The sequence below is a fragment of the Leptodactylus fuscus genome, chromosome 4, assembly GCF_031893055.1.
Source record: "Leptodactylus fuscus isolate aLepFus1 chromosome 4, aLepFus1.hap2, whole genome shotgun sequence".
Taxonomy (NCBI): domain Eukaryota; kingdom Metazoa; phylum Chordata; class Amphibia; order Anura; family Leptodactylidae; genus Leptodactylus; species Leptodactylus fuscus.
In genome coordinates this window covers 187,637,382-187,694,824 of record NC_134268.1, presented here as the reverse complement: position 1 = coordinate 187,694,824, position 57,443 = coordinate 187,637,382, and the positions used below count along the sequence as shown (strand labels likewise).

The window sequence follows — 57,443 nt, the reverse complement described above, 5'->3', positions numbered from 1 at the left end:
TTCAATGCATAAAGCTACAGCAGTGGACAGAGTGAGGAAACCATCTACAGCCCTGTCCACTGTATAGCGGTTGTGCCAGGGAACTGCAGCCCTTCTATTGAATAGAAGCAGACTGCCCCCTGTCTACTGCACCAATGGCTCTGTCCAGAGTCTGGGTCTTAGACCCCCACAGATTACATACTAATGATCGATTCTATGGATAGGTCATCTGTATGAAAAATGCATTGGGCCAGAAAACTCCTTTAAGCTTTATTTATATTCATACCCCTTAAAATTTTCACATTTTCTTACCTTACAACCACAAACTTAACTGTATTTTATTAAGATGTTAAGTGATAGACCAACACAAAGTAGCAGATAATTCTGAAGTGGAACAAAGATGATACATGGTTTTCAACATTTTAATCAAATAAAAATCTGAAAACTGACGAGCAAAAGTATTCTCCCCCTGTACCCCTAAATATAATCCAGTGCAGACAATTGCCTTCAGAAGTCACTTAAATAGTTAATAGAGTCCAGCTGTTTGTAATTTGTTCTCAGTATAAATACACTTGTTCTATGAAGGCCTCAGTGGTTTGTTAGAGAACATTAGTGAACAAACAGCATTGTGAAGACCAAGGAACTCACCAGACAGGTCAGAGATAAAGTTGTGGTGAAGTTTAAAGCAGGGTTAGGTTATAAAAATATATTCTAAGCTTTGTGTATCCCAAGGAGTACTGTTAAATCCATTATCCAAAAATGGAAAAAGTATTCTACAACTGCAAACCTAGCAAGACATAGCCGTGCACCTAAAGTAACAGATTGAGCAAAGAGAGCCTTGGCCAGAGAGTAGCTGAGAGGCCCATGGTCCCTCTGGAAGAGCTGCAGATATCCACAGCTCAGGTGGGAGAATCTTTCCACAGGACAACTATAAGTTGTGCAATCCACAAATCTGGCCTTTATGGAAGAGTGGCAAGTAGAAAACCATTGCTGAAAGAAAGACATAAGAAGTGCCATTTGCAGTGTTGCAGAAGCCATACAGGGGACAGCAAACATATGTAAGAAGTTGAACTTTTTGGCCTAAATGCAAAGTGCTATGTATGGCGGAAAAGTAACAGCGCTCATTACCTTGAACACACCATTCCCACTGTGACACATAGGGGGCAGCATCATGCTGGGGGGAGGCTTTTCTTCAGCAGGGACAAGGAAGCTGGTCAGAATTGAAGAGAAGAGATGGAGCTAAATACAGGGCAATCCTGGAAGAAAACCTGGAGGCTGCAAAAGACTTGAGACTGGGAAGGAGATTCACCTTCCAACAATACAATGACCCTAAACACACAGCCAGAGCTACAGTGTAATGGTTTAGATCAAAGAACAGTCATGTGTTAGAATGGGCCAGTCACAGTCCAGAGCTAAATCCCATTGAGCATCTGTGGCAAGACATGAAAATTGCTGTTCACAGACGTCTCCATCCAATCTGGCTGAGCTTGAGCTATTTCACAAAGAAGAACGAACAAAAATCTGTCTCTAGAGACAAATGCCAAAAGACTGGCAGAAGGAATTGCAGCGAAAGGTGGCTCTACAAAGTACAGACTTTTGATTAAAATTCTGAACACCATGTATCATTTTCCTTCCACTTCACAATTATCCACTACTTTGTGTTGTCTATCACTTGAATCTTAATAAAATGCATTTGAGTTTGTGGCTGTAAGATGACAAAATATGAAAGAGGTCAAGGAATATGAATACATTTGTAAGTCTCTGTATGCCACTGCTTAGAAATACCTAGAAATGGTATACTGATGGTCCTTGAGGCTTTGATGTCGTGTTGCCTTTAAATTGATCCTCATCTTCACTGACACCTTAAAGGGGTATTCCCACGTCGCATACTCACCAGTCTTCGCTGCTGTAAAATCTTCTTTCTTCCTGCTTTGTTGCGCCATTGGTGGGCGGGGTTACATATGCAAAGCCAGCGGCAAGATGACGTCGCTTCTATTCCGCTGGCCCTGCGTGCGCGCTCATAGATGGTGAGACCAGTCAGTTCTCCAGCCTTCACAATGCCAATACAGACCCGGCATCCGCTGTAATAGAAAGGTGGATGCCGGGGAGGGTTAGACACTGGCACAGGTGCCTGCGACGTCGCTACGCTCCTGCCCTGCATGAAGCCAGCAGCGGCAGGAGCGATGCTGCTATTCCGCTCCTCCGGAATAGCAGCATCGCTCCTGCCGCTGCTGGTTTCATGCAGGGCATGAGCGTAGCGATGTCGCAGGCACCTGTGCCGGCATCTAACCCTCCCCGGCATCCGCCTCTCTATTACAGCAGATGCCGGGTCTGTATTGGTGGCCCCCCCCCCCTCCCCTCCAGGCTTGCTCCCGTGCACTTAGCCCCTCCTCCCTCCCCCCTGGCAGCAGGCAGATACATCACTTGACTTTTGACCAGATAAGTCAAGGGATGTGTCAACAAAGAAATGAATAAAGTAAGATAGTGGACAAACAAAGCAGTTTTGCTGAAGCAATGTATTTAGAAAAAGTCTTACATCCACATTATCAAGCAGTATAGATAGGATCCTTGTGATGGGACAACCCCTTTAAGTGAGACTTGTGCCTGAGCTCCTCTTTTTCAAGAAATACTAAAATCTCATCATCTGTGACTCCAACTCTACATTCTTATCATCCTTCCAACACTCCATCGACTTGGCCGTAGAAGATAGAGGAGTTCTTTAAATCTGTCTTGAGTGGGTCACTTATTTTACTGCCAAAAAAGAAAATCTGTATGAATTTTACAAGGTTCCCGAGAACCATCACTATCTGAACGGACTCTTACTTCAGCAAATTGCAAAGCAGAGATTCACATAGTGTGGGATGTTAAAATATTGGACTGACATAGAATAATCTATAATCACTTAGTAGTCAAATTGTTCTTATTCACAAAATAAAAGCTGATAAATAAAATATTCATTATTTAAAGTGTGCCAATTATTTTAGTGGATTTTTTAGATTAAGCTGCTGTGATGTTTCATCTGCTGGCTGAACTGCTCACAGGGAGGGGTTGTAAGCTTGCAAATGAAACATCAAAGCTGTGGTTAATGACCTGAATAAAATAAATCGGATTAATAGTGCCGATTTTAAGCAGGATATATATTGGGAAAGGTTTTGTATTTGTTATTTGGTCCATTATGCGTTAAGGACTGAAAGAACAAGTTCAATAGCATCTGCTTTACACAATGAACATTGGCTCTGAAGAATCGAACAGAAGGAACCGGACACTGCAAAAAGTTACATTATTCATTTATTGACATGCTCCAACAAATTTTGTAAAAGTTATTCCCGTATAAATCCGGGGAGACACTGAGAAACATACGGATACAAACAATCGATATTTTCATAGTCTATGTAGGATATTGCTGGCTCAGTCTTCATTATTTACAGGTTTTCCATGGTTTGGGGACTCATTGGGAAAAAGAGGTTAAAAATATGTAAATTGTATAAAGAATAATTCCTAGTTGCAAGCAGAGAATCCATGCTGAAGGTCTCTAAAGACTCGATAATAAAGGTTTCACCTATAGAGTCATGTATCAATGCCACTGCATGGACCAGCTTAGATAGTGTTAAAATACAGCTCTGACAATGTAACTTGCAATAATATTCCTAAAAAGTCCCCAGACTATAGAAGACCTATAAACACAAGATCAAAAGTGCTGGATTGTAAAAATGTCTATATTGTGTATATTATACAGAGAGCACATGGTCTGGGGAACTTCCAGCTTCCATGGACTTCTGCTAAGATCTGTTACTATGGATTTTTTTCTATATTTTCGGCATTGCATAACATTATTACATTTTATTTTCATGTGCTTCCATTAGGCAAATAGATAATAAAGTAATATTCAAAGAATGAGCACCGCCATATTGTGCTGTGCATCTCTATACAAATGCTGGTGCTCCAACATTCATAAAAAAGTGGAGTTTTTTTTTTTTGTGTTTGTGTAGTCGGTAACCTAGAATACCATCTAATGTCACACAAAGAAGACACCTGCATTACAAAATGAATCCAAGTTCAGTTCACTTGTGCAGGCAGCTTTGTACAAGCCCCATCTGCGGAGGATGAAGAGCACCCCCATTAAATAATACCACCTGTAAGTCCATTCCTTTCTGCTAAATCCTCACGTGCAGTACGTCTGTGGCGCCTAGCTTGTGCTTCCATTGTTAATCCCCTAACAATGGAAGGCAACAACATGGACGTAGGTCCGCAACAGGGAGTCCGCGCTCACTGGTAGGCAGAAGAAAAGCCAGGTTGACAAATCCGAGTGGACAAAAACCTTTTATTGGCATGACTAAAAACAGAAAAGCGCAACGCGTTTCGGCCCACCTAAAAGACCTCTCTCAAGTGCAGAATGAGGGCAAGTTCACACAGGGCAAAATGGTCAGGATTTTGACGCGGAATCTGCTTCAAAATCCTGCCAACTCCCATTGAAATCAATGGGAGCTGGGTCATTTCCTTTTTACGTGAGAAGTTTGTTGCCACTCACGGAAAAAAGAAGCGAAATTCCCCTCTTCAGGCAGATTCTATGGCTGATTCAGCCGCGGCACCCGCCTCGTGACTCCGTCCACCAGACTAGGCTCATTCATTTGGGCCTAATCCGAAGCGGCAGCCGCGTGTGTTCACATGGAACCCCGTGTGACCTAGCCCTAACAGGTCACGTTGGGCCAGATGCGCATCTGGGGGAAAGGGGGGACTTCTCCATACCAACATAATGTTCACTGGTCTAGATAATCCCCATAGCACCAAGATTAGTCTGATTTAAGAATAGGTGTAGGCCTTGTCATAAATTTAAAGAGGACTATTGACCACATCTACCAATTTCAACTTTTTGCATCCCTCAAAAAGGTGCCACTCCACTGATTCTGGCACAGTTGAGTTTTTTTGTCTCTAGCTCCCACTGTTCTTCATCATTGCTGTTAGTTACTGCTCAATTATGTTCTCCGTTGTCACGTGGGTGGTCCCCGTCATTCTACTCCCGCCCAGGACCTCCTACCTGACATCAGAGGACTAAATTATGTTTAACCTAACAGAAATAATTGCTTGGTAACAGTGAGGGGAGAGACTAAAAATACCAACTGCACTGGAATCAGTGGAGCTGCCCCTACTGAGCAATTCAATGAGTTGGTGGTAAAAGGTCCTCTTTAAGCCTATCCTGGGCTGTATGCCAAACTGAATCAGTGCCAGGTCTTAGCTGGCATAGAACTTAGGCATAAATGATGATGAATCTGGTGGGAACAATGGCTCTGCCCACAGCACAACCTCACCATACCCCCTTTTCGGAAAGTGGTGAGAATGCCATAAAAAAACTTAAATGTTACAATTTATTGACTAACGTGCTGTTTAAAAAGTCCTAAACCCAAGGAGCGTGATTTTTAACCACCACATAAGTGGCATAAAATGGTAATAAATATGACCCACTGTATCTCAACCCTCCCTTTAATGTATATTGTAAAGAGATCCAGGTCTATATACATTAAACATATCTGTAGGGCGATTATATATAGTGCAGTATACATCTTTATACAATAGGTCCCTGCATGTTTATACAGTGCAAATTTGGTGGAGCTTATCTTTTGAGATTGACAAATCCTCCCAATGTAAACTTATGCACTGAGCCTTAGGGTTTTTTGGTCTGGAACCTGAGGCAGAGGCTGCCTCAGATTCCGGATCAAAATACAGGTAGCTGTGCACCGGCATCCAGTCGCGCACTCGGCTCCAGATTAGGCAAATGAATGGGCCTAGTCGGGAGGGAAAGTCTTCAGGCGGATGTTGCGAGGCGACTCCGCCTGAAGCAATGAGCATGTCGCTTCTTTTTTCCGGGCGCCGGAACAAACAGCTCCCAGAGAAAAGAACTGACCGGCTCCCATTGATTTCAATGGGAGCTGTCTTTTTGGTCAGGATTTTGAGGCGGATACGGCCTCAAAATCCTGACGAAAAAACCCCGTGTGAACTTACCCTTCGATATCTTAACTGTTTCAGCTAGGTCTCTCTGCATCTTTGCTTCTGCAGCTGACATTAGTAAGGAGAAAGTAAAGAGCTGAAGTAAGCCAGAAGCTGAAATTCCCTTTATGGAAGCAAACGGTGAACCCAATCTCAGCTATTAGATAGTAACAGATCCATCAATTTTACATTCTAAATTAGAAACCTGAATTTACATACAAAAGTGCAAAGCATAAGTTGCTAAAAAGCATCTGTATCCATCACTACAGAATCTAATCCTTCAAACATGTTACATCATCCAAAGTTGCTTCATTTTTCAACTTTATAAACCTTAAAGAATCAGAAACATGATTGCAAACATGGACATATCCTTTAATTTTCAAAAATTGTGCAAATTATTAAAAACATAGGTTTCAACTACCTAAAAGTTATACATTTCTACAAGACAGTGCAAATGTATGTCTAAATCATCTACAGTACATGAACTACACTGATATAAGGCACTTAAGTGATTTGTATATACTAGTAGTGCGCTCTCAGGACAACCTGCACACTATGGCCCGTACGGAGATACCAGAAGCCAAACATCAGGCTCTGCCTTTATATGCATGGAGTTATTACAAAACAGTGGGGGATGGGGGATTGAGCAAGACTTATGGATCCCCACATTGAACTTCATTTTCTCTGTATGGGCCGAGGATGTGCTTAATTCATGGCAAGGAGTCTGAGCGCCTTGGCTAAAATCCATGCCCCCTCCATGGAGTCATAGACTTCTGCAGTCATTGATACCACAAACTGGTGCAAATGATAATAAATCCGGTGTAGTCAATGGAAACATACTACTCGCATCTATTTAATTCATAAGTCAATCTAAAAAGTTGCAAACAGACGGCAATTTTTTTTTAATGCCAAAAAGTGATGTAAGATAATAATAGATTCCCTCCAGCAAAGCAAGGGCTTGTTCACATCCGCGCCCCAGTCTCCGTTATGCAGGTTTCCGTTTCCTTCCCGAAACTGGACAGGAGAAGGAAACCTGCAGTCATTTTTCAAACCCATTCATTTGAATGAGTTTGGAAAGTGTCCGGCCGTGAGCACCGGTGAGTGTTTCACGACCGGAGACAGTCTTCCATCGGCAGAAGACGGAAACCTGGAAATGGATATTGGGCGCTGGTGTGAACCCAGCGTAAGTCAAGTATGACAATTAGAATTACATATAAATGTAACACAAAAGTTAAAGCCCCTACTTACCATATACTATCTAGAATACTGGTGTCTTTATGTTGTAGAGAGGCCTGTGGGCCCCCTCAGACTCCAGGGTCCCTCATCGCCCCCTATAGCTATGCCCACCTTGATGGAAAACACTTGGGTTGCTTTGGGTTGGAAATGTGTAATTTTTTTTTTTTTTAGAATACTCTTGGAAAAAACTGATAGAAATTTCCAGGCTCTTGTTGCATTTGCATTGGACACTCAGGAACTATGGCTCTTTGCCATTAAATTGACTCAATGAATACTATTAGTGAATAGAGGTTATGGGACATCGCCAGTGTGCCTCATGCAATGAACCATCACAAGACTTGTGTATAATGGAAGCCACACAACAGATGTGAACAGAGCCTAATGGTCACTACAGAGCCACTTTTTTGGTTTTCTTGCCATTTCTGTATCATGGCCTGGCCCCTCCAGTCCTGCACTAAATATAACACAATATATAAGTAATGACTGGAATGTTCCTTTAATGGAATTACAAAGGAATACAATTTTTGTTGGTGTGCTGTTAAGGACACTTAATCCCTACCCACAGGAGAGTCCGACCATCAAGACCCGCAGCAATCAGAAGAATGGGAGACCGAAAGTCCCCCTAAAGCTTTCTTGTAATTAAAGTACCAGGGCGCTCTATTCTATGGGGCTGCGGGCAGTGCTGGAGATACAGTGAATGGAGTTTTGGTTTCGTCGTGTATTGACACTCCATTCACAAAGAAGCTTTTGGTCCCCCCATTCTCCTGATTGATGGGGGACCCAGTGGTCGGAAACCCAATGAGCAGACACATCCTGTGGATGTGGATAAGTGTACTCAACGGCACAACCCCTTTAATGTCAACCGATGTGTCCCTTCCCTAGATCTGGCCAAGCGCTTATTCACAAGACAGCGTTGGTTGGCCGCGTGCTAGTCATGTGTTTTAGAAAATAATGGATCTATTCATACAACTGTTTTTATCAGTCCATAAACCAATCTGTTATAGGAGAGAATTTATGATTTCTGAGGCCGCTTTCACAGACCCCTTGGCCATGACACACAGCGTGTGTATGTATGAACACTACACGGTATTTTAGAGTTGGGTAAATTCTATGGGAACACAAGAGGATGCACGACGTTCGACGTTAACTACTATTAGAAATACTTTGAGAATTTTTATAACATAATTTAAATCACTAAAATTGAGCTATCTCCATAGACCTCAATGGAAAATCGGCTTCCCTATCCGAAGAAGGAAAAATCACAACCGAACTTTGTTAGATATAACTGTAAAAACGAATGCACATGCAACAACTAGATCATATGTATTTCCCAATGCAGATAAAAATAAGCTAAAATATGCCAAGTGTTGTAAAAGCCAGTTATAGGGACACTATACTAAGAAATGACCAATGTTAGGAAAAAAAAAAATCCAGCAATTCCTCCCTTTATCCCTTCCCTTGGTTCCATTAGGTAACTAAGAAAATGATAAAGAAATCTCTCAATTTCAGGAGCTCCGTCATATTCCTCCTTCTTAGACTTGTGACAGGCTGTTAGACAACTGGCTGGAGTAGGGGGCCCCTCTGTCTGCGGTACGTGGTCTCCTATACCCTAATCAGTCTCAGGCTAAGGATGGAGCAGATCCGCAGGTGATTAACGGGGGTTTTCCAGGATTTTAATACGGATGTCCTATCCCTAAGACACTATGTCCACTACTCAATGAAGTGACCGCAGTGCGAGTGCCCTAGGACCTCAGCCCCTTTATTCAATTGACTGCCGGTTGTGCTGGGTGTCGGACCCCTATCATTCTGATACTGATGACCTCTCTGAAGTCTTGGAAACAACCCCTATACCCGTCTTAGCTACAGGTTTCCACAGGACTGTTTGTGACATTTACTGTACATACTATCAGTCAGTTGTAAGTTACACTAGGTTCACATTAGCGTTGCGGTCTACGTTGTATGGCCCTGATGGGGATGCGAATGTCACAGAAGTGGACCGCTATAATGAGGGCTGCCAGATGTCCGCTGCTTTAGTTTACAATGGTAATTGATCATTAGAAAAGTCAACACGTAGGGGACAACATGGGGCATTCTGACTACACGCAGTTATAAGTAGGAATAATGGCTGTACCTAAAAAAGACTCTGGAAACACGGAAAGAAAAGTAAGAAATAGAATAGCTGCCAGCTGAATAACGTCATTCAGATTGACAAAGAATGTTTTGGCATCATCAAGTTGATCTATTCCAAATGCAAAATTGACATGTAAAGAAATAGCTTGAATTAGATGGCCCGATACTAGAAATACTACCCCCACTATTGTACTAAATGGTATACGTAGAAATCCTCGAGCGGCTGCTGGTGTAGGATTATAGCAAATGTGTTTGCTCACGTCATTGGTTTATATTCAGGGGGTTTCCGCTGACCACAAAAAGAAGTGCAAATGTTTGTATGGATGGGCATTATATCAGTAAGGCTGTGGTCACACAACATTGAAATGTAGCCATGTGGCGACCGTAATAACAACGGCAGTGAATGGGTTAGTTATTTTTGGCTGCCCTTTTTTCACGGTTGTCAAAAAAAAACTGGCATGCTCTATCAAAGTGGACAAAGACAGAGCCATGTGAATAGACCCATAGAAATTCATGGGGTTTTAGAATGGCCGAGTTAAAAACGGCCACTGCCACGTGAGCAATCCCTTGTATGGATTTTAACAGGCCGGGTCGTTTTCCGTGAACGTTAGTTCCATGAATACTGTCGTGTGTATAAGGCCTAATTCACCAATAGGTTGCCGTTTCAATGTTTGGCTATGATGTGTGGTCCGAGTCACAGGATAGAAGCAATGTATTACTTCCTGTAATGGAATGGCACCTCAGCATATACCGGTACCTAGGATGCAAAGGATTCAGATGACGAGCTTGCATCTTGGAAAACGGGGCTAGTAGAAGAGTAAACCATGTGATCGACAAGGAAGGAAGTCATACGGTTACAGGACGCACCACTTTGTTGTTGTCATGTGACTAGGGAGCAGAGGGAACCTCGTAAGAAATTTTGGAACAGACTCTTATGGGTAAGTTCAAACAAAAGTGCTGTTTTTTTTACGGACCTAACATCCGTGGAAAATGGCTATGCTGGTCCTCTGGAATCCGTACAAGGGATTACGGTCATAACAGCTGTGTAATGGCGGAGTTACTTCAATCCCGACCATACATTCACACTATTTTGGATGAGCGGATCCCTTTCATAAATGACATTTTGCTACAATATATGTCTAATACCGTCTCAGTTTTTCAATGTTCCCTTTCCTTAGGATAGGCCACCAATGTCCAAGGAGGTGGCACTATCAAGGCTTTGTGCAACTGTCGGCAACAACACTCAGACCTCTGGCCAAAAATATTGGTGACTTATCCTAGTTATAGGTCACCAGTGCCTTACATGAGACAACCCCTTTAAATCAAAGCAGTATCAACTACACAAATAATCATATAAATATTAATATAAGGTGCCTTAAAAAGAATAAGAACAGAAGTGTTCCTAAGAAACTGAATGAGCTTTCCAGTTTATACAAACACCAGATACAGATCAGATCTTCTCAAGGTATGAAAGATATTCCACGAGCACAAGCCCTTCTTCCTCTAAGGTTAAATCCAGGTAATCCTCTTCATGTTCAGGAATATCATCTAATATTTCTTTAACGGGATCAATATCCGGTTCATTATGAGATGACATGCTTGTGCCTAAGCAAAACAACACAAAAAAAGGAATATTTCAATACTTGTACATAGATCTTCAATCTTCACATAGATAGAGGAGGCAGAAAAAAATGAGGACTACATTTTCTATAGACTAAAGCACTATAATAGGGTTTCATATCATGGAAGTCCGCAATGCTGAGAGAGAACTCTCCAGCGCCGCCTCCATCTTCTTCAGGAACGGCCTCTTCACGCGTCTTCTTCCGGCACTGGTGGTTAAACTTCTAGGAATCAGCCTCAGGCAGAGCCGATTGCACATGCCCACGAGAAAATGGCCGTATACTTATTGTGTAAGCGGCCATTTTTCTTGTGGTCGCGGGCATGCGCAGTCTGCTCTGCTCAAGGCCTAGAAGTTTGACTCCCAGTGCCAGGAGAAGGCTTCATGAAGAGGCCGTTTCTGAAGAAGATGGAGGCGGCGCTGGAGAGTTCTCTCGCTGCATTGGGGACGCCCCCAGTGCTACGAGAGAACTCATTTGCATACCGACGAAAACTGGGAAATATACGGAACGGCGGCGCGAAGAAGACATCTAAAGGTAGGAGAAAAATAGCTTTTCATAAGGCTATTCTTACGTGTTAGTCACAAAAAATTGTGTTTTAATGATAGGATCCCTTTAAAAAGTGTATGAATATTGTAGTACCAGGGTTCTACGCTTGATACTAACTTTCCCAAACAGACCTAGCCACGTAGTTACCTTTGTGTGTTCTCACATTTCTTTAAGGATTAATGTGCTTACTTCTGCCAGTCTCTGACTGCTAGCTACGCCCTGGCTGAGCAATGTGTCAGTTTTTGGTTTCATGATCTACTGTTTGGGGGCATGCTGTCCTTCTGTCTTTATATCTAAGTTATGCTTCTATCTGTTGCTGGAGACATGTCTGTTATTTTGTGGACACATTTGTCCTTCTGCCATGTATCTCTGGGTGGATACATGTCCTTCTGCTATGAACTTTCTACCTGTGGCCTATGGGTCTTCTGCCATTTATTCTTCACCTATAGCTTCCACTATGTTAGTTCCTATGTTACCTGTGGAACATTCTTAGGAGCGTTTTGGTGACGCAGTGAGTCTTGAACCAGCTCAGAAACCTAAGATTCACATCAAGACCATGGCCCCAAAAGAGCAATACCCTGGAACAGTATCCATAGAGATCAGTCTGAGAATCAAGCATTTAAGGCTGATTTCATACTACTGAGTCTCAGGCGTGAAACTTGTTCCGAGTGTGTGCCGGATTTACCAGTCTGTACATTAAGCTAGAAGACTAACTCCTATAACGCTAGGAGTCCCTTCCTCTCTGTGACATACTGTCCTGTAGCGATTACAGTATATGATACTGTGACATGGAGAGACAGGGACTCTTAACATCATACATAACTATTATGCTAGGAGTCAGTCTATTTGCATAGTATATAGGCCAACAAATTCAGCACAAGCGCGGACAGAGTTTCCTGCTCGAAACTCAGTATTGTGAAACTTGCCTAGAACTGTAGACTTTGATGCAGTGAAATACCAAAAAAAATGCCTTATTTGTTGCTATTGGGCCACACTTCAAAAACTGTACCAAGTCTCCCAACAACTTGGGGAAAAATATGATAATATGAGGATAGCAGCAGAAGAAAGAAATGCAGTTTGCTTAAAGGGGTGTCTGGCTGACATTTTTTTTAAACCGGCTCAGAATGCTGTAAACATAACACGTATATATTGGGACAACCCCTATAACATAACTTCAGTTGCTCATACCTCTTCATAGCACGAGTCTCTGTACACCTATAGCTATATAACTAATATACCTGCAGATTCGGAAGTAGATGCATGGGACTCCTTTGCTTTGGGTAAATTTTCCAGGTCTTGGAGAAGGTGAGGAGGAAGGATTCCTTGGTGCTGAGCCAGAATCTGAGAAGCTAATTCAATGTTACCCATGAAAAGCTGGAGAGCTGCCTTAGCTGCCTCAGGAGAGAACCCAATATACACCAGCTAGGAAGTAAGGACACGGAGAACTATAAGAGATTTGCTGTTACAGTACAGAAAAAGCAAACATTTCTTCCATCAGATAAATTTTCTGTAGAAAGTAGAAATGATCAGGTTTAACATAAATGGTCGCAGTCATAATAGTATATTAGAAAGAAGTGACCCGTAAGGTGTTTTTATTCAATTTAAAGGGCAGGTTTACAATGAAGGAATGTAAGAAGACATCTGCAATACTCCACTTAAAGGCTGTTCCAAAACTAGAGGCAGGGCCCGGTGTAGAGTAATAAAATGAGCGCTACTTACCTGCTGCTATAGTGGTGCCTCTCTGGTGCTCCCCCTAGGTTTTGTTTACAGGGTTGCAGCAGTGACATAACATATCGCTGCAGCCAATCACTGGTCTCCACAGTGTATCTTCAGATCACAGATTGGCTGCAGTGGTCACATGTTATTGCTGTGATGTCACCATTTCGGCTATGTAAACAAATCCGGGGTATTGGAGAGGGGCAGGGGATTCAGGTATTGCTCATGTTGTTACGTTATACCACTCTTCATTTGCCTATCCTTGTAACTTTTAAGAACAAGTGTCATATGCCCACACAGAATTTCACATTTTTCGAGAGAATGTATCCCAATACTGGACTTCCCTCTCTTACAGGATGATCCCTATATGATACTTTCTGTAACATGGTGAATACATATGTCGGTGCACTCCATAGCTTAGCCATACACTTCTGAACCCGCAGACTTCCTGACTTGTTTGATGTTGCTCCAACTCTCCCCTGGCAGAAAATATTGAAGGAAGGAAATATTGGGTAATTGAATGTCTGATATGCCTGTTCTTATGGGAGATAAAACGCCGTCAGAGGTTTCTGTCAGTAGTTTAACCCCTTCCCGCCGATGGCATTTTTTGATTTTCGTTTTTCGTTTTTGACTCCCCTCCTTCTAAACCCCATAACTTTTTTATTTCTCCGCTCCCAGAGTCATATGAGGTCTTAATTTTTGCGGGACAATTTTTTCTTCATGATGCCATCATTAATTATTCTATATAATGTACTGGGAAGCAGGAAAAAAATTCAGAATGGGGTGGATTTGAAGAAAAAATGCATTTCTGCGACTTTCTTACGGGCTTTGGTTTTACGGCGTTCACTGTGCAGCCAAAATGACATGTCCCCTGTATTCTGTGTTTCGGTACGGTTCCAGGGATACCAAACTTATATGGTTTTATTTACATTTTGACCCCTAAAAAAAATTCCAAAACGGTGTTAAAATTTTTTTTTTCTAAAAGTCGCCATATTCCGACGGCCGTAACTTTTTTATACGTAGGTGTACGGGGATGTATAGGGCGTCTTTTTTTGCGGGGCCGGGTGTACTTTTTAGTTCTACCATTTTCGGGAAATGTTATTGCTTTGATCACTTTTTATTCAAATTTTTATCAGAATTAAAACAGTGAAAAAACGGCGGTTTGGCACTTTTGACTATTTTTCCTGCTACGGCGTTTACCGAACAGGAAAAATATTTGTATAGATTTGTAGAGCGGGCGATTTCGGACGCGGGGATACCTAACATGTATATGTTTCACAGTTTTTAACTACTTTTATATCTGTTCTAGGGAAAGGGGGGTGATTTGAACTTTTAATACTTTTTATATTTTTTTATATTTTTTTTTACTTTTTTTTTTTTTTTTTGCATTTATTAGACCCCCTAGGGGTGTTGAACCCCAGGGGGTCTGATCACTAATGCAATGCATTACAATGCTAATGCATTGCAAAAAAGCATCATCTCTTTTGCAGGCTGTATACACCAGCCTGCAAAAGAGAGAATTTGCAGACCGGCTGGGAGCCTTTAACAAGGCTCCCGGCTGTCATGGCAACGGGGGGTCGGCCCTGGAGCATGCTCCAGGAGCCGGCGATCCTTGCCAAAATGCCTTTGACAGCAGCGCCGGAGGGGTTAATGCCTCCGATCGGTCCGGGGACCGATCGGAGGCATTAGAGCCGGTTGTCTACTGCTTAAAGCAGTAGACACCCGGCGGCTATGGCGGCCGCCCGGCTCCCGGGCGGTCGCCATAGTTACAGACCCGACACGCGCCGTACTATTACGGCGCATGTCGGGAAGGGGTTAAGGCAGAGGCCCGACGTTGCGGAAACGGAGCTTTTTTTGTTGCAGTTTTTTGAGCCAAAACCAAGAATGGTTACAAGAGGAATGTAAGATATATAGCAAGTTCTTATAATAAATGAAGAAAGAAAAAAAGGGTTGGACTGTTTCTTACCCCTTGTAACCGACTTTCAGGAGGTGCCAAACTCTGTCCCTGGACCAAAGGGACCTTGTCATACTGAAGACTCAATGGTAAGAAGAGGTGAATTCGCAACACTCCGAAGTCTAAAAATCTTCAATCTTTTATTTCAACATTTCTTTAAAAACAGTCCACAAAACATCCAGTGTAAGACAGAAAAAATGCTATGATTAAGGGGGAGCTACCTCCCGAAACGCGTAAGCGATTTATTTAAATCATGTGTTTTTTCTGTCTTACACTGGATGTTTTGTGGACTGTTTTTAAAGAAATGTTGAAATAAAAGATTGAAGATTTTTAGACTTCGGAGTGTTGCGAATTCACCTCTTCTTACCACTGCGTCTTCAGTATAGCAAGTTCTTATACTTCTCCCTTCTGCTCAATACACTCCGGGCTTTGGCTCAAAAAAAGCTGCGTTTCTGCCACGTGGGGCATTAGCCTAAAGGGGTTTTCCAGGACTTACATATTGATGTATTATCCTTAGGATGGGTTATCAATATGTAACTGGCGGGGTGCAACAGCCCATCAGTGAACAGCCCTCAGCTGCAATACCAAGCATAATGTATCATGTTGTGCTTGATATTCAGTGAAGCTCATCTGTGCGGACCCCGGTTGTCAGACCCCATTGATCGCATATTGATGGCCTATGCTAGGGGACAGAGGTTAGGGATAAGATAAACAGGCAGGAGTAAACTGGCTCTCCTTATGACTCCATCATCAGTATTTCTGCTTATACTTTCCAGTATCTCTAATAGTGTCTGCAAAAGAAAACTGCGCTATAATGTACAAACAAGGACACAAACCATCAGGAAGGCAAACAAGAAGTATAGAGAACACTTGTGTGTATGAGGGAAGGGACGCTGGCACAGAAAATATTTGGAAAAACTTCACCTTTGATCCATGGATAATAAATCCTTGGCTAATCTGCTTTGCGTTCTCCTTATTCTCCAAGTAATAGCCAAATAATCTTTATTACCTCCTTATGTGTATTTACCATGTCATACACATCAGCACTCTGCTACATCAGCATTTCTATGGACCTGACCCACTGTCCTGATGTGCACGGCCCGAGAAGAATGATGTTCTGGACTGTAACATCCAGGTGGTGACTATGTAACCGAAAACCCTGTTACATGATAGCTTGGAACCGGGGAGAATACATTAGCTCGCTGCCAAAAAGTATGATACTATACATTTATGAGGCTTTCTTTAATGGGGACGTGGAAAAAGAAATACTTTAATGACCCTTTAATCCAGTATTAATGAGATTTGATAGGTGCTGGGTTATTATATTCATAGACAAGTACATGATATATAAGGTTATAGAGGCAGAAAGGCAAAATCTACAGATAAGGCCTCATACACACTGAGAGATAGGGCTGTTATAGGGTACATGGGGCATATCCGCATGTCCTAAATATCAAACAAAGAGAACATTCTGGATACAATGTATAATACTATTCTGTGAGCACTACTGATTTCTTGACACAGGACTATTAGAATCTCCCGATTAGTCGACATCAGATTAGTGGAATGTTACTGTATATATTATGTGTCCTTTTTACATGGTGGAGAGATCCATTATGAATGGCCCTGGCACTAGTTATTGTATATTATACAGGAGATTCTCACCCCTTCTGGTTATTATGAAAGAATTTAGGAAAGAGCTGAGAAGAAATTGAATAAACAAGATAGCCTCTTACCTGATCAATACTCTCTTGAGAGACGTTGTAGGAGCCGCTCCCATCTGGATCATCTCGGGGGATTAGCAGCTCCGGATTATCAAGGAGAATCTATTGTAAGAAGCATCACTTTTTAGACAAGCAGATCATATAAACCCAACTATACATAAAACTACTCAGAGAAATGACAGGGGATGAAACTGATGGGATCACTGGGACCCCCACTTATCACGACAATGGGAGTCGGGGGTCCCCCTGTTGAAAGGAGTTTTCTGGGAACTCAAGTGTTATTTACCAATCCTTAGTACAGGTCATCAGTATCAGAATGGTGGAGGTCAAACACCCCAGTGGAGATGTCACATTAAGGCTCCTTGCACATGACCGCGTTCTAGGTCAATGTGCTATTCGGGTTTTTCCCAGATAACTCACTGACCCATTAATTTCTGTCGGCTCCCACACACAATCGTATAGTACATGGTTTTATGTGTGGGCCAGCAGTCCAGGCCGCAAAACGTAGGACAGGTCCTAACTCTTCATGTAATTTCATAGTGGTGTACCTGGGGTCCTCCATTTCATTCGATCCACTGGCTGGGACAGAAGTGCAGTGAAGACTCAATCACGGTCCATAGCAGTCACCTGTTTGGGACTTGTGACGTATTAGTAGTGATCTCACCGGTACACCCACCAAAGTGATTGGGCGCAGCCGTCACCTGAGCCCCTGCACTTGTGGCCTGGCCAGCACCAGATGAAGTAGAGGACACAGCGCCAAGAAAATTGAGGGTACGTGAGTATCACTTTATTTTATTTTTTTCACCCCTCCCAAGGCTCCTCTGGTGTTTTCCAGTGATCTTGGAAACCCTTAAAGCTATTGCGGTCCGCTTCTTAATTTGGTATGACAGGTCCACTTAGGGGATGTTTCTGTTCTAGCAACATTCCAAATTCATGACCAAAAGGAAACGAATGGATTTTTATCATGACATCATATACAAAAGTCTGGAAGACTAGAAATCTATAGCCCGCACATTCCAGTTACAACTGATGGATATCAAGTCCCAAGATTTCTATTCCAGATTGAAATCCAATGACTGGGAGGTTACAGGTCGGCCCGGCACTTGCAGGCATCACCATCTTGTGACTTTCTCTAAGAATAATCTCTGTTTTCATAAGATATTATCTTGTAGCTAAGCAGGTGGGGAGCCTAGGCATAGGACTTTAGACCTCATCTGTAATATTTTTTTAATCACACGATACATATATAATATGGATAGATTCAGTAACACGAATACTTCATATTCAGACTTCAAAACAAAACTGCTATATATGGGTCACTTTGAGCTTGGTATATACTGTGAGGATACAGCTGCTGAGGTACTGAAAAGGAAGGTTTTGACTACCAGCTTTCTGAGAAGGGGAATTACTTATTGTATAAATCTACTAAATAGACCCATCCCAAATACTTAGAAGACACATCTATATACCGGATGTGCTATACTAGGCGCTAGTACTTGTTGGCCTGAGCAAGTGTGATGTCCAGTCTCAGACAAATGCTATGCACATATAGACCACTAGGGTACGTTCACCTGTTACCAATATGCTGCAGATTTTCAGTTCAAATTTGTGAGTAGAAAATCTGTGGCATACGGGAGCAAAAGAGCATGGGGGGGGGGGGGAGGGGAATCTGCAGAAACTGACATACTGTGTGGTAGGGCTGGACTATTAGGACCTAAATCAAATCGCTATTAATCTGGCATTTTACCTCGATTATGATTAATGGCGATTATTTAGGTCCCGCCTCTTTTTAACCACACCCATTTTACAGTAGGGGTATGGGTTGGGTGTACCGCAGTGGCGGTTTTGTTCAGCCTGAATACATCCAAGCCAAAACTGCTATTATACTGTGGGGTCATTCAGTCTCCATCGTATAATAAGCAGAGGAAGGGGAGCAAACATGGAAAAGCCATGTTACTCATCTCTCCCGGGCTCCAGCAAGACTCCCTGCTGTCTTTCAGTCTTCTAACTGATGTCAGGACTCAACAGCCCTGATGTTTCGGTGTGGACATGTTTGGTTCGATGAAACTGGATGTGGAACCTCACAAATATTGTAATAACCGAACTGTAATAACCAACGTGAACAAAATCACTCCGTTATCCTGGTTTGGTTATTTTTCAATTAATCCCACAGCCCTACCGCGTGGACTTGAAATCCACATCATGTCAAGTTATGTTGTGGATTTTCACATCGGAATTCTCCCTTTGCAATGTATAAGGTGAAAACTTTGCCAAAAACGGTCCCTATACAGCACTATTAGTTTGGGATGCATTGGACCTGTCAAATTCCCTTTAAGAATGGGTTGTCCAACTGGGACTCATTGCATCTGCATTATCCCTGCTAAGTGCGCCCATTAGGACTTGAGGGGTATAAAACCTTGTGGAACATGACTACCCCAGTCCGGCTGACAGCACTTTACTTCTCCACAGTGTCTTAGAAATAAAAACAAGCAAACCCTGAACACTACGGTTGATGTATAAGACATAGAGGCCCTTACAATGATTTATCATATTAAAAACAGATGGAGGCTTGCCTTAACAGGATCAATAAATACAGCCCGAGGGGAAAAGCAGATGATCGTACTAAAAGATATTTCCCCGGATCTGTGAAGATCTGCGCTCTGATATACAGAGGAGGGTGTGGGGTTTTTGCATCAGTTCCCTGACAAAGGTCAGATTGTCATTTAATGTCAAATACTTGGCAAATGCATAAAGCAAAAGTAAAAACTTATGTATAGCTCTGCAGCAGGGGGTGTAACTACAGGGGGTACAGAGGTTGCGGTTGCACCTGGGCCCTAGAACTGGGAGGAAGAGGAGGGGGAAATTATGGGATCCCTCAGAGATCCCTCTGTCCGGTGTAAGGACACCAGCACTAGCAATGACATGATTGTAGAAGCTCGGGTTAAAGATTTTGCATTGAGGCCCAGGGGCTAAAATAAGCTCTGTGCTCCGCAGGACATGCTCTCTGCGCTATACGTTCCTCTATTAGCTATCACAATAATTCCATATTCTATATTATGAAACGTTGATAATTGTTTCTAGGAAATATTGCTTTGTAGGGCAAAGATGTGAATGACATGGATAATAAACACTCCCGGTATGGACGAAGCTCCCTAGAAATTCCACTAGACCCAGTTAGCAATAAACATAGGAAGCCCGTGGTATCCCACGTCTGCTATAAGTTTAACCCAAAATTGCTCAACATCTAAATTTTAAAGACTCAGTGCTTGATGACATTACTCTCCATTTCATCTTCTCATTCCAAAAGTTATAAATTGTTTTTGTGGGATGAGTTGTATTTTTGTTATACTTAAAGGGGTTGTCCCATCTCAAGGATCCTATCTATACTGGTAGCTTATGTAAACGGAAGACTTTTCCTAAATATATTGCTTTAGAAATGCTGCTTTGTTTACCTGCTATGTGAATTTATTCCTCCCATTGTTTACACTGTGTTGCTATAACCACGGACCTGGGAGATTGGACAAGTGACTTCACTTACTCAGCGTCCAGCAGGACAATCCGTTCAACTAATTACAGTTTGCTGATACAGCTGAGTCTTTTATCTGCTTCACTGATTTCAGCACAGCTGTAATTTTTTCTCTAGCCACTATCATTCCTTAGAATCAAGCGCAGTTAGTTTTGGTGCCTGATGTGCTATGTATGCTCTGTAATGTCAGGTGGGTGGTGTCAGGCAGGGGGTGTGATTCAGAGCTCCAATCAGAAGAAGCCAGTGTCAGAGCTCAGAATCACACCCCTTGTCTGCTCCTGCCTGACATCGCCCTCCTGACAGTAAAGAACCTAAACAGCATATCAGACACCTAAACTAACAGCATTGGTTGGTCAGGAATGGTGGGGACTAGAGAAGTATCAGTGGAGCAGCACCTACATAAAGATGCTAAGAACTGGAGTTCGTAGAAGTGGTGAAAAGTTCTCTTTTAAGTATTAACAAAAACTATATACGTTAATGTTTACCATAATGGTTCTAGCTCACAGTATAATTTTAATGTCATTTTTACTATAGTGAATACTGTAAAAATGAAACCCCCAAAAGCAGTATAAGACTGCAGATTCACTTTTTTTTTTTTTTTACCATTCCATGCAACAAATAAATATATTTTTCAATACAATATATAAAACATTGAATTGTGTCATTAAAAAACATTTTCCCTGCATACCTGAAAAAAAAAACAAGCCTTCATATGGTTATGGGAATGGTAAAGTTAAATTTATGCCTCCTGGAAGGAGAGTAGGAGAAATGGGGAAATAAAGAAAACAACATTCCCTCCCTCACCCCGCCCCCCCCCCCCCCCCAAAAAAAAAATGGCTGCATCAGGAATAGGGTAAACATTATAATTTGCCATATTCGGAGAGACATAACCTTTAATTTGCATTGACACAATTGCGTTTGGCCTCGTTTTTTTGTAGGATAAGCTATAGTTTGCATGGATACCATTATGGCATGTATATGACTATTTGATCGCTTTTTGTTCTATTTTTGAAGGCAAAACATCAAAAACATCAGTTCTGGCACGGCTTTTATTTTAACAATGTTCACAGTGCAGGATAAATATGTCACTTGTACATTTAGTGACATGTGTGATACTGATAAATCTCCTGCAGAGTTTCTTATGCACATAATGGTATTACACTCTTGTGTGACCTTGTAGTTTCCATGTAATCCTCCTTGGTAACTCCTGACTTAAGAAGCAGGAGAATGCTTTTGTGTATTAAAATATTTATTTTCAATGTAATAAAAAGTGACGGCAAATAACTGAAAAGAAAGCAAAGTGATGCATGTTTCTGGCTTATCTGACCTCTTTGCTCATTTAGTTCTGCCAAACTCCATTCTGGAAACCACTTAATGTACTTGGCTCCTTGGAGTTGATTTAATCACTTATGAACACAGGGTATTTTTGCAAATTTGGAAACTGAAAGAGATCAGTGTTTTAGGTGGATAAGGTATACTTTATGTTCTTAAACAGAGGATGAAGTACCTGAACCGCGCGGTCGACATTTCCTCCAGCTTGACTCAGAGCTTCTGCTGCTGCCGTCTCGGAGTACCCCATCCCCCTGAGAGTATTAATCTTGTCTAGCCTCTTCTTCCTCTTGTCTCGCTCCTCTTTTCGGATCTTTGCTTTCTCCTAAAAAAAAAAAACACAGAAAAAAATTAGCAATTATGTAGACTTGCAGACAGGGGTGTATTAATCACGGTTACGGGGAACAAATGGTACTAGGCCCCAAGGAAAGGGAGCTTGTCATATACAGAGAAGCTACTTGCATGCACAGACACAGTAGTACAGTCCAGCGGAGCACTGGGCCTACCTCAAAAGCAGCTGTTCAGTTACAAACGTGTAAGGCTCTCATCAGAGGCATCAAGCCTGGTGTCTCATGCTAGGCTCACATGCATGTGCTGTGGTCTGGTCTCCAGTGCTCTGCCTGTATGCATGGAAGCAAAGCTGTGGCAGTCCTGTTTAAAGTATGCTGTCTGCTTAAGATCCCTTGCAGACAACCAAGGGGTAGCTCAGTGCACCCTCTGGTATTTTCCCAGATAGCATACCGACCCATCAATTTCTGTCGGCCCAGGCACACGGCCGTGAATTACAAGGTTTCTGTGTGTGAGCCAACACTCCAGGTCACAAAACTGAGGACAGGTCCTATTCCTACCCAGTTTTGCACCTGTGCTTACAAGGATCTTATTCATTGAATGAATGGGGCAGCGAAGGCATGGCAGTGCATGGATGACATCTGTGTGCCGCTTGTACTGTACAATCGGCCAGCGACCAGCAGATAGTCGTCTGCAAGTGGCCTAAGCCTGAAGAGGGAAGCCTGCCTAATCCAAGACACTGAAGGCCTGGGCAATGATTCTGTAATGACTACGGTTGCCCAGGGGTGAGCTGGGGAGCTGCTGGTTAACTGAACGAACAAACAAGAGAGTGAGAAATTAGGCTTCAACAGTAGGGCTGAGTCCAAAGGTTGCAATGGGGGGAACTGCTTAATACATTTAAGCATGTATGTTCCAATATACTAATTGGAATATATACAAGCAAGCAAGTTGTGTACAAATGCAAACCATCACTAATACAGTCCTATGAAAAAGTTTGGGCACCCCTATTAATCTTAATCATTTTTAGTTCTAAATATTTTGGTGTTTGCAGCAGCCATTTCAGTTTGCTCTATCTAATAACTGATGGACACAGTAATATTTCAGGATTGAATTGAGGTTTATTGTACTAACAAAAAATGTGCAATATGCATTAAACCAAAATTTGACCGAAGCAAAAGTATGGGCACCTCAACAGAAAAGTGACATTAATATTTAGTACATCCTCCTTTTGCCTCTAGTCGCTTCCTGTAGCTTTTAATCAGTTCCTGGATCCTGGATGAAGGGATTTTGGACCATTCCTCTTCACAAAACAATTCAAGCTCAGTTAAGTTTGATGGTCGCCGAGCATGGACAGCCCACTCTCAAATGATCTGAAAACAAAGATTGTTCAACATAGTTGTTCAGGGGAAGGATACAAAAAGTTGTCTCAGAGATTTAACCTGTCAGTTTTCACTGTGAGGAACATAGTAAGGAAATGGAAGACCACAGGGACAGTTCTTGTTAAGCCCAGAAGTGGCAGGCCAAGAAAAATATCTGAAAGGCAGAACAGAAGAATGGTGAGAAGAGTCAAGGACAATCCACAGACCAACTCCAAAGAGCTGCAGCATCATCTTGCTGCAGATGGTGTCACTGTGCATCGGTCAGCAATACAGCGCACTTTGCACAAGGAGAAGCTGTATGGGAGACTGATGAGAAAGAAGCCGTTTCTGCAAGCACGCCACAAACAGAGACGCCTGAGGTATGAAAAAGCACATTTGGACAAGCCAGCTTCATTTTGGAAGAAGGTCCTGTGGACTGATGAAACAAAGATTGAGTTGTTTGGTCATACAAAAAGGCGTTATGCATGGCGTCCAAAAAAAAAAAAAAAAACAGCATTCCAAGAAAAACACTTGCTACCCACTGTAAAATTTGGTGGAGGTTCCATCATGCTTTGGGGCTGTGTCGCCAATGCCGGCATCGGGAATCTTGTTAAAGTTGAGGGTCGCATGGATTCCACTGAAGTTGAAGTTACGCCGGGGATGGATGTTTCAGCAAGACAATGATCCAAAACACCGCTCCAAATTGACTCAGGCATTCATGCAGAGGAACAGTTACAATGTTCTGGAATGGCCATCCCAGTCCCCAGACCTGAATATCATTGAACATCTGTGGGATGATTTTAAGCGGGCTGTCCATGCTCGGCGACCATCAAACTTAACTGAACTTGAATTGTTTTGTAAAGAGGAAAATCCCTTCATCCAGGATCCAGGAACTGATTAAAAGCTACAGGAAGCGACTAGAGTCAAAAGGAGGATCTACTACATAGTAATGTCACTTTTCTGTTGAGGCGCCCAAATTTTGGTTTAATGCATATTGCACATTTTCTGTTAGTACAATAAACCTCATTTCAATCCTGAAATATTACTGTGTCCATCAGTTATTAGATATATCAAACTGAAATGGCTGCTGCAAACACCAAAATATTTAGAACTAAAAATGATTAAGATTAATAGGGGTGCCCAAACTTTTTCATAGGACTGTATAGGTGTATGGAGATGTAGTAAATTTTGCCACCTTTTCAAGAAACTGAGATGTTGCCAGCAAATTATGAAGCGGATACATAATTTCTGCATTTGGTTGCAACTAAAGGTGACATGATCAAACACATCTTACTGGTTAGTTGCATTTTTCGCCTTGACAAGTTTTTACACATGACCCACCACTTTCTTTATTGTCCCACCATGTGACTTCCCCCTTCCTTCCCGATATTATGCAGACCCTGCCAGTACCTCTCGTTTACACGCGATATGATTTGCGGCGTGTTCCACATGTCCGTCACAGGCTCTTAGCGCCAGGCGTGCCTCCTGAGCAGAACATCCAAGCTGTAAGAGAGTCTCCACTTTTGTAGGGTCTATGGAAAGTTCATTATACAATCTGTTTGCCTGAAAGAAAATAATCAGAATAATCAATGATTCAGTAAAACTATCACTGTACAATTTTGTAAACTCAAATTTGAATTTTTCCACATCTGCGTCAGTCTTCCCCATACTTTATGGGGCCAGGGAAACGGTAACAGCCTCTGTTTACTTACTTATTCCCCTTCAGCCTCCAGGAGATCCACTGTACTGCCCTGAACAGTGTCAGTGACCTGCTACGTAAGGGGCCCCCAATGGGGCTGAAGGAGACGAAGAGGCGACCGTGGGCAGGATCAGGGGATATGTAAGTGACTAGTGGCCGTTACCTGCTGGACACTTACTGTACGGGGGCCTGTAAAGGGGCACTTTTTGCTTTGTCCCCATGCAGTAAGTGCCCCCTTTACAGGCCCCATGCAATAAGGGTCAGTATACTGTGGACGCTGGTGAAGTGGGGCAACATACTGTATGGGTTCAAATAAGGAGGCCATATACAGGGTGTGTGTGCGGTATATTCTATATTGGAGTTATCGATATATAGTGACAAGAATATCTAAATTAATAAGCCACATGTACACTACTAGTATAAATAATTCTCAATCTCAGAGATGGGGGGGGGGGGGGATGCACATATGAATATCGGGAGGGCTGGATGGAGTCCACGACCTCTAATAAGAGACTAAATGGAGGCTTGTGCATCTTTTTTCCGTCATCTCCCTTTATGAAGGCTTCAATAAATTCCATTTTTTTTTAGAAGAAGAAACTGTGAGTCTTCCTGCCATACCCCATAGGTCACATATGGGTAGGAATTACATCTTCAAGAATATTAGCTTTAGCAGTGCGGAAATACAGGAGTACATTAATTGAGGCAATAGATAAATAAATTCCTGGACAGCCCTTTAAGCTGGCTTTTATAGCCGCCGACGCATAGAGAAGAGTCATACATAGGTGAAGGCACCTGACTGCTACCATTGACCTATGTATATCTGTCCAAACATGACGCCTATGAGTGCGTGCTGCAGACAACCTTGGATGTCTTACCTCTGACAGTTTCTCGGACGCCTCTCTGGCCTTCCCATTGTGGTAATGGACTATCCCCTGCAGTAGGTAAAGCCTTAGGAACAAAACTTTCTCTCTCCCATAACTTCCCTGGAACAAGAAAAATGACATAAAATAAATACCATCATCTACAAAACGTTAGCAGTATAAAATTTCCTCTGTAGAAATTCAACCAGCCCGCGGTGGAACTTTTCACTTTTATATTTGTTGTTTTTATTCACAAAAATGTATCTGCTATGACAAAACATCCGCGGAAACTTACAAGAAGTGTTCAGCCCTGACAAGCTGACTTTCCTGCAATGTTTACATAGGCAGCTGCCTCCATTATTACAATTTACTAATAGAAGTCTGGCACGGCCATGTAGATACACCCATTTACGAGAGCAGGACTTGCATTAATGTCACATTTATGCTACAACACATTAGAGGCGACCCCCTGATCGGTGATGTGATCTGCCAGACTTTGCTTTAAAATGCTTAATGTCGTAAGCTCCAAACTAAACACGTAGAAGAATCCTTCTTATTCCCAAATAGTCTCATCTCGTAGGCCCAGTCATTTCTAAATCGTAAGGACGAGAAAATCGTAAAATGGGCATTACATGAGAGCTTACAATCTATAAGGAAGTAGGGAGACCCAAGAGGTAAGAGGGCTTGCTTGGTACAATGGTCCAGCAATCTTTCAATAAATAAGGTCATATAAGTGAAGCTGTATGAGCCGTCACCTTCTTTCTTTGCTGATTTTTAGGCGGTCACTGTAACGGAGACTCCATCATAGATGTGAACACAGCCTTATATAGATAATTTTAATAAATACAATAACATAAAATTTTTATTGCACGTTTGAGTTATAAAACTGCTAAACGTACATAGGTGGGAAATTGGTATTACCACATATACTCGAGTATAAGCCGACTTGAATATTAGCCGAGGCCCCTAATTTTACCACAAGATACTGGGGGGGGGGGAATTATTGGGATCCATATCTATCAGAATAAAATAAAAAACGGCCTCTGCACACAGTATGATGCCTCATAGTGGCCCCTGCACACAGTATTATGTCCCATAGTGGCCCCTGCACACAGTATTATGCCTCATAGTGGCCCCTGCACACAGTACTATGCCCCATAGTGGCACCTGTACACAGTATGATGCCCCACAGTGGCCCCTGCACACAGTATGATGCCCCATAGTGGCCCCTGCACACAGTATTATTCTCCATTGTGGACACCTATGAACAATTATTATACTCTGGGGTCTTTTCTGACCCCAGAGTATAATAATCGGAGACCCAAGGGGGATAAAAAACAAACAAACAAACAAAAAAAGCACCCCACTGTTTCTTACCTATTCCCGGCTCCGTTGCACTCTCCGCCGCTGTTGGCCATCTTCAATGACATCCTAGATGTCATGTGTCCTGGGGGCCTGCGAAGCGAGGCATATGGACGCAGGTCCCAGTCAAGTAGGCCCAAAGCCTGCCCGGAGAGGTAAGTAACATTTTTTTTTTTTTTTTTATAATGTTCCGTTATCTCTCCTGGGCCTCCAATCATTATACTCGGGGACCGAAAAGACCCCCTAGTATAATAGTGCTTGTGGGGCCCGTGTTGTCACTTACCGATCCCGGCCCCTGCCAGGATCGGCAAATAAGTAGGGCCCGTTACCGACTGGAGTTACTCCAGTCGGTAATGTCCTATTAAAAAAAAAAAAAAAAAAAAAACCCGTAGAAAAACTGTACTGAAAAAGTCAGCTTATACTCGAGTATATACGGTAGTTTTGGAAAAAGAGAAAATAGTGTGTTAGTGAAGATAAGAACAATACATTTTTATACCTGATGTCCAAGGTGTCCATGACTGGACGTTTCTTAACTCCTTTTTGCTGTGTGTGTGCATACTGTGCAGCCAAAATTACTACCTGCTACATTGTAAGAGCGCATCTAAGCAATTAGGAATGTGTCTGCTGACAGGCTTGCTGACTGTTTCCAACAGCAACTAGCAACCTACTGTAAGAAGAGCCCTTCACTGTAACAGATAAATGACTCTGGGCTAACACATAGGTCATGGAAAATGGAAATGTGTTTTTTGTATTCATAGAAACTATAAAATGGAGTTGAAATGTGAAGATAAAAGTACTAAAGCAAAAAGTGGAGCTCTCAGCGTACTTTAATGTTGACCAGTCTTTCGTGGTTTTCTCCATAGCATTTGTTGAAGCATCTCTGGGACATATTGAGCTTTGAATCAGCATCATCCAGGCAGTCTAACTGTCCCAAGCGAAAGTAGCACCACACAATGTCAAGTTGGAGGACAGCATAATTGTCCACTGAATTTAGTAGATCTGTACCGCACTCACTGCAAGAGATATAAACAGAGGATAAGATTTCAGACAGTGAATAGGAGCATACTATACATTTACTCCGTGTGAGCCTCTGATCATTATACGCTATACCCTACACTGAATCTTTCCTCACAAACCTATATATCAATCTACCTACCTCCTCCTACTCTGTAACATGCGGTCTACAGATCATACTACATTTTTGTGTCGACAGGTTCTCCTTCAGTAGAGAATTCCTCTAAACGTGGACATTAAACAGATAGAAACCAGAGAGCAACATACACACGTGGACAAAATTGTTGGTTTCCCTCGTTTTAAGGAATGAAAAACCCACAATGGTCACAGAAATAACTTGAATCAGACAAAAGTAATAATAACCAAACTACATGTAGACAAACCACAAAGCTTCTGGGAGAATGTCCTATGGACAGATGAGACAAAAATCAAACTTTTTGGCAAGGCACATCAGCTCTATGTTCACAGATGGAAAAATGAAGCATATCTCGAAAAGAACACTGTCCCTACTGTGAAACATGGGGGAGACTCTGTTATGTTGGGGGGCTGCTTTATGCATCTGGCACAGGGTGTCTTAAATCTGTGCAGGGTACAATGAAATCTCAAGACTATCAAGGGATTCTAGATAGAAATGTGCTGCCCAGTGTCAGAAAGCTTGGCCTCAGTCACAGGTCATGGGTCTTGCAGCAGGATGATGACCCAAAATGCACAGCTAAAAACACCCAAGAATAGCTAAGAGGAAAACATTGGACTATTTTGAAGTGGCCTTCTATGAGCCCTGACCTAAATCCTATTGAGCATCTTTGGAAGGAGCCGAAACATGCTGTCTGGAAAAGGCACCCTTCAAACCTGCGATATCTGGAGCAGTTTGCTCATGAGGAGGGGGCCACAATCCCTGCTGAGAGGTGCAGAAGTCTTACTGACAATTACAGGAATCGTGTGATTGCAGCGATTTGTTGTGAAACAAAATATTAATATTAAGTTAAGGGAAACATCTGTTTCTGTCCAGTTCTGTCCTGTTTCATGAATTTTATTTTTTTAAATTCCGTTGAACCAAAAAGTAATGTCTGACTTTCATTTGTTCATTTTCATAGAATTTTTATTTATTATTACTTTTGTCAGATTCAAGTTATTTCTGTGACCATTGTGGGTTTTTCTTTCATTAAACAAAGGGGCGACCAACAATTTGTCCACGTGTGTATCTGACACAATGCAAACAGGAGACAAAAGACCCCCCATCAATCCTTTATTACATTTTCACCACGATAACGCACTTAAGGACTGTCATTTATCACAATGCTGCAGGCTTCCTCCAACTGAGAGGGAGAAAAAAAGCAGAGCCCAAGTAACGCTGTAAACAGATAAGAATGAATCAGCCCTTACCAGAAGTGTTTGTCCGCATCCAGAAGGAAAGGCAATGCTAAAGCATACTCTGTTCTCTTCAGGAATGCTCTTCCCCTTTCATGATATCCCATAGCCAGCATGAGAGCCTGGGGACAAAAAGTTGTGCAACAGAATGGTTACAAATCTTCTTTTATACGCAGGGGACTAAGTGGCAAGAAAATCGTGCAAACTAAAGCAAAAACTGCAGGGATGGGCCTCTATGGGGGAAATATATGACGCTCACCCAAAGCTTAATGGCAGAAGTCTGCCAACTCGGAGCACTGACACACTGCGAGTAACTATCTGTTCACCCTGTCCAATGCCGGGAATGCCTGCCAGTTACTGCACTGGATTACATTGCTGTAAGTACTATAATAATGGTGTATACAGGATACAATATTACATCTTACATACCAGATGGCTGAAATGTGGTAAGTGAGGAACAGCTTTACTTATGTACAAGATGACACATGAAACCTCATACACGCAGGCTCTCAATCCTGGGCCAGATGACAACTCTAGACCTCAGTGGACTCAACAAGACTGTACATTATTAGATACAGGCATATGTGTGTGTACAGTGGGTAAAGAAAGTATTTAGACCCCTTTAAATGTTTCACTCTGTTTCATTGCAGCCATTTGCTAAAATCAAAAAAGTTCATTTTATTTCTCATTAATTAATGTACACTCGGCACCCCATCTTGACAGAAAAAAAAACACAGAAATGTAGATACCGTATTTTTCGGACTATAAGACGCACTTTTTTTCCCCAAATTTGGGGGGAAAAGAAGGGTGCGTCTTATAGTCCGAATGTGGCCGCAATACAGACCCGGCATCCGCTGTAATAGGAAGGCGGATGCTGGGGAGGGTTAGACGCCGGCATATGTGTCGGGGCCTGAGACATCGCTACGCTCCTGCCCTGCATGAAGCCAGCAGCGGCAGGAGTGATGCTGCTATTCCACTCCTCCGTCCATCCCCGCAATAGCAGCATCACTCCTGCCACTGCTGGCTTCATGCAGGACAGGAGCATAGCGATGTCTCAGGCCCCGGCATATGTGCCGGCGTTAACCCTCCCCGGCATCCGCCTATTACAGTGGATGCCTGGTCTGTATTGGCGGCCCCTTCGCCCCCACCCAAAGTGTAAACTACCCCCCCCCCACCCCCCGGGGCCGGTCCCCACTGGCCCCATACCTGTAAAGTTGCAGGCCGGCTCCTGCGTGGCGATATTGCAGGAGCTGACCTGTTCGGGTGACAGCCGGGAGCCTAATGAAGGCTCCCAGGCCTGTCACGGTTATATTAGTATTGCGGCTGGGTCTATGACCAGCCGTAATAGTAATATACAGAATGTCCCATAGACGACAATACAGTTATATTGGCGTCTATGGGACTTCTAATCAAATGACCGCAGGTTCAAGCCCCCAAGGAACTAATAAAATAGTTAAAAAAAAAAAAAAAAAGCTTTAAAAATATATAATAAAAAAATGAAATAAATAAGAGTTCTAAATCACCTCCTTTCCCTAGAATACAATGTGGCCTTGCAGCTGTTGCAAAACTACAACTCCCATATATTAAATATTTTTACCATTTTTTGCTTCAAAATTTTTTCCCCCTATTTTCCTCCTCTAAAACCTAGGTGCGTCTTACAGTCCGAAAAATACGGTAATTTTTCAAATGTATTAAAATAGAAGAACAGTCCTGTTGCGAGTTCACACAGGAGCTTTAGATCCAAGAGAGTATATTGCACTTCAATGGAGAGCACTATATCCCCTTGTAATATTCAAAATTATAGTAATATTTTGTGGTAACTAAAACGGCTTCTGAATTTTATAAGATCAGATTGTTATTCCTACCTTTTTTGATGCTTTAGGCATATTGATAGACCGTCCTGTTTGGTTTGCAATTTCCAGGTATGGTACTGTATCTGCATCTGAACTCTCCCCTGTTAAGAGACAAATGGTTACTTACTTTTCTGACAACTTAGTCTCATTTAATAGAGCATGTCATTCTAGACCAAAATGTAATGCACTTTATTTAAAAATGCTTCTTATCAAAACTCTCAAACTGCCACTAGGTGTCTCGCTTCTAGCTAATTTACTGTTCACTCCCTGTTACTAAGGAAGGTCTGTCCATAGATCAGACTTAAGACGAGCACAGTGAGTGGAGAGGGAAGGACTATATGTCTCACAGCCTGTATATGTCTCTAAACTGCTTTCTCTGCCTGTATACTGCAGGCACTAAAAGGATTTTGGAACTATAAGATGATCGATGTGAGGCCATCCACCACGGTTTCAGCACCACTTGTGGTGCTGAAGTGGCAGCAAGAGAGGGCAGGACACTTCAACAGAGGCAGATATCAGGGAAGAGGATGTCCTTTTTGAGCAGTACCTTAACCTATGATCTTAACCTATCTTACTGCAGATTATCAGAGTCTAGAGGACTTGCTGCATATATCTGCTTTTATCTCAATAAAACAATCAGAGATGAGAGAACAGTAAAATATTCAATATTCATTTCGAATAGCCCCTCAATATTCGACTATTCGAACGAATATCGAATCCTATTGTGGTCTATGGGGAAAAAATGCTCGTTTCAGGGGAAACCACAATTCGACTAAGGAGAGTCACCATGTCCACAATGACACCCCAGGAAATTATACAAACACCTCTGGAATGCAACTGGGACAGCAGGGGAAGCATGTCTGGGGGCATCTAATATGCCCAAGTCCCAGGATTACCCCAATATCACAGCCTATCAACTACACACTTTCCAAACTCAATAGAACCTCTATGGAAAGTGGAAAAATACTTGGAAACCTTCTTTCCTCTACATTAGTATGGACAGAAACACAAATTTTAAGCTAAAGAAACATTAGCATGCACCCCTTTAAACCACTTTGCCCATGACAACTATAGATGGAATAGGCAATGGGAAATCCAACAGCCCCCACCCTTAACTGTCATTGTGTGTGTGTGTGTGTGTGTGTGTGTGTGTGTGTGTGTGTGTGTGTGTGTGTGTGTGATGTGGTGAGACCTTTTCTGGCCCTTCACGTGAGCCCTTCCAAATTAAGTTAAAGTCCCTTAAGCTGGGCTACCAGCAGAGATTGAGGCCCTTGAGGAGACTTCAGCTTTTTACCAGAATAGTTTTAGGCCTTTTAAGTTAGTTGAGGCTTGCAGCAGCAGAGTTTTTTTGCCTTGGGGTGAGTTGAGCCTCTAACCAGCATAGTTTTGGCCCTTTAATTTAGTTCAGCCTTGCACCAGCAGAGTTTTATTTTTTGGCCCTTGGGGTGACCCCTAAAAAATTAGATTTTGGGCCCTTGGGGGGAGCCCTAAAACATTAATGGGGGGGGGGTTAACTATTTATTTATTTATGGTGAAGGTGGTGGTGTTGGAGGAGGTGGAGGATGAGGAACTTGTGAGCTGGCACAGACACATGGAACTGTGTCTCGTCAGTGCTGTGGACGGGACATGCTGGTTGTGGGTCCACAATATCTGCTATCCACCCTGGTATAGGTTTCTGGTGATGGGGCTTCATCAGCACTACACTCTGCACCCCGCTTGATGTTGTGGCACTGATGGCTGCCCCTCTCCAGGATATAATTGGAGTCGAGCTACTGCGGCCTGGATCCCCTCGTCCCCTTGTGCTACTGATGAGGAGCACTGCTGGCAGCCCCTCTCCAGTAGCTGGACTGTGGACTGGATTTTCACGTCCACGTGCCCGTCCTTTGATGCTCCCCGGACGCATCATTGGCAGGTTCAGTGTATGTGTACACTCTCCCTGCAGTGTAGCTCTGAAAAGAGCTGTTGATTACGGTTTTCCTGCCTAGCAGAAGCTACAATCTCTTTCTCACCCTCAGTACAATCTCTCCCTATCTCACCAAAACGCATCTGACACGAATATGGCTGACACTATTCTTATAAATCTGAGATTACCTGATTTCGCCAGCCAATGACTTTTTCCTATTTTTTTTCGATGCCTAAGTTTTCCTGCTTCCTGTCCCACCTCCCCTGCACAGTTATTAACCCCTTCCCGACATGCACCGTAATAGTACGGCGCGTGTCGGGTCTGTAACTATGGCGACCGCCCGGGAGCCGGGCGGCCGTCATAGCCGCCGGGTGTCTACTGCTTTAAGCAGTAGACAACCGGCTCTAATGTCTCCGATCGGTCCCCGGACCGATCGGAGGCATTAACCCCTCCGGCGCTGCTGTCAAAGGCGCCGGAGGCGCCATTTTCCCGGCGGCGCATGGGCGCCGCCATTTTGGCAGGGATCGCCGGCTCCTGGAGCATGCTCCAGGGCCGACCCCCCGTTGCCATGACAGCTGGGAGCCTTGTTAAAGGCTCCCAGCCGGTCTGCAAATTCTCTCTTTTGCAGGCTGGTGTATACAGCCTGCAAAAGAGATGATGCTTTTTTGCAATGCATTGCAATGCATTAGCATTGTAATGCATTGCATTAGTGATCAGACCCCCTGGGGTTCAACACCCCTAGGGGGTCTAATAAATGCAAAAAAAATAAATAAAAAAAAAGTAAAAAAAAATATAAAAAAATATAAAAAGTATTAAAAGTTCAAATCACCCCCCTTTCCCTAGAACAGATATAAAAGTAGTTAAAAACTGTGAAACATATACATGTTAGGTATCCCCGCGTCCGAAATCGCCCACTCTACAAATCTATACAAATATTTTTCCTGTTCGGTAAACGCCGTAGCAGGAAAAATAGTCAAAAGTGCCAAACCGCCGTTTTTTCACTGTTTTAATTCTGATAAAAATTTGAATAAAAAGTGATCAAAGCAATAACATTTCCCGAAAATGGTAGAACTAAAAAGTACACCTGGCTCCGCAAAAAAAGACGCCCTATACATCCCCGTACACGCACGTATAAAAAAGTTACGGCCGTCGGAATATGGCGACTTTTAGAAAAAAAAATTTTTTAACACCGTTTTGGAATTTTTTTTAGGGGTCAAAATGTAAATAAAACCATATAAATTTGGTATCCCTGGAACCGTACCGAAACACAGAATATAGGGGACATGTCATTTTGGCTGCACAGTGAACGCCGTAAAACCAAAGCCCGTAAGAAAGTCGCAGAAATGCATTTTTTCTTCAAATCCACCCCATTCTGAATTTTTTTCCTGCTTCCCAGTACATTATATAGAATAATTAATGGTGGCATCATGAAGAAAAAATTGTCCCGCAAAAATTAAGACCTCATATGACTCTGGGAGCGGAGAAATAAAAAAGTTATGGGGTTTAGAAGGAGGGGAGTCAAAAACGAAAAACAAAAATCAAAAAATGCCATCGGCGGGAAGGGGTTAAAGCAAAAAAAAGAGCCAGGGAAGGTGGGAGGGGGGATATGAATTTTTACTGCGTTTACCACGTTGTATTCGATTGTAAACGAATATGTCGAATTCCTTAATATTCGATCGAATATCTACTTGAGCTCATCTCTAAAAAACAATACCTCTCTCAGCGAGGATCTCCAGTCCTTTTTTTGTGCGCATCATCTTTTTCTTCACACTCTCATCCTTTTGTGCCGCCTCTTCTCTCTCCTTCTCATCATTGTGTGCACGCTTCCTTGCTTCTTCCTCAGTGTAGCTGAGCTCTAGGACTAACACCTTGAAGTTGTGGCAAATACCTTGTTCTTGTAGAGTTTTATCTGTAAAAATAAAACAAAATAAATTAAATAAGCTCAATTCAAAATAAAATAAATAAATAAATAAATAAAAAAGAATCAAGTCTTTCTGAATAAGAAATCTTACTATCCCAAATTTTCCTGCATCCCAAAATCCTGCCTTATGGATAAATATAGCTATATTGTACACAGCTGTCACAACTCAATAAACTGTGCATAAAAAAAAGGAAGAAGGGAGAGAAAAAAAAAAAAAAAGATTCTGAAGTGGAGTGTTCTGGTAGACCCTAGAATTTTTCTTTTTCTGGTTCCTTTCCATGGTTTCCTTTGTTACCATCTCCGGTAAAAAGAAAAGCTAATTTGTCACAAAATTCTCAAAAAACGAGAGCTATGAAGGTACCCAGAAGTCAACAGTTCTCCTCAAGCAGAGCTGGGGAGGATTGAGCAAGCTAGGCGTCAAGCGGCTTTTAGAGCAGCCGAAATGCCGGAGCAGGCGGATCACTAACGCCAACGACACACTCATTATATGGTGTCCCAGCCAGCTGCTGAGATGCTGAAACAATCCCAGGCACAGTCCGAGGAACAAGTTTAGCGGCAGGCCAGCTTGAGAGCTGCCGAAACATCAGAGCAGGTGAACCGTCGAGAGGAGCAATTTGCTGAATATAGGCAGATCATTGATGCCAACAACACGCAGATGAAGTTGCGTGCAGAGGCTAGTGTGCAATAATATTAGAAATGGAGAATCCCTTTAACCCTTCTGCAGAATGAACGCTTCATGCCTCAGATATCAGCTTCAGCTGGCAGCAGGACCTTTCGTGACAGGTTTGACAGAACTAATGAAGTGTGTTTATGTATTTATCAGGAGATGCCCAGCTGGAAACCATTGTAGAGAGTTCCCGCTCATGACACCAACTACTAGGTAATGAGTAATAAACAGCGGGAAGCCTTTAAGATGAGGCTCCTATCCGAAAAACACTGCTGTCAAGCAACTAAACACAGCCAGATGACAGAAGGAAAATGCAAAGACAGACTGAAAAACAAGGTCGCTATGTGCTTAAAGGGAGTCTGTCAGCAGAACTGACCCCTCACTACTGCTGACAGTGCTATACAGAGGACAGGGAGTCTGGTACCTTCGGGGTTTTCCTACATGATGGACAAATTCACAATTTCATGCCCTGCTGTTGTGACCACAAGTGTCCTGTAGGCAGGGCTTAAAAATTGGGAACATTTTTCTAGGGGGAACTCTGGAATAATTAACCCTTTGAATAATGAACGTTGTGCTGTGATTGGTTGTTACAGCCAACAAAGACAGTCATTCTTTTAGACACAAAAGTGAGTTCTAGACATGTTCTGTGACCAGTGCAGAGAGGGGGCGCTGGTGAGTTGTGATCACCTATTGTGAATGTTGGATCCTGTGTTATCCATATAAAGGTTTTAGGCTAAATGGACACAAATGTAAAAAAAAAATAAAAAATTGAGATCTGTTTTTTCATAGCGATTTTGTATTCATAGATTTCATGGATCCCTCATCAACTTGACTCTATTAACAGATCAGTGAAAACTGACAAAAATCAGATATGTTCTATATTTTTTGGTGGTCCAATGAAATCCATTAAAGAATCGGACATATCAATAACCTCATTAATGCAAAAGTATGTGATAAAGAACCTACTGTTGTATACATGAGACCTTTCACTGTAATCCTGTCTGTGATGATAATAAGATGACTGCTGAGAAGTGATCTCTACAGAACTGAAGGCTTCAACTTCTTAAAAAAGCTGAATTTTATGATTTTTCTTTTATTTATATAGATGGTGACATGGAAAATTTGAAAATCTGAAAAAAATTCTTTAAAAATATAAAAACGTTAAGTTAATTAATTTTCTGATGACATATTCCACTTAAGGCCAGGTTCACACCTCCGTTGGAGTCTCTGTAGCACTCCCCTGCAGATTCTAAAATCCAATAGACATTGAACTGTACCCCATTATAGTCTATGGGATTCGCAGGTAACCGCTTTTTTACGGTACAGGCTCTCCATCATTCGGGTTCCTATGCAGACCTGAATAATGAGAGACCGACGCTAGCGTGAACCTAGTGTAAGATACAGTACACTAAGGATTAAATAAGCAAATGAAGAGTTGAATTTGTGATGCCACCTTGTGGTCAATAGAAGCATAGCCGCATATAGTTCACCATACTAAGCCATTATTCCAAGCTGCTTTGCAATAAACTTCCAATGCACCGCGGAGGACAAGAGAAGCTCGTTCCTGTGATAGATGGGGGTTCTCCTAACAACCAGACACTTATGACCCATCCTATGGAGAGCTGACAAGCAGTGACTCTGGCAAAACCCAGTTATAATGTAATTATTGGTCATATAAAGAACATACACACGTAGAAGACACGTAGAAGACTTACATAAGAACTTACCAGTCTCAAGCTGTTTCCTGTTAACAATTATCTTTAGGTGACTTTCTTCTAGTCCATATTTTTGAGCAATTCTAAAGCAAGAGAAGAAGAAAGAAGTTGTATCAAACCTTCATTAAATACATGACACGCCGCTGCTGAGCTCAACTAAACTATAACAATAGAATACAACTCATCTAGGACAATACGAGTCTACGTTGGGGTGTGGATTGCCTGGTTTCATGTTGCTGGATATGACATTTTGTACTACATAGATAAAAAACTGGAACATCCCACCCACAAGAAGACTTAGCCAAGGTCCTGGACCTAATGGAAACCTATGGAGAAGCCTCAGGGTGTAAACTAAACCTATCAAAGTGTGAGGTGCTGTTATTCGGGAGCTCGAGGCCGGTTGTATCTGGACTGACAACCCACTAGGCATATCAGTAGCTGGGCAGCATGAAAAATACCTGAATAATAAAGGGGTTGTCCAGGCTAAAACTTAATTTTCTAAATAGGTGAGGGGAGGTGAAAAAAAAATAAAAACACACTCACCTATCCCTGGTGCACCGGTGTCGTCCCAGGACGGTCCGGTTCTGCAGCTGCCTACCTGCTGTGGAACTGACCAGTTTCCTTCCTGAGGCTATGGATTGGGCTCAGCGGTCCGAGAAGAGGGTATTTCAGCTGGAAGAGAACAACGAAGCTGCAGGACTGGACCGCGCAGGACAACCCCGAACCGGAAAAGAGTATGTTTTTATTATTATTTTTCTCATCTACCCTGACCTAAGAAGTAAATAAAATTTTAGCCTGGACAACCCCTTTAAGGCCGGGGCCCCACGGTACGTAAACGCCGCGACTTGCCCGCAGCGGAGAAGCTGCGGGAAAAATCGTGGCATTTTACAGTGCAAGCAAAGGGGATGGGATTCATGCGAATCCCATGCCCACATTGCGGAAGAAATTACAGTGCGGACACGCTGTGATTTGCAAATCGCAGCATGTCAATTATATCTACGGAAACGCCGGCGGCTTTTCCATAGGAAAGCTCTGCGAACTTTCTATTGAAAGCGCTGCGAAAAGAACCGCAGTGCGATCACGCCGCGGTTCTTTCCGCAGCGCTTTAGCGCTGCAATTACGGCCCGTGGGGCCTTAGCCTAAGATACATCGCACTTGGGATTCAGTTTATCACCTTAATTAGAACTCACTTTCTGCCAAAATTGCCGAAGAGCTTTTGGTTTTTAGGAGGTTCCAAGATGAATAAGAGTTTACAGAATGTTATGCGTGTGCTACAGACATTTCCTGATCAGGTTTGTATAATATATATATATATATATATATATATATATATATATATATATATATATTTTCAAAGCTGATTTTTTCATAGCTGATTTCATCCCCTACAAGGGGTAAATCTACAGCGAATTTGCAGCACATATAGGTCTTGCCGTGGGGCTGCCACAAATTCCTGCAGGCAAAAATTCTGTGTAGTGTGAAATCCCTGCCTTTGGGAGTCTACAGTTGCCGTCAGAGATTGAAAACAGATTTCATCCCCCATAGGATAAATTCCAGCCAGATTGTTTTATGTATTCGGACATCTTGTGCAAGGTGCAAAATGTGTAACATTAGTGAAGAGGTGAATAGTGATGTAAAGAGCTGTACTTACTGGCATTTCAGCTCCTTCCCTGTGATATTTAGGGACGTTTCCATGAAGTTTTTGGACCCCTTAGAAATACAACATAGAACAATTAAAGGGGTACTCTCACCTCAATGACCATTCAATTGCAAAATAGTTTGAAAAATTCAGCTATTCTGATACCGAGCAATAGATCAAATGTATTTGATATACTGTATATTAATATTGTTTCCTTTTCATACATTACACAAGAACATATATGAATACATTATGAAATATAATGTCCTATACTCTAAGACTAGGTTCACATCTGCATCGGAGTCTCCAACGTAGAGTCTGCCAACCAAGCCACTCAAGGGCCCATTGGGGGACATTATTACTTGTCAGGGGGGTATTAGGGGACAAATTACTTGTCCTGGAGTCACTGGAGGACATTATTAGTTGTCTGGTGGCCACTGGAGGACAATGTTAGATGTCTGGTGGCCACTGGAGGACAATGTTAGATGTCTGGTGGCCACTGGAGGGGGGGGGGGACATTATTAGTTGTCAGTGGGACGTTATTAGGAATCTGGGGGCCACTGGAGGACAATATTATATATCTGGGGACCACTAGGAGGGACATATTACCTGTCAGTGGGACATTATTAGGTATCTGGGGGGCATTATTAGTTGTCTGTTGGCCACTTGGAGACATTACCACTTGTCAGGGGTCCAATGGGGGACATTATTAGTTGCCAGGACCACTGGGGACATTAATGCTTGTCCATGGGCTAGTGGGAAGCATTACTTGATGCATTTACAATTGCATCAAAACTGCAAAGGAAAAATGCATGCGGTTTTGATGTTCTAGCTGAAATTTCAAAAACTGTACTATTAAAAAAAACAAAAAAACAAAACAAATCAATACAGTAGTTTTTTGTTTCTTGATAAAAAAAAATGGTGCTTTGGAAAAATAGAGGTGTCTCAGTGGGTGGCCATATTAATACTCTAGAAAAAACTTTAAATTTACAGCCATTTCACAAGTACACAAAAAACTATAGGAAACGCTGATCTGGTCATTGAGGCCCAAAATAGAATGTATATTAATGGGTTAAAACAAAGTCTTAAAAAAAAAAAAATTTACAAAAAAAAAATCATCAGACGAGGCCTGTCTGTAAGTGAATTAGCGGGAATAATAAAAATTCTGTGTTTCTCTCCAATTGAATTTCCTGTTGTGTTATTTTCTGTAATGATGACTTTACAAGCATCGTACTGCTCAGATAGCAGAGATTTACGAGGCACTAGCGGGGTGTAATACATGATATACGTAGTGACGTGAAGTGTTATTGTTTCTGTAATGAGGGACATAAAAAAATATGATCATGTTGTATAGGCACATAACTCACAGCAGCGTGCACATAAATACACAATCTGGAATGTCATGAGAAAGTAGATGATGTCTTCTTATTTGCATAGGGACATCTCACAGATCAGCGCAGCATCCCTATATAGCTTTCATTGGTACCCGTAAGCATAGTTGTGGTTATCAAAGCTTTGCCATCATTCGTAACAGCCCTTAAATACCTTTGTAGAAGTCTCATCGGTTTTACTAGGAAGGAGAAAGTGAAGTTATAGTAATGGGCAGTCTCGCAACAGTGACTAGTCATGAGGCCTCTACACTTAGAACCACGGCTCTGCCTTGACTAGGGTTGGGCCATTTTACCTCAAAATAAAATCTCATTTTTTTTTCTATCTTATAGGCAAATCTCTTGTTTTAGCTTATGCTAGGTTCACTCCATCAAAACACCAGAACAATGGGCAGGTGAACACCCAACAAAGGTATCTGTCCATTCTCCCAGACAAAAAAAGTCAGATTTGCAGGACTTTCTCCTCTGGCGATTTAGGATAAACACTGTGATGGAGACTCCAAGACAGATCTGAATGTAGCCTGAAAGGAACTAAAAAAAAATGTTTAAAGTGAATGAGTCAGGCATATTTGATGAAGGCTTCCTAAACAACTAAAGACGATAGTGAAGACATTGCTGATCATCCCTTGTGGTGGTAGGAGAAAAAAAGCCATCATGGGGGGTTGGAGGGGCTGAGTGCTGGAAGCAGCTCTGAGCTGTGTATGTTTCTGCCACAGACAACGGAGCTCCTCAGATAGGGGAGGGGGGAGGTGAGAGCTCCACTCTTTGGGCTAGTTCACACAGGGACATGAAGGCTGATTTTGACAGCGGAATCCATGTCATAATCCGTCTCCATATAATGCTAGTCTATGTACAGGGCTAGCTCTTTTTTTTTGCTAGCGTTTTTTAACGCTAGGCGAAAAAAGAAGCGAGCTGCCCTTTCTTCAGGCAGAAGCCGTGGCGAGCTGAGCCGCGGCTTCCGCCTAGCGGCAGCACCCTCCGTTGTTGGGTCGTTCATTTGAGCCAGCTACGGAGGGGAAAGCTGCGACGGTTGTGGCAGGCGGGTGAAAGATCCCTTTATCTCCTGTTCTTCCACTTATCAGATGGTTTAAAGAGGACCTTTCATGGTTTGGGCACAGGCAGTTCTATATACTGCAGGAAAGCAGACAGTGCGCTGAATTCAGCGCACTGTCGGCTTTCCCGATCTGTGCCCCGGGTAAAGAGCTATCGGTTCCGATACCGTAGCTCTTTACAATCAGAAGGACGTTCCTGACAGTCAGTCAGGTACGTCCTTCTCTACAAGCAGCGCCAATAGTGCTGTACTCTGAGACCGGGGAGGAACGCCCCCTCCCCTCCTGATAATACTCGTCTATAGACGAGCACTGTGAGAAGAGGGAGGGGGCGTTCCTCCCCACTCACACTGTACAGCGCAATAGGCGCTGCTTTGAAGAAGGATGTACCTGACTGACTGTTAGGAAGCCCCCGACTGTAAAGCCCTAAGGTACCGGGACCGAAAGCTCTTTACCCGGGACACAGATCGGGAAAGCCAACAATGCACTGAATTCAGCGCACTGTCGGCTTTCCAGCAGTATATAGAACTGCCTGTGCCCCAGACCATGAAAGGTCCTCTTTAATTGAATTAAGCTGATAAGGGCTGAGATAAGGAGTCTGGTACCTCTGTATGTATTACAAACTGACTCAAATCCAGCTCTGCTACATTAGCCTCTACATCAGCTTCATACTGTGGTAATGCATTTACAACCAATCCCTCATTACTGACTGCAAACATAGCAGAGCAAGTGAAATCCCGCCCACTGATGTGCTCAGAAAACAAGGAAGTGAAAAGCACACACAACACTTTTTAAAAATTTCCTATGATTTCAATCACTAGTATCTTCTTGTATTAGAGGAACTTTGCCACTTCTGTTTGACCCTGGCTGTCAGCCATTTATAAAGGAGTCAGAGTGGGTGCTCTGGCTAGTGACTCCACAGCTGTGGCTACACTGGCACTGGCTTCACACACTTTATCAGAGCATTTATGTTGGAAAATCACTTTTTTTTCCCATGAAATTCAAGGCCATAAACCATTTTCATGATTAAAATTCTCTTTACCTTATTAAACACACTATTACTGCAACTGAAATCCCATGGAGTTATGGCTGCTGAGATAGGACAAACTGCTATTAAGTGCTGGCCCCTAGGGTGAATCTAATTAGGGCCAGAAAAGCCCTTTAAGTCACAATGATAAAAGTTATATCGCAACTTGAAGGAACGCAGTATTTGGAAACTACAATTGATGCAATTCCTATAAAGGATGAATATTGCACAAAGACTTCCTGATGGATGAAATATATATAGCTGTCCTGTGATCTAGAGCCATATTACTGGGACCAAAGCCTAGAAATTGACTTGAAACCAGTTAGTTCCCATTGGCACACCATACCGCACAGAGCTCAATAATTAAACGCCTTCTTACTTTATTAAGTTTGCGAGGTAAGAAAACTTGTAAAGACGCCAGCCCCTTTGTTTTAAAGGCTTCATTTCCAATGCCACGGTGTATGGCAAAGCAGCGGATTTCTTCCAATGCGGCAGCTATATCTTCCACGCTGTATTTCAGCTTTTCACAATATCTCTGAGATAATTCCTGAAAGATGAACACAGAGAAAGTGGATTTGTTTATAGAGAAATGCATAGAGTTATGGGCCAGATTTCAGATCAGACAAAACAAGGCCAAGCAGGGGAGAGATTAGGGACGTTTAATAATAAAAAATGATTAAAGAAGTTTTCTGGAACTTTTCCGGGGTTCTTCTTACAATGGATCATCAAGGTTAGGTTGTTAGAGTTTAGACTTCTAGGAGCCCCACCAAGGTATTAACAAATTTAAAGAGGACCTTTCACCATTTTGCCCACAGGCAGTTCTATATACTGCCGGAAAGCTGACAGTGCGCTGAGTTCAGCACACTGTCGGCTTTCCCGATGTGGGCCCGGTGTGAAGAGCTTACGGTCCGGTACTGTAGCTCTTCTATGGTCAGAAGGGCGTTTCTGACAGTTAGCCAGAGACGTCCTTCTTCACAGCACAGCCAATCGCGCTGTACTGTGTGAGTGGGGAGGAACGCCCCCTCCATCTGCTCGCAGTACTTGTCCATAGACGAGCATTATCAGGGAGGGAGGGGGGACTTCCTCCCGGCTCTCACAGCACAGCGCGATTGGCTGTGCTGTGAAGAAGGACGTCTCTGGCTAACTGTCAGAAACGCCCTTCTGACCATAGAAGAGCTACAGTACCGGACCGTAAGCTCTTCACACCGGGCACAGATCGGGAAAGCCGAACTCAGTGCACTGTCAGCTTTCCAGCAGTATATAGAACTGCATGTGGGCAAAATGGTGAAAGGTCCTCTTTAAAGGAAAAAAAGTCTCTGCATAGCACCATACATTTTTTTTTCTCCCTTGCAGCTCAGGCTTGGTTCACCTCTACGCACGGGTTTCTGTTCAAGGGGTCTGCTTGAGGACCTTAGAAAAACAGCGAACACCATAGACTATAATGGGGTCCGCATGGTTTCTGATTGCATTTTTTGGGCATAACCCAGAGAGAAAAGTGCTGCTTGCAGATTTTTTCTCTCCACCTTTTACATGCGAAGAACAGATGTGCACGAGGCATAAGTCCTATTCACCTGCATAAGCATGAACTGCAGTACCAGACACAGCCACTTCAAAACATATGGTCAAACGCTGCAGATCCTTAAGGCCATAGCCCCACATTGTGGAAACTGCTGTTTTTCTGTTGCAGATTTTGCTGCAGTTTCATAAGCCAATGCCAGGAGTGGATTGGGCAGCACAGAAAAGTATAAAAGCTTCCGTTATATTTCCTATTCCTTGTGGCTACTCCTGTGTTTGGCTCAAAAAAATGCAACACAATAGCTGCTTTTCAGCAGCACAGGGCCTCAGCCTTAAGCCCCTTGCAGACAACCGCACACTGACCCATTCATTTCTATGGGCACATGCACACAACAGTCCACAAAATATAGAGAAGGTCCTATTTTGATCAGTGTTTGCGGAACGGACTCATCCATAGAAGCCTATGGAAAACTAAAAACCACGGACGGCACACGAATGTACTCAGTGTGTCATCAGTGTGCCGTCCGTATTTGCGGACAAGCTAAGGACTATTCGATTCTCCTGTATGTTTTTTTTCTTTGTGGATTTGCAAACTCAGATGACACACTGATGGCATACTGTTTTTGCCAACATACAGCACTGAAGCTAAAGACACACTGATTACAGAAGGTCCGCAAAAAAGGAACACCGATTACTAGTCTGTGGACCGCAAAATACACACGGTCGTCTGCAACCAGGCATAAAGCATTCTTTTGGGACTTATTCATGTTCTATGCTTCTCAGCAGCGGTCTGAGTCCTGGAATCCCCCTGAGCAGCTGTGTGAAGAGGCCACGGTGCTCATGAGAGCTGCTGCCTCTTTTTCTGTGTTTCAAGTTTATCACACCTGCGCCCGGTCTCCACTTTAGCCAATCCAGCGGGTTTTCCATCTTCTGCCCTGAAAAAACTGGACAAGGGACGGAAACTCGACTGTCAGTTTTTAAACCCACTCACTTGAAAGGATTTGCAACGTGACCACCCGTGGGAGTCTTCTGCCTGTCCTGCATGTCCAACTTTGTGTCCAATTAAAAAACAAAAAACAAAACGGATTCGCCGTGGACAGGAAGAAGACGCACACGGGCGTTCACTTTGTAAACCCATTTAAGTGCAAGTGTTTGAAAACTGACCGCTGAGTTTCCATCCCCTGTCCATTTTCTTGGGGCAGAAGATGGAAACCTGCCAGATTGGCTAAAGCAGATGTGAACCCGCCCACACCTGTCCCCAGTGCTCAGAAGTCTCCCAGCTCCGTTCGTGTTTTCTTCCACCCAAAGTCCCACCCACACGTGACCACTGAGGCCAGTCATCGGCCTCAGTGAAGGACACGGGACATTACTACCTGTGACATCCTGTGTCCTTTCCTTAGGCCGCTGATTGGCCTCAGCAGTCACGTGATCTGCTATGGAAAGGGACAGGGGACATCACAGTGCAGTAGGGACTTCTAGCAAAACAAGACAGCGGAGCAGCAGACCTGGAAGAGACACCACAGAACCGGGGACAGGAAAGTTTTATTACTTTTGTTTTCACCTTCCCCTACCTCAAGTAATATATATATTTTTTTTTTATCTTGGACTATATTATGTTTTATATCTACATCTTATCTACAATTTGATGTTGTAGTATAGTTAGATCTCTAATGTAACGTCTAGGATTGTGCCCATTCCCATTTATCTGGCTCTCTATACACTTACTTTAAGCTCAGGCCCCGCCTCCTGCTTTTCTGTGGTGTACGGGGATTTCCAGAGTTGAATGCGATCCTCCCTTAGGTAATTTGTCAGCTGGGAAACCAGGAACTTTTTTTCCGCCATCCTAAAAAACAAAGTATCATAGTTTCTGAACAGTAATGCAAGCTTGTTGCTTTTTATGAATGTAGCAGAACACAGGCTTGGAAGCAGTTGGCGCCGGTCCCTATATAGTGGCCAGGCACTGCTACTGCAGCTCTGCTCCCACTGACTGCAGAGGATAGGTCAGAAATGTCTAAATCCTCAACAACCCCTTTAAAAGGGATGTCCAGGTTTTCGGTATAGATGATCTACTCAATATCAGATTGGTGGAGGTCCAATACCTAGCACCACCACCATTCAGCCAATCACAGTCTAGAGCAGTGGTTCTTAACCTTGTTTGAGGTACCGAACCCACCAGTTTCATATGCACATTCACCGAACCCTTCTTTAGTGATCAAATATGATTTTTTTTTTCCAAATTCAAGACATAGGTATATGTTTTTTTACTGGCATACAAAATGAACCGTGCATAGGGCCTAGGGTTCAATCAAACCCTGGTTAAGAACCACTGGTCTAGAGCTACACAGTGGACAGTGAGAAGTAAATGGCTCAGCCTACTGTGTAGTGCCATGAAGGGTCACTGCAGCTCAGCTTTTACTCAAGTGAATAGGAGCTGAGCTGCAGTAAAACCACATGGCCTCTACACAGTGAATACATTGTCTGCTACAGGTTCTGTGTAGCGTCAACGTAACAGGTCATCACCTTTTTCCCTTTGTCATGTTCTTCAAACCATTCCTAAATTATTTTTGCAGTGTTGACAAAGGATATTAAGGCCAGGGCCTCACGCGGCGTAAACATCGTGGTTTGCTCAATGCATTTTACAGTTACAGCAAAGTGGATGGGATTCGTGCGAATGCCATCCCCGTATTGTAGAAGAAAACAGGCAGTGAATATTCTGTGATTTTCAAAACTGTTACGGTTTTGGAAATCGCATCATGTACCCATGGATACCCACAGAAACGACGGCGGTTTCCCCATAGGTATAATGGAAGCAGAAAGTCCGCAATGGAAAAATCTGTGGACTTTCTGTCAAAAGTGCCCAAGCAAAGGCAATCAATACTAGAAACTGGATAACCCCTTTAAGGAATACCACAGCCATGAAGAGGTTCTAGGCCTGGGGAGAGGTCTAGGCAGGGGGTACAATATTAAGTAATATCAGCATGACTGATAGAACCCGAAGTTTCCCAGCAGAACTTGGCCAAGATCATAACACTACCCCACGCATACGCCGGGGTAAGAGACACGCATACGCCGGGGTAAGAGACACGCATACGCCGGGGTAAGAGACACGCATACGCCGGGGTAAGAGACACGCATACGCCGGGGTAAGAGACACGCATACGCCGGGGTAAGAGACACGCATACGCCGGGGTAAGAGACACGCATACGCCGGGGTAAGTGACACGCATACGCCGGGGTAAGTGACACGCATACGCCGGGGTAAGTGACACGCATACGCCGGGGTAAGTGACACGCATACGCCGGGGTAAGTGACACGCATACGCCGGGGTAAGTGACACGCATACGCCGGGGTAAGAGACACGCATACGCCTGGGTAAGAGACACGCATACGCCAGGGTAAGAGACACGCATACGCCAGGGTAAGAGACACGCATACGCCAGGGTAAGAGACACGCATACGCCAGGGTAAGAGACACGCATACGCCAGGGTAAGAGACACGCATACGCCAGGGTAAGAGACACGCATACGCCAGGGTAAGAGACACGCATACGCCAGGGTAAGAGACACGCATACGCCAGGGTAAGAGACACGCATACGCCAGGGTAAGAGACACGCATACGCCAGGGTAAGAGACACGCATACGCCAGGGTAAGAGACACGCATACGCCAGGGTAAGAGACACGCATACGCCAGGGTAAGAGACACGCATACGCCAGGGTAAGAGACACGCATACCCCAGGGTAAGAGACACGCATACGCCAGGGTAAGAGACACGCATACGCCAGGGTAAGAGACACGCATACGCCAGGGTAAGTGACACGCATACGCCAGGGTAAGTGACACGCATACGCCAGGGTAAGTGACACGCATACGCCAGGGTAAGTGACACGCATACGCCAGGGTAAGAGACACGCATACGCCAGGGTAAGTGACACGCATACGCCAGGGTAGGAGACACGCATACGCCAGGGTATGAGACACGCATACACCAGGTTAAGAGACACGCATACGCCAGGGTAAGAGACACGCATACGCCAGGGTATGAGACACGCATACACCAGGGTATGAGACACGCATACGCCAGGTTAAGAGACACGCATACGCCAGGGTAAGAGACACGCATACGCCAGGGTAAGAGACACGCATACGCCAGGGTAAGTGACACGCATACGCCAGGGTATGAGACACGCATACACCAGGGTATGAGACACGCATACACCAGGGTATGAGACACGCATATACCAGGGTATGAGACACGCATACACCAGGTTAAGAGACACACATACACACACCCAGCTGTCCTTATGGTATATAATAAAAATATATGACTCATTACATTACACCAAGTCACCTCCCTCCATTGATCAATGATTCAATTTGAAAGATCCAAAATGTCTCGGAGCACTGCTGTATCAGGGTTTTTAATGGGAGCAGACATCTACTTTTGTGGCCACAAACTAATGAAGTAATAATATCCTTTTATGAATGTCACGGGATGGTTAGAGTCTATACTATAGGCAATGTGTAATATATATTTCATGTGGAATGTATTCTCTAACCTGTTATATACATCAATGTGTAGTTGGCTGATTAGGGTCTAGTGTGTTAGCACATTGTATGCAAATACCTCTAACTAGTGACTAGTGAGGACAATGGGTGGAGATAATCTGATCAGTGTCTCCAAGAAGATGTTGGATGGTGCATTGTCCATAGTAGACAGGGAGTCTGCTCTCCTTGGTACAGGTGAGGGGGGAAGGATCTGTGACTCAGCCCTTCCCACCCACAGATATAGGTGTAACAGTCTTAGTATATAGTTGTAGCTAGCAGTTAGTATGTGTTAGCCGGCCTGTGCACAGCTCTGCAGAGAGCCAGGATTTAGTTACAGGACCAAGGAACCAAAGCTATCATTGGATTGTGACTTCTGTGGACTTATTGTTATTACGGTTGAATGACCGCCGCCGGCTACTAACTTTGTGGATTACAATAAATTGCTGTTGTCTCCCGACCTCTTGCGTCCGTGTTGATTCAAAAGACCATCCGGAGGAAGACGTATACCTTCGCTCCGTGACAATGAATATGCAAATCAGCCTGCAAATGCCGTAGTGATGGGCCCAGTTTGCTAGTTTTGGATACAGGTAGCTGTGATGCAGACAGAGGATGAATATAGCATTCACTGCTAAAGGGGCGAAATTGGGCAGTAATTTTAGTGGACATTTAGGCCACTTGTGTCTCTGTCTGCAAATCTGGTAACTCAGGCCTTATGCGCATAACGCTGACTTGCATATCCAAAAAGATGATTATCTCTGCCATGTGTCATCAGTTGGTGGTCACAAATGTATGTTTCTGCTCGACACAATCATTGGTTTGGGAGACGTTTTAGACCTGACAGGTTCCCTTTAAAGCTCAAGTTACTTTAGGTGCTTTGATGGCCTACAAGGATTAGTATTAGTTAGTAATAGCGGCTGATCAGTAGGGTCAGATCAGACAGGCTAGTCAGGACTCCTGATGTTTGGCAATGAGTCTGGGGTACCCATGACCTTGTCACTAGTTCACCGGTTGCTTGGACCACTTATGACAGGTACTAGCCATTACCTCCTGGGATCACCCATCATTTTGGAGATGTCATCACAATTTGACGCTTGTCACAATCGCTCAGATCCTCCTGCTTCCCCATCTTTCCTGCTTCCCATGCAGAAACTTCAAGAACTGACTGCTCACTTGCTGCCTGAGTAGGAGCCCTCTTTCCCCTTATCCATAACGCATTTTCTTTCATGGTTTCATTTAACAGATGACGTGAAAATCCCCATTAGCTCTTGTGTCACCCATACTGTATGGTTATTTATCACTGTGACTGACCACTACAGCCTGATACAGAAAGAACCTGCGTCACGGCTTGCCGTCTGTACACACAGGCACTCACCTGCCGGTATCGTCTTCTCTCCCACAGTCAGAGCGTTACACTGAGCAATGTTGTGTAAACCGGAAAAAAACAACACAGTCACGCTTCAGTGCCCGCCCAACTCTACCGGGCTGACCAATCAGGGAGCCGCTCAGGAGAAGTGTGTGTGACAAAAGGGTGTTGATTGGTCACAGCCTCAGGATTTACTAGCGGGTTAGGTTGTAGTTAGTCCTCGGTCATAGAGGTTGCTTGCACCTCACCGTTGTCTTGATGCAAAGAAAGTGTGAGAGTAAGAGGTACCAGCAGGGGGCGCCATAGTCATTGAAGTCTAATAAAAGAGACTTATCCTACTGCCTTTGTAGTAATTACCTAGCTTTTTTTTTTTTAATGGTTGTGACTAAATACTAGACGCCGTAGGGACCTGGTCTTGGTAAGGACCTAGTATTTAGCCGGCTCAGTGTGAGCTGTCCTATTTCCCCTTACTGGTAAGGACCTTTTTTGCCCCCTAGTGGTCGGGTCCTTAACTGAGATGGTATTAGGCTATATATATATATATATATATATATATATATATATATATATATATATACTAGCTGGTACCCGCGACTTCGTCTGCGGTGATTGTAGAAGTGGGTATATACAGGCGCGGGTAAGGTTTTCGTACTGTGTATAAGGTATGGGATATGAAATGTAATTTTGTATCTTGTTTTTGCTGTAATTCAGAGAATACGTGAGACTTTTGTGTTGAAGTTACTTTGTATTTGAGCTGCTATATATACGGTGTTGTGAGAAACTTTACATAGTGACTTTGGGACAGAAGTATTTGAAGTTAACCCTTTCCCGCCGATGGCATTTTTTGATTTTGGTTTTTCGTTTTTGACTCCCCTCCTTCTAAACCCCATAACTTTTTTATTTCTCCGCTCCCAGAGTCATATGAGGTCTTAATTTTTTTGGGACAAATTTTTCTTCATGATGCCACCATTATTTATTCTATATAATGTACTGGGAAACAGGGAAAAAATTCAGAATGGGGTGGATTTGAAGAAAAAATGTATTTCTGCGACTTTCTTACGGGCTTTGGTTTTACGGCGTTCACTGTGCAACCAAATTGACATGTCCCCTGTATTCTGTGTTTCATTACGATTCCGGGGATACCAAATTTATATGGTTTCATTTACATTTTGACCCCTTAAAAAAAATCCAAAACTGTGTTAAAAAATTTTTTTTTTGAAAAGTCGCCATATTCCGACAGCTGTAACTTTTTTATACGTCCGTGTACGGGGATGCATAAGGCGTCTTTTTTTGCGGGACCGGGTGTACTTTGTAGTTCTACCATTTTCGGAAAATGTTATTGCTTTGATCACTTTTTATTCAAATTTTTATCAGAATCAAAACAGTGAAAAAGCGGCGGTTTGGCACTTTTGACCATTTTTCCCGCTACGGCGTTTACCGAACAGGAAAAATATTTGTATAGCTTTGTAGAGCGGGCGATTTCGGACGTGGGGATACCTAACATGTATGTGTTTCACAGTTTTTAACTACTTTTATATGTGTTCTAGGGAAAGGGGGGGGATTTGAATTTTTAATCCTTTTTATTTGTTTTTATTTTGTTTTTACTTTTTTTAAAACTTTTTTTTTGCATTTATTAGACCGCCTAGGGGTATTGACATGGGTGGGCGGTGTCGCGGATTGTCAGAGCGGTGGGGGTCGGCAAACATGGCTGCTCCGGAGCGTTATAGAGCGCCTCCTGGAGTATCGTTAAGGTGAGGGGCAAAGTGGTAAAGTATATGTGAATGTGAGTGTGTGGGGTTAGGGGCGAGGCTGTAGAGGGTAATATGAATTTTGTGGCTTGCTATGGTCCAAAGTGTGTGAGATTGCAGAGATGGTGATGTGAGTTTGGGTTTTGTGGGGTTCCTGGGAAAAACATATGTGCGTTATTGTGACGAAAAGTAGCCTATTGCGCAATCGGGTGTATTAACTATGTTTGTGGAAAATTTCAGCCGAATCGGTCGAGCGGGTTTTGCGTGATTGAGGAACAAACATCTGAACATCCAAACACACACAAACTCACAAACCCACAAACTTTCACATTTATAATATTAATAGGATAGGATATATATATATATATATATATATATATATATATATATATATATATATATATATATATATATATGTATACAGCCAGGTCCTCACCAGTGAGTGTATATATATATATATATGTATACAGCCAGGTCCTCACCAGTGATGGTATATATATATATATACACATATATATATATATATATATATATATATACAGCCAGGTCCTCACCAGTGATGGTATATATATATATATATATATATATATATATATATATATATATATATATATATATACAGCCAGGTCCTCACCAGTGATGGTATTTAGCCAACTCTATGTGAGCCGTCTATTTCCCATCATTTGTAGGGACCATTTGGTCGGTCCTGAACTCTTATAGTATTCACAGTGAATTGGCTAAACCCCGCTCTCTGTAAGGACCTTTATAATAACTGGGCTCCGGCTTCAGTAATGTTTGTAAATCTCACAATAAAGGGACAAGATTAAATCGTAAAAATTTTAAGATAAGACACATGTTATCTTTATTATTCCAACAATTGTTTGAAATCAATAACAGATGGAAAAAAAAAAACATTTTCAGCAAAAAGCGTGACTGAGTTACAAGGTTTCATCCCGGTGCGGTCCTCACAGATCTCTTCATACACTGACTATATACTATCTTATACCATCTGACACCTCCTAAGTACAGTATATGATACATGGATACAGTGTGAGACGGCTAAATACTATCACTGGAAGGACCTCACTGGTATGAAACCTTGTAAGTATAGGAAACATAGAAAAGGTCCTTACGGAGTATAGTAAATAGCCAGTTCAGTGTGAGACGGCTAAATACTATCACTGGAAAGGAAAGAGAACATGTTGTATTGTTTGACAGTCCGTGACCCGGATATGTGAATCCCCTCATTGAATGTAAGGCTGCCATGTGATAAGATGACCATTATTCAGTGTGGTGTGAATGTAGTACTGTATACTGCTTATATGTAGTAGATAACCGCTGTATTACTCAGAAGCCGCACTGCTTGTAACATCGGCAGCAGTTTTGTGAGTGAAGCCGCTGTTTTCCGTTAATATCTAGTATACACTATACAATTGTATAGTAAACTCTGCTGAATGTATGTTAGGGCGGGTTCACACCTGTGCCCGCTCTCCGCTTTGCAGGTTTCCGTCCTCTGCCCGAGAAACTGGACAGGAGACGAAAACTGGCAGTCACTTTTCATTTGAATGGGTTTGCAAAGTGTCCGCCCGTGAGTGTCTTCTGGTCTCCGTGGCAAAACCGTTTTTTTTTTAAACTGGACACAAAGTCGGACATGCAGAACTTTGTGTGCATATATGTGTCTGTGCATATATATGCGTGCGCATATATATGTGCATATGTTTGTGTGTGTATATATATATATACAGATGTGCGCGCATATATATATGTGTGTGTGCATATATATATGTATGTGTGCATATATATGTGTGTGTGCGCACATTTATATGTGTGTATGTGTGCGCGCGCATATACAGGGTGGGGCGTATATATGTGCGCGCATATATATGTGCGCACACACACATGCACGCACATATATATATATATATATATATATATATATATGCACACACACATATATATATATATATATACGCGCACATAAGACTTAAAAAGTATTAGCCCCCTTCCACAATCATTATTTATGAGTGTAAATGGATATACTTTCCTCCTGTATTTGTAGTGCAGAAGTCTCGCCCCTGGCCATTGGGGGTAGCTGGTTCCATAGATCCAAAAAGCCCCAAGATGTCTCCATAGGACAGAGGCAGGGTCTTCAGTATGGCACCTGTGAACCGAGTAGGGTCCAGTACGTAGACAATGGGGCTGAGCCACAGAACTACCATTGGAGAAGCTAGACAATGTTGCAGACAGAAAAATGGAATGTGTGTGTGTATGTGCATATACATATATATGCGCGCACATATATATGCGCGCACATATATATGTGCGCACATATATAGGGTGGGGCGCATATATATGTGCGCGCATATACAGGGTGGGGCGCATATATATGTGCGCGCATATACAGGGTGGGGCGCATATACAGGGTGGGGCGCATATATAGGTGCGCGCATATACAGGGTGGGGCACATATATATGTGCGCGCATATATATGTGCGCGCATATACAGGGTGGGGCACATATATATGTGCGCGCATATATATGTGCGCGCATATATATGTGCGCGCATATACATGTGCGCGCATATATATGTGCGCGCATATACAGGGTGGGCGCATATATAGGTGCGCGCATATACAGGGTGGGGCACATATATAGGTGCGCGCATATACAGGGTGGGGCACATATATATGTGCGCGCATATATAGGTGCGTGCATATACAGGGTGGGGCACATGTATATGTGCGCGCATATACAGGGTGGGGCACATATATAGGTGCGCGCATAAATAGGTGCGCGCATATACAGGGTGGGGCACATATATATGTGCGCGCATATATAGGTGCGCGCATTTATAGGTGCGCGCATATACAGGGTGGGGCACATATATAGGTGCGCGCATATATAGGTGCGCGCATATACAGGGTGAGGTACATATATAGTTGCGCGCATATATATGTGCGCATATATACAGGGTGGGGCACATATATATGTGCGCGCATATATATGTGCACGCATATATATGTGCGCGTATATACAGGGTGGGGCACATATATATGTGCGCGCATATATATGTGCACGCATATATATGTGCGTGCATATACAGGGTGGGGCACATATATAGGTGCACGCATATATAGGTGCGCGCATATACAGGGTGGGGCACATATATAGGTGCGCGCATATATAGGTGCGCGCATATACAGGGTGGGGCACATATATAGGTGCGCGCATATATAGGTGCGCGCATATACAGGGTGGGGCACATATATAGGTGCGCGCATATATAGGTTCGCGCATATACAGGGTGGGGCACATATATATGTGCGCGCATATATAGATGCGCGCATATACAGGGTGGGGCACGTATATAGGTGCGCGCATATACAGGGTGGGGCACATATATAGGTGCGCGCATATATAGGTGCGCGCATATATAGGTTCGCGCATATATAGGTGCGCGCATATACAGAGTGGGGCACATATATATGTGAGCGCATATATATGTGCGCGCATATACAGGGTGGGGCACATATATATGTGCGCGCATATATAGGTGCGCGCATATATATGTGCGCGCATATACAGGGTAAGGCACATATATATGTGCGCGCATATATATGTGCGCGCATATATATGTGCGCGCATATACAGGGTGGGGCGCATATACAGGGTGGGGCGCATATATATGTGCGCGAATATATATGTGCGCACATATATATGTGCACACACATATATGTGCACACACACATATATATGCACTTATATGTGCGCGTTTATACAGGGTGGGGCGCATATATATGTGCGCGCATATACAGGGTGGGGCGCATATATAGGTGCGCGCATATATAGGTGCGCGCATATACAGGGTGGGGCGCATATATATGTGCACGCATATACAGGGTGGGGCGCATATATATGTGCGCGCATATATATGTGCGCGCATATACAGGGTGGGGCGCATATATATGTGCGCGCATATACAGGGTGGGGCGCATATATATGTGCGCGCATATACAGGGTGGGGCGCATATACAGGGTGGGGCGCATATATAGGTGCGCGCATATATATGTGTGCGCATATACAGGGTGGGGCACATATATATGTGCGCGCATATATATTTGCGCGCATATATATGTGCGCGCATATACAGGGTGGGGCACATATATAGGTGCGCGCATATATATGTGTGCGCATATACAGGGTGGGGCACATATATATGTGCGCGCATATATATTTGCGCGCATATATATGTGCGCGCATATACAGGGTGGGGCGCATATATATGTGCGCGAATATATATGTGCGCGCATATATATGTGCACACACACATATATGCACATATATGTGCGTGCATATACAGGGTGGGGCGCATATATATGTGCTTACATATACAGGGTGGGGTGCATATATAGGTGCGCGCATATACAGGGTGGGGCGCATATATAGGTGCACGCATATACAGGGTGGGGCGCATATATATGTGCGCGCATATATATGTGCGCGCATATATATGTGCGCGCATATACAGGGTGGGGTGCATATATATGTGCGCGCATATACAGGGTGGGGCGCATATATATGTGCGCGCATATACAGGGTGGGGCGCATATACAGGGTGGGGCGCATATATAGGTGCGCACATATATAGGTGCGCGCATATACAGGGTGGGGCACATATATATGTGCGCGCATATATATGTGCGCATGCGCGCATATATATGTGCGCGCATATATATCTGCGCGCATATACAGGGTGGGGCACATATATATGTGCGCGCATATATGTGTGCGCATATATAGGTGCGCGCACATACAGGGTGGGGCACATATATGTGCGCGCATATATAGGTGCGCGCATATACAGGGTGGGGCACATATATATGTGCGCGCATATATAGGTGTGCGCATATATAGGTGCGCGCATATATAGGTGCGTGCATATACAGGGTGGGGCACATATATATGTGCACGCATATATAGGTGCGCACATATATAGGTGCGCGCATATATAGGTGTGCGCATATATAGGTGTGCGCATATACAGGGTGGGGCACATATATATGTGCGCGCATATATAGGTGCGCGCATATATAGGTGCGCACATATACAGGGTGGGGCACATATATATGTGCGCGCATATATAGGTGCGCGCATATATAGGTGCGCACATATACAGGGTGGGGCACATATATATGTGCGCACATTTATATGTGCGCGCATATACAGGGTGGGGCGCATATATATGTGCGCGCATATACAGGGTGGGGCGCATATATATGTGCGCGTATATATATGTGTGCGCATATATATGTGCACACACACATATATGCACATATATGCACATATATGTGCGCGCATATACAGGGTGGGGCGCATATATATGTGCGCGCATATACAGGGTGGGGCGCATATATA

The 57,443-nt window shown here is 43.2% G+C and overlaps 1 protein-coding gene across 1 annotated transcript; it reads right to left on the bottom strand.

The window, feature by feature from the left end:
* Positions 1-9,212: 9,212 nt before the first annotated feature.
* NUB1 (negative regulator of ubiquitin like proteins 1) lies at positions 9,213-50,377 on the bottom strand. The gene is made up of 15 exons (XM_075271532.1): positions 50,289-50,377; positions 46,093-46,210; positions 43,232-43,399; positions 39,401-39,459; positions 37,762-37,832; positions 35,161-35,355; positions 31,556-31,644; positions 29,706-29,812; positions 28,135-28,321; positions 25,962-26,069; positions 24,798-24,950; positions 21,920-22,066; positions 16,899-16,988; positions 12,731-12,914; positions 9,213-10,932 (listed from the first exon to the last, which is right to left on the bottom strand). The coding sequence occupies exons 2-15, from the start codon at positions 46,207-46,209 to the stop codon at positions 10,778-10,780; spliced, it is 1,830 nt and encodes a 609-aa protein (XP_075127633.1). The 5' UTR covers position 46,210; positions 50,289-50,377; the 3' UTR covers positions 9,213-10,777.
* Positions 50,378-57,443: the final 7,066 nt, after the last annotated feature.

Coding starts and splice junctions, on each gene's coding strand:
- NUB1 (XM_075271532.1), bottom strand. CDS start 46,209: ATGGCGGAAAAAAAGTTCCTGGTTTCCCAGCTGACAAATTACCTAAGG. Junction 39,460..43,231: donor TACCTCGCAAACTTAATAAA/GTAAGAAGGCGT, acceptor TGTATTTCTAAG/GGGTCCAAAAACTTCATGGA. Junction 29,813..31,555: donor TGCCTAAAGCATCAAAAAAG/GTAGGAATAACA, acceptor TTTTGTCCCCAG/GCTCTCATGCTGGCTATGGG.